The sequence below is a fragment of the Nicotiana tabacum genome, chromosome 11 (genome assembly GCF_000715075.1).
Source record: "Nicotiana tabacum cultivar K326 chromosome 11, ASM71507v2, whole genome shotgun sequence".
Lineage (NCBI taxonomy): Eukaryota > Viridiplantae > Streptophyta > Magnoliopsida > Solanales > Solanaceae > Nicotiana > Nicotiana tabacum.
This window is the reverse complement of record NC_134090.1, coordinates 68,478,561-68,550,649: the sequence shown is the minus strand read 5'-3', so window position 1 is coordinate 68,550,649 and position 72,089 is coordinate 68,478,561. Positions and strand designations below refer to the sequence as shown.

Here is a 72,089-nt window from a genome sequence, read left to right as displayed (position 1 = left end):
TTATAGCAATAGTAGAACATAGAGTACAAGATAATAAAGCAAATAAAATTATTAATAAATGTGTACCAGGGTGGTGTTGGTGCTCAAATAGGTCATTTGATGATAAAGGAAGAATATGGATCATTTGGGATCCAAACAATATTCAGTTTACTTTGATACAGAGTCATACTCAATATATTCATGGTATAGTTCATAATAGCAATTCTAGCATACCATTTGCGTTTACAGCTATTTATGGTTTACATACAATTACTCATAGATGTGCTATGTAGGAAGCACTAAGGAGAGTAGACTCTCAGTTGACTAATCCTTGGTTAATCATGGGAGATTTTAATGCAATAATGGATATTGAGGACATGGTGAATGGTACAACAGTGTAGGAAAATAAGATTAAGGATTTTAGAGCTCTGATGGAGGACTGCAGACTGAATGAACTTACTACTGTGGGCAGTGCATATACATGGACAAACAGTCATGTGTATAGCAGAATTGACAGAGCTATTATTAATGCACACTGGATGATGAATATGCCACCAATACAAGTTAATGTGATAGATCCTCAGTTTTCTGATCACTCTCCAGTGTGTATAGAGTTGGAAGCAGAAATGGACACTAGGGGAAAACCTTTCAAATTCTTCAACTACCTAGTTGATCATCCAGATTTTAAAAGTATAATTTGGGACAGATGGGACAACAAATAAGAGAGTATGAAAGGCATATGGTACAATTTAAAAAAAGTTAAATTTGCACTCAAAAGCCTTAACAGGAAGGAGTTTGCTTGCACAACTAGTAAGGTCCAACAATTAAGGGAAACACTAGCTAGCATACAAGCTCAGATGAGGACTACTACAACACCTACAGATATGTTTGATACAGAGAAAATCACAAAGCAGCAGTTGGAAAAATGTAGCAAGATAGAGGAGAGCATATACAAACAAAGATCTAGAGTGCAATGGCTCAAATTGGGTGATTCCAATACAGCCTTCTTCTTTGCCAGCATGAAAGTAAGAGCAGCACAAAACCAAATTAAACTTCTCACCGCTGATGATGGTAGATTGATCAAAACACCAGAAGGTATTGAACAAGAAGTAGTGGGATTCTATAGAGGATTGCTAGGAAGGTCAACTAATAGCATACCTGCTATTAATCCTAGTATAATGAGGAAGGGACCAGGGATTACAAGATCTCAACAGTTACAACTTATTTCTCTTTTCACTAAAGAAGATATGGTGCAAGCATTACAAGGGATATGAGATTCTAAGGCTCCAGGAGGGGATGGATTTAATGCATACTTTTACAAAAAGACATGACACATAATTGGTGAGGACATTACACAGGCTGCGTTGAAATTCTTTGACGAAGGTTCAATGTACAAGCCCATAAATAGTACATCAATTACCTTGATTCCTAAAGTGAAGAATCCCTATTCTATCAAGCAGTTCAGACCAATATCATATTGTACTACTATATACAAAATTATCTCAAAAATACACACAAGCATGCTGCAACCAGTGATGGGATCCCCAGTAGACATGAGTCAAGCAACATTTGTACCAAGTAGAGTGTTGAATGATAATATTCTACTGGGGCATGAACTTGTAAAAGGCTATGGAAGGAAAGGTGTGTCTATGGTTAAGATTGATATGCAAAAAGCATATGATTCTGTAGAATGGTGTTTCCTTGAACATGTACTCACATAACTAAATATCCCAGAGAAGTTTCTTTCATGGATCATGACTTGTATTACTATAGTGTACTATTCTATAGTTATCAATGGGAAGCCAATAAGTCCTTTTGATTCCAAAAGAGGAGTTAGACAAGGGGATCCACTGTTGCCTTATCTTTTTGTTCTGGCCATGGAATACTTAACCAAAATTTTAAAGACTCTCAAGGAGAAACCTGATTTTAACTATCACCCCCGGTGTGAGAAGCTGAACATAGTACAACTCAGTTTTGCAGATGATTTGTTGCTATTCTGTAGGGGTGATGTGGTGTCCATCCAACTGTTGTATGAATGTTTTGATCAGTTTTCCAGATCCTCGGGATTGATTGCAAACCAAGACAAGAGTTGTATCTACTTTGGAGGGGTCTTAGAGGAAATTCAGCAACAGATTACTCAATGCTTAGGTTTCTCTACAGGAACACTACCTTTCAGATATTTAGGGGTTCCATTAAGTACTAAGAGACTATTTATAGCTCAATATCAGCCCCTACTGGACAAGATGCTAATCAGAGTCAAGCATTGGAAAGCAAAAATTTTATCATCATATGCAGGAAGGCTACAATTGATCAAGAGTGTTTTGATTGCTATCCAATCCTTTTGGTCACAAATATTTCTCCTACCAAAGAAGATTATTCTAGGAATTGATAAAATTTGTAAAAGATTTCTTTGGACAGGTGAAGCTGAAGGTCGAGCTAAAGCTTTAGTGGCATGGAAACAACCGTGCTGGCCAAAATCTGTAGGTGGTTTGAACATAACTGACATCCTTATGAGGAACAGAGCTGCAATAATTAAGCAATTGTGGAATTTGAATAAGAAGAAAGATCGCTTGTGGATATAGTGGATACACACATACTATATAAAACAGCAGGTAATATGGAATGTGAATGTAAAGCAAGCTTCTTGGCTCACTTGGAAAATTCTAGGTCCTACAAAATACTTGAATGATTCAAATATAGGAGTGAAGGAGGTGATGAATGTGAAGTATTACTCCGTCAGGAACATATATGATAAGCTCAGAGGAGAGTTCCCTAAAGTTGAATGAAAGAGACTAATCTGCAAAAATATCAGCAGTCCTAAATGGACATTCATTTTGTATCTGGCGATACTTGGTAGATTATACACGAAGGATAGACTTATTAATTGGGGACTAGTAGCCAACTCAGAATGTTCATTATGTGAAGGAGTTGCGGATAATCATGATCATTTATTCTTTAGGTGCAATTATTCAGCAACAGTACGGAGGAAATTGCTACACTGACTGAGGATCAAAAGAGATGTGAAGGGGTGGAATGAAGAGGTACAATGGGCTATAAAGCATGCAGCAGGTAAGCAACCATCAGCAACAATATATAGGATACTCCTAACCTGCACTGTGTACCATATTTGGCAAGAAAGGAATTGGCGAATGTTTCGTGGACAACAGAGGAATTGTGAGGACATGGTCAAAATGATAATCCAAGAGGTACACTGTCGAGGAAGTTTGAGTCCTAAGCTAGCTAGAAGATTGCACGAGTTAAATTTTTACCCTTAGAATGTATATAGCTAAAATTAACAGTTTGTAGCACTGAGGACACTAGATTTGGGGCTGCATGTCCAAATCTAGTGGATAGGTGATAGGGTTTTTTGCTATACTTGTAACTATTTTCCCTGGTAATAATAAAATTAATTACCAAAAAAACATACTTTGATATATAACAAACATTCCAAGCAGTACAAGTACAAAAGTACGAAAAAGAAAGACAAAAGAAAGCAAAAGCTAAACTACTGCGTCCCTAGAACTTAGGCAAAAAGAAGCATCTGCGCCCCTAGGAGAAGTAGGCGGATCTGCCACCAACTCAAGACCTTAGCCTTCATCATCATCCCCTTCAAGTTCCTCCTCCGTTCCCGAGAATGCGAAACCGGAACCAAAAGAGTCAGTTGTATCAAGATGAACTGAGAGGCCCCTTCGGGCAGTTAACTTCAGCTCACGGGCCTTGGCGATCTCGACATCAAAGTCAATGACACCCGCTTTGGCCTCTTCCAAGGTTTTTCTTCTCATGCTATACATAGATTTTTTTTCAACAATTAGGGAAGCCGCTCGCCACTGAAGCTCTTCCTTAAGATGGTCAACCTCGATCGAAAGGTTATTCTGCTTGGTTCTAGCAGCCTCAAAGTTGACATCAAGGTCACGGATAGTTGAGTAATAAACTTTATTGTGCCCCACGACCATCTTATGATTCTCTTACATGCGAGCATGCTTCTCCTCAGCAGCAATAACTTCTTCAGCTTTGGAGTTCAAGGCTTCCTCCAAATTATTTAGTCTTTCAGTAGAGGTAGCCTCGCGCTCAGAAGCAGTAAGAACAACATTTTGGACCTCAGACCACTTTGACTTGGCCTCTTGAAATTATACCTTTAACAGGGAGGCCTCTACGCTGAGATTCACTACCTTTTGTTTGCTCTGCTGCAATCGAGCCTCCAACTCAACAGCTTCGGCAGTTTGTTCTTTCAGTGCCGGGAGGCGAGTAGCAATTTGCTCCCACTCAGCCAACAATTGATCCTGCTCAGATGTGAATTTCTCTTTATCAAGGATCGACCTCTGAATGCCCTCGGAAGCAAGGAAGTTATCTTCCAAAGCAAAAGTTCAAATCAAAAATCCTGTCGTAGCGAAGCAAGAAGAAATAATAAAGGGAACAAATATCGTATCGCTGCTACGTTGTGCATGGCATTATTTATCATACACTCCCCCGAGAGAATGTATTTTATTCTTATCTTTCTCTAAAGCTAGAGGTTTCAGGTAATTGGCGAGCTCCACCAGCTAAAACAGCAGATGGCACTCGGTAGAAACCGAGAGGCCGTTCTTGGAAATCAGTGTTTTCCTTGTTCTTTGAAGAGCTAGAGTTCTTGGAAGTGGAGGTCATGGTTAGCAAAAGAAAGTGAGAATTTCTCTTAAGAACAAGGTTAGAGAAAGATGAAAGTAAGAGAGAGTTGAGTAAGAAAAGTTGAGATATTTCAAAAAATTAAAAAGTGTGAAAGAAGGAGAATGAGGCGTATAAGTAAAAGAATAGGCAGCTAAAATCGTGATCATTATTACCTCGAGAATCGGCGAAAGCATTGTTGAAATATGGAGTGATACGTGTTCGGGGCATTAAATGCGGAGAGACGTGCATCTAATCAAGCGTCAGAAACTTTTCAAAGGGGATCGCAAAATTTTCCACCAAAAAAGGTATCTTCACCAACTTCCCGATGACACAAAGATATGTCACCGAAAAGTAGGGGGACTATCTTTAGGGTAAAATTAGTTCGTATTAAATACTCGTATAATAAAGCGATACATGCAACTGGAGACAGATAAAAAGCGAGACATGTGAAAATCAAGACCGGAGGGGGGGCAGCAGTTTCGGTTGGCACCGGGAAGCCGCCGAAGGGAATGTTGCTCATGAAGATAAATGGATGCCTGCCACCTGATAGCATTCAATGAAGAATATTCTGTAGTATTAAATACATGGTCCGTTATAAAAAATATGACATTTATAGTCTGCCGTTACACATTCTTCAATGGCCCCCATAACTGTTATTTAAGAGGGGCTTGATCCTAGGACCTTGTTCCCTGGGTGCAACTATAAATAGTAATTTCAACAGCCATTAGAGGGACATGAATTTTCTGACAAACTTATGCCATATAGTATTCAAGAGCTCAATTAACATTTCATTTCTCGCTTATTAAGATTCATATTGTTGCCTTCAGAAGCTCTAATCCTGGAGCCAGGCTATCTACTATTTTATCTCGATTTCAACGCCAAGTCTTATATTTATTTTTATTTATTTATTATATTGGGTTCAAATCGATTCGCTTGCTTATAAACCACGATATAAATTCAATTGTATCGTTTTAGGATAAATAATTATAAGGTCAAAAAACGTAAGAGAGAAGTTGATTTCGTTTGACATTCAGGAAATCTAAAATGTATGGGGCCATTGCAAGTTCAAATTTTACTTAATTTGTCATCTATCTTTATTTTTCAAAATTGTAAATCAACTTACTTGTGATTCATATAACGTCTGGTAATGTAGTGATATGGAAAATCTTCTACCTTATCATACTCTTTGCTGTATCATTTAAATTTTAAAATTTCGTCTCAAAGCAAATGAGACGCAAATGATTAAATCAACATAAAATGGATATAGCATAAGACGAGGTGACTTTCAGCTGGTAAAACACCTCTACTCTCAACTGATAAGTTGAGTTTCATGTCATATGTAGGGCAAAATAGAAAAACAATATAGTAAAAGTTTAAAATTAAAAGTTCCCATATATATCGTAAAAATTTCTAAGAAAAGTTGTCTTTGTTGGACATTTGAACCAGTAGCTCATTTGATGGCTACAGATAGGAGTTAAGTTATTTGGAAGGCCTAGTAAGCTTAGTTGTAGTCTAAGTATCTAAGTAGTACTTATTAAAATTATAATGAGTCTATATAATAGGTTTGGTTCCTAATTGAACATGAGTTGTATATTTGGAAGGCCTAGTAACATTAGTTGGATGCTCTACCCATCTATTTCTTAAATTTCTTAATTAAGGAGTCTATTTATAATAGGTTTGGCTCCTAATTTAGCCAGAGTGGATTTGTAAGGCCTAATAATCTACACATCTATTTCTTGAACTTCCTTTGGAGTCAATCTATAATAAGTTTGGCTCCTAGCTAATTGAGCATTTATTGGTTATTGTATTTGATTTTCATAAAAAGCTTTTAGGGTAATTTTCATTTTCCTTAAACCAATATAAATTCAGATATAAACTAAGGGTGTGTTTGGTATGAAGAAAAATATTTTTCAGGAAAAATGTTTATATTTTCATGGAAAATAAGTGATTTTATCACTTATTTTTTCTTGTTGGGTTGGTGAGTGAGATTTTTTCCGGAAAATATTTTTTAGTGTTTGGTCAGAGAGCAGATACTCTCCTCATCCCTTTTACCCAAGTCCCCATGTTTCCTTACTTCTCCACCCCCCTCCCCTCCCCCCCCCAAATACCAAATATTTTCATGACTCTATTTTCTTCAATGATTTAATTATTCTTCTAAAAATCTACACAAATTCAAATGACCTAATGTGCTGCGTTATTTTTTTACGCAAAACAACATTGAAGTTTATGCTCCATAACTATAAAGAAAATACTCTCTCTTTTTTTGTTGAAAAAGAAAGTACTCTTTCTCCAACGTGAAAATAAAATAATTATTTTATTGAAATAAAAGAAAATAATTTTTCTACATCAACAACAACAACAACCCAGTATAATCCCACTTAGTGGGGTTTGGAGAGGGTAGTGTGTACGCAGACCTTACCCCTACCCTGGGGTAGAGAGGCTGTTTCCAAATAGACCACCGACATCCTTCCCTCCAAGAACTTCCCACCTTGCTCTTGGGGAGACTCGAACTCACAACCTCTTGGTTGGAAGTGGAGGTTGCTTACCATCAGAGCAACCTCTCTTGAAATAAAAGAAAATAATTTTTCTACATCATGAAAAGAAAATACTCATTTTGTTAAAATGAAGAAAATAATTTTTCTACATCATGAAAAGAGAGTACTTTTTTTTGTTAAAATAAAAAAAATTATATCATGAAAAAAAATACTCATTTGTTGAAATGAAAAAAAAATTATCTATAACATGAAAAGAAAGTATTATTAATAATATTTTTATTTAGGGTTGGGGTGGGGCAGGGGGATGGGTGTGGGGGTAGGATGGGGTGGGTTGGCGGGGATGGAAAATAGGGTGGGGAAGGTTGAAAAAGATTTTTGAAAAATATTTTCTCTTTTCTTGGTAGGGAAAATATTTTCCTCCATTTGGAGGAAAACGAATTCTTGGGAAAATGTTTTTCAAAATATTCAAGCCAACCAAACATAGAAAAATTAAAAAATATTTTCCAGAGGATATTTTCATTTGTACCAAACACACACTATATATGCATTAGTACTAATATCAAGTCTGATTTTGGAAGTATAACTCTTACATAGGGGTGTGCATTCGAATCGATTTATCGATAAATTGAATCGATTATTTGTTATCGGTTTATCGATTTATCGATTTCGATTTCGAAATTTTCCTTATCGAGTTATCAATTTCGATTTCGATTTTGTCCTCTTCAGTTATCGGTTTATCGATAAACCGATAAGATATTCCAAAAAAAAATTACCCTTATTCTATAATACTCTTTCCTTTACCCTAAGTCCCTAGCCCTATTATTTCATCTACCACATTTAAAGAATGATCATATTTAAAGCTCAAGGGAATGAAGTTCAAATTAATAGAAAATAGAATTAGCTGTGATGATGTATTTTTATTTTTTTATACCATTGGAGTGTTGGTGGCATACATTTGATCCCTTACTTTAGTTTTGTTGCATGTGCTTGTTGACACAATTTTTATGTTATAAACGGTGTTCGTCTTATTTTAGCTTCTTTTTGTCCATATTAGTTAGGCGTGTTTATAGCAATATGCTTTCCGTGGAATCTCGCAAATTTTCTTATTGGTGTAATCGATAAGCCCCAAAAATCGATAAATCGAAACCTTATTGAAACGATAACGATAAGCATATGTACAAATCGATAATCGATAAGTAATTATTGTGAGCACATGATTTTTGTTTTACGCAACAATCACTCCAAAAGAAACAAAAATAATGGCAATTGGTTTCGCCTTACAATTTTTGGATTTTTACGTGGCATTTCGTTAGTTATCTGTGATCTTGTCCGTGTTTATTTTATTCAAACAAAATATAATATATATATATATATATATATGTCATGTGAACCGTAATCCGTTTATTAAAAATAAAATAAAAAATAAAGAAATATGTGCATCTTTCATTCTATTTTTTGTCATTAAGTAATTTTAGTGTAATTAAATGTTAGTTATGTGTAAATTGTTGTTTAAGGTTTTATGTTGTGTTATTTGGCAAATTAATTTAAGAAATTAAAAAGAAAAAAAAAAGAAAAAAAAGAAATAAGAAAGAGTTTTCGGACTTGGGCTAGTCTGATTTTTAAACAAACAGGCCCAAACAACCCAATCCAGAACCCCAGGTTTGGCCCGGTCCAGACCAGCTGACCTCAGGGGCGTCCAAACGACGCAGTTTTGATCTGGTCTGATCTGGGCCGTTGATCTCAGAATGATCAACGGCCAAGATCACATCCCCCGTACCCACGTATAAACCCGACCCGTTCAACCCCGGACCAACCCAACCCCTTGCACTTGAAACGACATCGTTTCCCACTAGCTGAAAGATCCTGGCCCTTCATCTCGCCTCATCCAACGGCCAGGATCTATTCACCCACTAACTATATAAGCCTATGACCATACCCCACGCCCCATCCAAACACCCCCCTACCTTTCATCGTCCTCACCACAAACCCCGGAACCCTATCCGCCCCCATTTCCCTTCACCAAAAACCCGGCGGCATGAACGCCGGTGGCCCTCACCTTAACACCATAGATGCACCTCACCATCCTGAACCCAAATCCACCAGCCACTTAGCTCGAATCCCCTCCCACCTTCTCGAATCTTCATTTGAAGATTCGAGTCGGACCTCGACTTACACCGATGTACCCCAGCTTCATACCAGACAGTCCCTGAACCTCCCTCGTGACCAAACCATGCTTGGTTTGGTCCGAATCTAACCGTGGGAACTCAAATCCCAAATCTGCCATTTAGGAACCCTAGAAACCTCGGGCCTGGTCTGTGTCCGTTTGAGCCAAAGTATTTAGGGTCTAATGGACCTTAATCGAAGTGTTCTCAGTGAGAACACTTCGATTAAAGTCCGTTCAACCCCAAGAAGGGTCTATTCAAACACGAGCTGGTTTTCTGATTTTTGCAAGGGCTTTAAGGTAAGTTTGTTTTTCTTTTCTTTGTCCAGTTCATGTATGTGTTAAAGGTCTGTCCGTATGGCCAAACGTCTTGTTTAGTTTGTGCTTTTGAATTGTATCAACTTTTGTTTCCCACCTTGCCCGGACCTTTGTATTCGATCAAATTTTTCTTCCCTTTACTGATCATGTATATGTGTTGAGTTGTACAATTAATTGAGTTCAAATTCGATTGATTAATTGATTCCCCAGTGCAATTTTTGTTTAGTCAGTACAACTTGAATCATGTGTTTATTACTGTTAGATGTCTGATCATGGTCTTCGATTGTACATGTCTTAATTAGTATAGTCGATTCGATACGTATCGTCGAATAGTTTCAGCTATTTGAATGATAACAATTTGATCTGTTTCTGTTAAGCATTTGTCTGAATCAAATTTAGAATCGAGTATAGCTACTTATAGTTGCTGTATTTGAATCTGAAAATGAAAAGATTGGATTGTTAGCTGCAATCTGAATTGGTGGCATGTGCATTTGTGCACAACATGTGCATAAAGGCCCTTTTGAGATGAAGAATAACTTGACAGCATGTGCTGTCAGGTTATATTCCTGCTGCCCATGTCTGCTTTTAGTTTAATAAGGTGATTAAAAGGGTTTGTCAGGGAATATCATGGGAGGGTTTATATTTAAATAGTTGAGTGGAAACTGGAAAGAGCACAGACCACATGGGAGGGGTTTCTGATTGCTTAACAGGCTGTGAATAGTTTGAGTTTAGGATATAAAAAGGAAGCAGAACTTCCATTAAAAGGGGGATTTTTTGGAGAATAGATAGAGGGAGAGATAAAAGAAGGAAGGCATACACATTGAGGGATTTTCTGGATTTTTAAATACACATACAGAGAGAGATAGATATAGATAGAAAGAAAGCAAGAAATAAAAACAGATAGGAAATCAGAAACTTTTTTCTGTTTGTTTGTTTGGATTTCATTTGTTGTCAATCTGATTAGGCAGTATTGCTTCTTCTAAGTTCAACTGAGATTACTGGTAGTGTTGTTGCATTGGTTTACCTCGGAATTGGATTGTTTGGAGTTCTGTTTCTACTGCACTGTTTGTTGCTATCATTTGGCTACTTTCCCGTCGGCTATAGTTCCATTCTTGCACTAGAACCTGTTCTGCTGTGTTGCTTTGATTGCTGCTGCTATTCTGTTCCTGCTGCTGTTGATTTCCCTATCTTCTTCCTCTTCTCCTTTGCATTTTCAGTATTTCCAGGTACACATTTCGAGTCTCACATTGGTGTAGCTGATTGTAACAATGAAAAGCATGAATTGAAAGATCTGAAAGAGTTATAATCATCTGCTGTTTTACTTACTGCCTTTTCATAAATGTTGTTAAGTTGTGTAAGTTTTAGTTTGTAGTTCAGTAGAGAAGTACATTAGTAAGTTTGTATTTGATTGAAGCTTATGCTGATCTAAACCACAATATGCGATTCGTTTAATGGTATATAGGATGCAACTACAATTCATGGAATATGCAACCATTAGTATAGTTGTTAATTCAAACCCGTTCTTCAGCATGTTTTGAATATATAGGGCGAACGGTTCCTTTTAATCTCGCCAAAATACAATACAGTTTTTAGACTCTCGAGTTGCAATTTCATTAGGCATGTTTAAGATAAGTTTTTTTTGAATACCATAGGTAGCATCCTTTAATAAGGAATTCTATTAATCTTGTTTAAATGAGTTAATTTAGATTTAGCTTAAGGAGTGTTCGGAGTAAGCGTAGCATTTCATCAATCTCGTATGTAATTCCTTTTATTAAATTAAAAGCATGTTCCATGAGATACAACATTCTTCACCTGGTAACCAGATAATTAATAAGAGGCCAGGATTAGCTAAGCAGGCCATTTAATCAACATACATTTTTCATTCTTTTATTGTTAGAGACGAACATAATAGAAATGTAGTCACTTTAGGATATCCCTTCTAAAATAATGAGATGAGCCTCGCCAAATAAAAGTGCAAATTGCGGGGCCCTCAATAATTAATCATAATAAATGCTTAGAATTTGGGATGAACCGTTCAGTAAATTTCACTGCCTTCCCCAAAGATAATAACGCATTAGACTCTTTAGGCGCAACCCCATTAAAATTACCTCCTTAAATTCGGGTGCACATTTATGTGACCCAAATCCAAATCTCAACGGAATTAAAATGTGTCGACGACCACGGGTGCATTGATTGTGGCGTGGTTCGAGATGCATTTTTACGACGTTGCAATTCTATAAAAATAAATGACAATAATAAAAGCGGTTTTAAACTTAATAAAAGCACGTAAGTCATAACATGTATTTAAATCAGATATTTAGCCATTATAACAATTTAAGCGACCGTGCTAGAACCACGGGATTCGGGGGTGCCTAACACCTTCCCTCGGGTCAACAGAATTCCTTACTTAGAATTTCTGGTTCGCAGACTTCATTTGGAAAGTCGAATATTTTCCTCGAATTGGGATTCAAGATAAACCGGTGTCTTGGGACACCAAAATCTAAACATTTCCCAAGTGGCGACTCTGAATTAAATAAATAATCTCATTTCGAATATTGTCACTTAAATTGGGAAAACTCCCTCGCGCTTTTATCCTTCGGGGCGGGCACGCAAAAAGGAGGTGTGACAGCTCTGGCGACTCTGCTGGGGATTGACCCAGAACCACTGGTTCAGGGTTAAGAATTCGAGCTTAGAATAATTGTTATTATTTGGCTTTATTTATTATCTGATTTTATTACATGTTTTAACTCAAGGTGCTAAATGATACTTTTACCGCTTTGATATTATTTGAACTGTATATAAACTGTGCCGAAACCCTTCTCTTCTTACCTCCAGGGAGAAGCTCGCTGGTCGAGACTCCCTATTCTGTTAGTGTCAATACCTGAAATAAGAAAGAGGCCGGACAAGTTACAAAGCCGGACGATCTCGCGGGTCCCCGGTACGTAGCCCCCTCCTCGATTCGAGTTGTCCGCTCGGGTACACAGTCTAGAACATATACCCAGGTTATAAACCTAGTATAACGAAACTTCATGCCGGATCCCTAGTAGGAACGTTTATTTGCATCATGTTGCATTTGACATAGGGGACTCAACACAGGGGTTGGGTCCGTCTAAGACAGGCAACCTGAAATGAAAAGACCATCCTGCTGCATCCCGTTTTGTTTTGCGCATTTATTTGCTTCGGATCTGCGTGCTGACCGGTTCCTAAAAAAAAGGAAAACTTAAAAAAAAAGAGGAAAAATAGCAGTGTAGGGAGATAAGTACTTATTTTGAAAAATAAAACCAATGTCCAAGTAATGTCAAAACCTCACCGGTATTTTCTAAGAAAAAATAAAATTTGTCTTTTAGTTTGATTTATTAAAAATCCAAAAAATGCTATTTAGAAATCCTTAAGAATATTTTCTTTATCTCTTTTTGAAAGAAAAAAAAACAAAAAAAAAATAATAATATATAAAAATAAAAAAAAATTTGTCTTTTAGTTTGATTTATTAAAAACCCAAAAAAAAAATTATTCAAAAGGGGTTTAATTGATTTTCTCTATTCACGATGTACCGAACTACGCCGGTTTGATTCTCACCGGATGTGAGATACGTAGGCAACCCCCATCGGGTTCAACCCCGCTTTTGCTAAGATAGCCAAAACAAAAAAAATGATGTGTCAAAATAAGTCAGGTGGTGTTGTTTTATCATAAATAGCCGAATGTTCCCAAAGGGACGCCGGAAGGGCTGACTTTGCATAAACAGCCACCTTTTGGGTCATGTTTAGAATTTTTGTCCAATTGACCCACACAACCTTAAAATTTTCACCCCCGAAGTGCTGAAAGGCCGTGTTCGAAAACTTGATCCTCCTTGTAAAATATTTTGAGTCAAATTATTTTTGTTAAAATCACCTTAATAAATGTGCAGGATGAGCACGATGCAAAATGAACATTTTTCAATAATGACCAAAATCCCTGTCAAGTTACGGCTATGGTGGAATGATTTAGGTGCTGAGGGGCAAGACGAGGTCAAGAAATATCTGAAAGGTCTCACGGGTTTACTGGAAATCCTGCCTCGAGGGGATATCATAAGAGCTTTGGTCACCTTCTGGGACCCGGTGCACAATGTTTTCCACTTCTCCGATTTTGAACTCACCCCGACTCTGGAAGAAATGGCTGGGTACATCGAAAATGCTGAACTTCCATTAAAGCAAAAATACCTGGTCGCCCCAAGGGTCGTCATGGTGCATCGGTTCTTAGATTCACTAAAGATACCCAGGACGGTCCACAACCCGGATCTGGCTGCCGGTTTTTGTACTCCATGCTTCATATGACAGGTACGGTCATGAAGGAGGATTCAACAATCCGATCAACAAACTGTGTAGCAAAGGTATTCGTCAGAAATGGGACAAGCATAGACGGGTAGCTTTCATGATGATGTTTTTGGGCCTTCTGATATTTCCGAGGAAAGACGGGAATATTGATCTGAAAATATCTGGGGTAGTCAGTACTTTGCTCACTCAAAACAATAGCGCTCTCGCGCCTATGATAGTATCTGATATCTTTCAAGCTCTCACAGCCTGCAAAGCCGGGGGGAATTTCTTCGAAGGTTGTAACTTGCTGCTACAAATGTGGATGACTGAACATCTTTGCCATCGTTCCGAGCTCTTGAGCCATGGTTCCTCGGAGAAAACTTGCATAGAAGAATTTTACATGAGAACCAAAGAGATCAGTCTGCCTAAAGGAGTTATGGCATGGACCTCATTCCTTCAAGCTCTTACTGCCAGTCAAATACGGTGGACACTGGGATGGTTGCCTGTTGACGAAGTCATATATATGCCAGCAACTAGAACTCATTTCTTACTAATGGGGCTTAAGAGCATTCAACCTTACGCGCCCTGCCGAGTTTTGAGACAGCTCGGAAGATGCCAGACAGTACTGCATGAGGAAGATCTTAGCGCTCAAACAATTGAGATAAGTCCTGACGGACAGTTTCCAGAAGCGAAAATTCGCCAAATCTGGAGTGAGTGTCAATATTTGAAATCAGATACTTGCGTGCGGGATCGAGCCAAAGGTGAGACGGCGCCAGGTTACCTTGCATGGTATAGAAGGGAGCTTGAGCATGAAACGCCGGCTAAGAGACCCCACATCCTGAATTTCGCCGAATCATCGCAAAGGCAGTGGGATTGGTTAGCAAAAGAAAGAGGCTATTGCGCCGAAATCAGCAGGTTAAAGCAACAAGTGGAAAGCCTGAAATATGAGCACAATGTGCAAGTTGCTACCGATCTAGGAGAGCGGAATAGGTTGATTCAGGAAAACGAAATGCTCAGAGCCCAGATCAAACAGATAAGGATGGATGCGGATAAACAGCCAAGGCGTCGATCAGACGAGCAGTTGATAAAAAGGCTAAAAAGTGAAGTCAGGGAATGGCAAGAGGGTTTAGAGAAATCTAAAAACGTCATAGCAGAGCTCAAGGCACAGTGGGATACAAGAGCAGATAAGCATCGCCAATACTTGAATCAATTGAAAGGCGACCACGAGAAAACTGTTGCTAAAATGAAGAGAGAGATGGCTACACTTGAGATCAAAGCAGCTAATCAGGCCAAGGATTTCCAAATTGAGAGCAGATACTGTTACGACATGTTAAGCCAGATGAAACTAGAAGTGCGGCGACTAAAGAATCAGCATATACAGGATTCTCAGATATTCAAGACGTGCAGTGATCAGATAAGACGCCTACTCATAGAGAAGAAATAGACCAGATATAGGATCAGGGCCATTGCCCACGCCATCATCAGACGGTGTTTACGGTGTGAGAACATGACCAGCATTACCGTTCTCTCAGTAGTGATGGGTTATGTCAAGAAAACCATGCACGAGTTGGAGTAACTTGAAAGGGATCTCACACCTAGGACCGCGGCGAGGCCGAATGATGCCCCGCGGCCACCAATGTTCAAAACCATAATGTACTCATAAGTCAAGCATCTTCTACATGTTTTTTCCCATCAGTTTGTTTTAGTCTATTTGAGTCTAGGTTTATTTTCAAATTTGCTCTTTCTTTTGCAAAATGTAGTTTGTAATAGACCGTTTCAACAATAAAAAGGTTGCTTCTTTTACGCTCATTTGTGTTTTTGAACTACGTAATGATCTGATTCACATGGCATCGTGATACGTAGGCAATCCTCATCGGATCCGGTCGCGGTTTAACCAAAGAGAAAATTGAAAAAAAAAGGGGAAAATAATAAAAAGCCTAAAAGAATGCCGGAATGACACATGCTTTCATCGCAAACATGTATGAATCCATTTAACTGTATAGGTGCATCATGCCCCAACGTGAGATTGCTTATCTGTTATTTGATTCGAATTAACCGTTCGTTTGTCATTGAGTTCCTTCCAGGTTTTTGGAAAAGGTGGTTGGTTTGGTGAAAGTCTGGCCTCGCACCCGTATTTCACGAGATCGAAAGGGAGTGTTCAATTACCTATTGTTAAGACAGGAGGCAGTGCTCACACTTACTTCACAAGGTCAAAAGGAAGTGTAGAAATGTCTTCAGAGATTCTGTTGCCAACAATCCCTGTTTCCGAGGAAAGTTCTATCTCGGTCGTCCTCACGCCCGAATCCGCAACTGCAGAGGAAAATAGAATCTTGCGGCTTCGCATGCTGGAAATGCTTAATGACTGAAATAATGGAAAAGAGCCACCAAGCATCGTCCCTGGATTCCCTGAGTTATTCTCCAGGACAAGCGGGACTTCTAATGTCCCCATAAGTTATCTTGCTACCCCATTCGGATACCCAGCCATTTCAGCCTTCTCTGCTGGATCGCCCTCTGAGTTTCATCCTCGAGTGTCAACGACGGATGTAAACACCAATATCTTTACTGCACCACCTTTCCCGATCACGGCACAACCTGCTGCATACAAGCCGACTTTTGACTCGTCCTCGTTTACATTCCAAGCCCCATCTTTCTCGATGGAACCAACTAGGTTCTCTACCAGCACTAATCTTCCACAGCCTCAGTGCGAGCTTGCACCTGGGCAGGATCAGAACCCTAGAATTGCGGAACAAAATGAGATGGCCAAAAGAATGAGAAGCCTTGAACAGAGTTTGAAGAATATGCAAGGTTTGAGCGGACAGAAAAGCGTCTCTTACGCCGACCTATGCGTGTTCTCTCACGTGCACCTACCAGTGGGTTTCAAGACCCCAAAGTTTGAGAAGTACGACGGGCACGGTGACCCCATTGCTCACCTCAAGAAATATTGCAACCAATTAAGGGGAGCTGGCGGAAAAGAGGAATTGCTAATGGCATATTTCGGGGAAAGTCTGGTAGGAATAGCCTCGGAATGGTACATGGACCAGGACATGTCCCGATGGCATGTCTGGGATGATCTCGTTAGAGATTTTGTGAGACAATTCCAGTATAACATCGACATCGCACCAGACCAAAATTCTCTGTCGAACTTGAAGAAGAAACCTTCAGAAAGCTTCAGAGAATATTCTATTAAGTGGCGCGAGCAGGCGTCAAAGGTGAAGCCTCCCATGGATGAGGTGGAAATGGTCACTACTTTTCTCCAAGCTCAAGAGTCTGACTATTTCCAAAACATGATGTCAGTCATGGGAAAGCCGTTTGCAGAAGCGATTAAGATTGGAGAGATGGTGGAGAATGGTCTGAAAACAGGTAGGATTTTGAGTCAAGCAGCCATAAGGGCGACCTCCCAAGCCGTCCAAAGCGGGTCCGGAGGAATGGCAAGAGGGAAGAAAAAGGAAGAAACAGCCATGGCAGCCTCAGAAGCAAGGGAGTATCGTAATCCCAGGCCTCGTTTTCCAGAAAGGACCTCGCAACACTACTACCCCCACTCAAACGCGGCATATCCTCCTCAACTCTACATGGTCATGAACACCCAGCCTTATGTCCATCCGCCGCACCAAGCCAACCGAGGCCAAGCTCCACCTCCCAGAAATCAGCCTCCTTACCGCAACCACTATAACCCACAGCCTCCGCAAAATAACTTCCGTCCTCAGGAACCACCTAGAAGGCGGACTTTCACGCCTATCGGTGAGCCATACTCTACTTTGTTCCCGAAGCTAGTCCAGTTAGGTTTCCTGCAGCCAGTCCCTCAGACAAGGCACAACCCGGCATCACCTTCTTACAAAGACGGTGTCAGATGCGCCTATCATTCAGGGGCCGAGGGGCACGATATAAATGACTGTTGGTCATTAAGAAGAGTGGTCGAGAATTTAATAGAGCAAGGGAAAATAGTGCTAAGGGACGAGGAGGTCCCAAATGTGACTAACAATCCATTACCTGCTCACAATAATGGGCCGCTGATCGGAATGATTTGCGAAGACAAAGAATTTGACCCTGCTTTGAAAGCTATAATCGCCATTGTTGATGCAGGGAAAAAGCCTGAAACAGTCCAGAAACCAGAAAAAGGTGAAAAGACCAATACTGTAAAGTGCGAGCCCGAAGAGAAGGTGGAGAAGAAGGCGGTACCGGTGAAGAATGGAGTTCTTTACATCCCACGAGGTCGAGCAGAGAAGCCGCAGAGCTTCGAGGTCAAAAGGGCAAAGCCTTTGTACGTACCGAAAGGGGCCTATGTGGTCCGGGGGATGATTCAACCACCTCAGCTGAATGAGCCAGTGGTTATCGGACGCGTGCCACAAAAGCCTATGATAAACCTGTCCACAGTACCGTGGAACTATCAGAGGACGTTGGTAACGTACAAAGGTAAAGAAGTCACGGGAGAACTTCCAGAAAATACTTTCATTGGAAGGTATTCAAACACCCAAGAGCTGAACAATGCCACACGGAGACGCTTCCCACCAAAGAAGCCTGTAAGCGTTGAAGAAGCGGAATTTTTCTTCCAACAAATGAAAATGCCGGACTACGAAGTAGTAGATCAACTGCGCAAGTGCCCTGAGCAAGTGTCCATGCTATCTTTGCTAATGAGGTCAACCGAGCATCAAAAGATATTACTCAAGACCCTGAATGAAGCATATGTACCAGCTGAAACCTCAGTTGAACAACTGGAACGGATGACAGAGAGGTTCTTTGCCATCAACCAAGTCTCTTTCAGCAAGAATGATCTACCCCCAGAGGGAGCGGCACACAACAAAGCCCTGCATCTAATAGTTAAATGCGAAGGCTACTACGTCAAGCGGGTAATGTTGGATGGGGGTTCAGGTGTTGACATTTGTCCGCTCTCCACACTACAGAGAATGGAAATTGGGACCGGAAGAATCCACCCCAATAATGTCTGCGTGAGGGCTTTTGACGGCATCAAAAGAGACACCCTTGGAGAAATAGACTTGGCTTTGACCATAGGGCCAGTAGAGTTTGAGGTAACTTTCCAAGTGCTTGACATGGATACGTCCTACAATTTCCTCCTTGGCAGACCTTGGATTCATGTGGCAGGAGTTGTGCCTTCCACTCTTCATCAGATGGTGAAGTTTGAGTACGAAGACCGAGAGATTGTGGTCCATGGAGAAGACGAGCATGCTATTTATCGGGACCCATCCATCCCATATCTTGAACCAAGAGAAGGGAGTGAACACACGGTCTATCACGCTTTCGAGATTGTGTTAGCAGAGCAGCATGAAGAGGGAAAACCTTTCCCCCAACCTTTCTTGTCTAACGCCTCGGTTATGGTGGCTAAAGATATGATCCGGCACGGATTCAGGCCAGGAAAAGGGCTCGGACGAACATTGCAGGGAATAATGGAACCCATCACCCTGCCTTCCGCCAAAAAACTTTTTGGGATAGGTTTTCAACCCACTCCAGAAGATGAAGAATGGGCGAAGAAAAGGAAGAATAAGGGTTGGAAATTGCCTAGGCCACTGCCAGATTTATATGAAACCTTCGTCGGACCAAGATACACTGAAGAAGAAGACGACGAGGTTTTCACGGCTGAGGAAATCGAGGAGATATGTGGGGCAATGAGAGAAATGCTCTACGAGGCTCATATGGTTCAACTAGGAGAAGGCACCAGCAGCGCCGAAATACTATATATGGGGCAAAATGCCAAACTCCGAAACTGGGAGGCCACGCCATTCCCGACTAGGTGGAAGTCCGGGTAGACCTGTCCTGCCACCTTTCCTGCATCACAAGTTATCTCCAGGATATAACCTGGATGTTTTCTTCTTTTATTTGTTGTTCTGAATTTCTGAGTTTGTAAACATTGTTGTCTTCCAGATTTCAAGAAGAAAATAAAAAAAAATCATCATTGTTTTCCCATTTTTCCCTTTGTTCTGATTTTGTTATTTTTCTTTTTCTTTTATCCTTTCTTTCAGTTATAATAATGTGGCTTTAAATATGATATGCTTGCGGACTTCACGCCCAGATCACAACGAGCTATTTAATTGCAAAATAATGAACCCAGAACCAGAATATGATGAAGAAGAGGCTTTTAGGGAAATAAACCGAGAGTTGGAACATTTTGAGAATAAACCTAAGCCAAATCTGAATGACACCGAACCGGTTAATTTAGGAACTCCTGAAGAAATCCGGGAGACCAAAATAAGCATTCACACGGACAAGAAAACGCGAGACGCGATAATTCAACTTCTTTTTGAATTTAAAGATGTGTTCGCTTGGTCATACGATGACATGTCGGGATTAGGTGTCGATCTAGTGGTTCATAAATTGCCAATTCACCCTGATTGTCCTCCAGTTCAACAAAAGCAACGAAAGTTCAAAACTGAGGTCAGTGACAAGATTAAAGAGGAGATCACCAAACAACTGAAAACGGGAGTGATTCGGGTAGTCCAGTATACAACATGGTTGGCAAATGTGGTTCCAGTACCGAAAAAAGACGGGAAAACTCGGGTATGTGTAGATTACCGAGATTTGAATAGAGCAAGTCCCAAAGATAATTTCCCACTGCCCAACATCCACATCCTCGTTGATAATTGCGCCAAACACGAGATACAGTCTTTCGTAGATTGTTACGCTGGATATCATCAGGTATTGATGGATGAAGAAGACACCGAGAAAACTGCCTTCACCACGCCTTGGGGCACCTACTGTTATCGGGTCATGCCATTTGGTCTGAAGAATGCTGGGGCTACTTACATGAGGGCCATGACTGCCATTTTTCATGACATGATGCATCAAGAAATAGAGGTGTACGTGGACGACGTGATAGTCAAGTCCAGGACGCAGGATAATCACATCCAAGACTTGAGAAAGTTCTTTGAGAGACTGAGGAAGTATGACTTGAAGCTGAACCCAGCCAAATGTGCTTTCGGAGTTCCATCGGGCAAGCTTTTGGGCTTCATAGTGAGAAGGAGAGGTATCGAATTAGATCCAACAAAGATAAAATCTATCAGGGATCTACCTCCCCCAAGAACGAAGAAAGACGTGATGAGTTTGTTAGGTAGGTTAAACTATATCAGTCGATTTATTGCCCAGCTGACAAGAACGTGTGAGCCCATATTTAAGCTGTTGAGGAAATATGCGGCGATCAAATGGACGGCTGAATGTCAGGAAGCTTTTGACAAAGTCAAAGAATATCTTTCAAACCCCCCAGTTTTGGTCCCGCCAGAGCCAGGGAGACCGCTGTTCTTGTATCTGACAATCTTGGAAAACTCTTTCGGTTGCGTCCTTGGGCAACATGACATAACCGGAAAGAAAGAACAAGTAATCTACTACTTGAGCAAGAAATTCACCGGCTACGAGGCCAAGTACACTCTGCTGGAAGAACATGTTGCGCTCTGACGTGGGTTGCTCAAAAGCTGAGACATTACCTCCAAGCCCACACTACTTTCCTCATAAGCAGGCTGGATCCTTTGAAGTATATATTTCAGAAACCGATGCCTACTGGAAAACTGGCCAACTGGCAAATCTTGCTTACTGAATTCGACATAGTCTATGTCACTCGCACGGCAATGAAAGCCCAGGCGCTAGCAGATCATTTGGCCGAAAATCCGGTCGATGAGGAATACTAGCCATTGAGTACCTACTTTCCAGATGAAGAAATAAACACTGTAGAAATGGTCTCGGAGAACGCTCATGTTTGGAAGATGTTCTTTGATGGAGCCGTAAACGCCAAAGGTGTAGGGATTGGGGCAATTTTGATCTCGCCCTCCAGTCAGCATTATCCAGCCACAGCTAGACTGCGTTTCTTTTGCACAAACAATACAGCTGAGTATGAAGCCTGCATCATAGGCATGCATATGGCGATCGATCAGGATGTCGAAGACTTACTGATTATGGGAGATTCTGACCTGGTTATCCGGCAAGCCCAAGGTGAATGGGAAACTCGGGATATCAAGCTTATCCCTTACCGACAGCACGTGGAGGACCTCGGCAAGCGTTTTAAATCAATAGAATTCAGGTATATTCCGAGGTGTCACAATGAACTAGCGGATGCACTTACTACTCTGGCTTCAATGCTACCCTACCCGGGCAACGCCCACGTCGATCCTTTGGAAATCCAAATCAGGGAAAGACACGGTTACTGCAACGTAATTGAGGCAGGATCAGATACGCAGCCTTGGTACCATGATATCAGGAGGTTCTTGAAGACACAAGAATACCCCGAGCATGCTACTGGAGATCAAAAGAGAACCATTAGGCGGCATGCAAGTGGTTTCTTTCTGAGCAGTGAATTGTTGTACAAGAGGACCCCGGACCTCAACCTACTAAGATGTGTCGACGCCGAGGAGGCAAGAAAGATCATGCACGAAGTACACGCAGGTGTGTGCGGACCTCACATGAACGGGTATGTCTTAGCAAAGAAAATCCTTCGAGCAGGTTATTACTGGATAACCATGGAAAAGGACTGATTTAGTTTTGTTCGGAAGTGTCACTAGTGTCAGGTGCACGGTGATTTGATTCATGCACCTCCCACGGAATTGCATCCCATGTCAGCACCTTGGCCATTTGTTGCATGGGGCATGGATGTCATTGGACCAATCGAGCCAAAGGCTTCAAATGGACACAGATTTATACTGGTTGCCATCGACTACTTCACAAAATGGGTAGAGGTTGTCACTCTCAAGTCGGTCACTAAAAAAGCTGTAGTGGATTTTGTACACTCAAATCTTATCTGTCGTTTCGGTATTCCTGCGACTATCATTACAGATAACGCAGCAAACTTGAACAGTCACTTGATGGGAGATGTATGCGAGCAATTCAAAATAACGCATAGAAATTCTACTCCTTATCGGCCAAAGGCCAATAGCGTTGTAGAAGCGGCAAACAAAAACATCAAGAAGATTTTGAGGAAAACGATCCAGAGTTCCCGATAGTGGCATGAGTAGTTACCATTTGCATTGTTGGGGTATCGCACTACGGTACGCACGTCAGTAGGAGAAACTCCTTATCTTTTGGTTTATGGGACCGAGGCTGTGATACCAGCGGAAGTAGAAATCCCTTCGCTTCGAACCATTGTTGAAGCAGAAATCGAGGACAGCGAATGGGTTAAGACTCGATTGGAGCAGTTGACTTTGATTGATGAGAAACGAATGGCCGCGATTTGTCACGGACAGTTGTACCAACGAAGAATGGCCCGTGCTTACAACAAGAAAGTCAGACCTAGGAATTTCGAAGTAGGTCAACTGGTACTGAGGCGCATTCTGCCACATCACCAGGAAGCAAAAGGGAAATTTGCTCCAAACTGGAAAGGCCCATACATCATCAGGAAGATATTTCCTAGAGGAGCATTGTACCTAGGTGACATTGAAGGAAATTATCCCCAAACAGCAGTGAATGCGGACGCAGTCAAAAGATACTATGTCTGAGTGACGCCCCAGCGGTCCTGACACATTTGAAATGCTGAAGGTTTTATTCCCACTATAAACTCTCTCTACAAGCCTTTGAGCCGGTTACAAAAAAAAAGAAAAAAAAAGAAAAAAAACAAACAAAAACAAACAAAACAAAACATTGATCGAGGCCTGAACTACGTCTGACTTGATTCCAAAAGGATACGTAGGTAGCCTCTCCCTGAGGTTCAGTCACACCAACAATAAAATCCCATTTACCCTGAAATTGAAACCGGGGCACGTCAAGCGGTTTAGAAGTTAGTATCATCTACTTTTCTTCGCCAAGCACAAGCCTTTCAGATCAATTACCAAAGGTAGAGGGAAGCCAAAAAGCATCACAAATGAAGACCGGTACACTGTAAATTGAGAGAATTAAAATGAGAGAGTCTCGTCGGTGAAAACCTCCGGGCACCGCGAGGCGACGGGAGTAGAGAAACCAAAATGAGAGAGCTTATGTAGTAAAAACTCGTAAAGAGTGCTATCAAGCGACAGCAAGGAGAGAAACGAGAGAGGTCAACTAGCGAAAACCCACAAAGGGCGCTGTTGGCCGAAAAGATGACTCCACCCCAGGAAGTCTCGACAAAGTTCCACCGGTTTGAAACACAAACCCATTTTGGTTCGGGAGGAAATGCAAGTTCATTGAAGGTCAGGCGTCCAGTCCAAAGAGCATGTCATGTCTATTTAAAGTCAGCATTGTTTTCCTCAGATAAGTCTTTTTCGTCCCGAAAGGGACACTTCTTTTCTTAAGTTTGCTTTCTCCTTTCTTTGCTTTTCTTCAAATCCCTTTCATTTTTAACCCTAAGTCTCCAGATATACCGGAAAGGACAGGTGGCAGGTTTGGTTTCACGGAATTCCGTTTCGCAAAGGAAATGCCCCGTTTCGTTGGTACGTTTGTCCAAACCCGATGGATCATGATGTTTGACTGCATTTTAAAAAAAAAAAAAATTCCCAAGCAAGTCCGCCTTGTACAAATCCCTCACAGAACTTCCCTTTGTACAAATCCCCACAGAGCCTCCCTTTGTAAAAATTCCCCAGTGAGCTTTCCCAATAAATCCCGGCAAGTCCGCTTTGCAACAAATCCCCGACAAGTCCGCCTTGTACAAATCCCCACAGAGTATTCCCAATAAAATCCTCGTTGAGAATCCCCAAGCAAAACGGGACACACAAAAAAAAGAGCCTTACGAGGAAAATCATCACAGAATCCGGAAATACAAGCCTGAGCAGTCTAAAAGGGTTTCGCCGTTTGAATCCAATCAATGGCAGGACTCCTCAACAGAAATAAGGACGCAACAAAGCAACTGGAACGATCAAGGTCACCGAACCAACCGCCATTTCCGAACTAACAATTGTTCTTTGTCTGAAAAGTTGAAACAGGCATAATCCAAGACAACCGTGCAAGAGGCAGGTGTCACCCAAAGAAGAAGGTACATGGGTACAAGAAACAGTTTGGCAATAAGGAATTCACTCGAAAGGTAAGTTTCCACGAGATTCCCTTTTATCTTCTACTAAAACAAGAAAATTCAAAAAAAGAGGTCAGTTAGTATCCTCAAACTTTGTCCCCAGCCAGTCAGCATTAGGGTTTTAAACCCTAAACTGAACTTTTCCTTTAGTCAGCATTAGGGTTTTAAACCCTAAACTGAACTTTTTCCATGTAGTCAGCATTAGGGTTTTAAACCCTAAACTGAACTCTTCTCCTTTAGTCAGCATTAGGGTTTTAAACCTTAAACTGAACTTTTCCTTTAGTCAGCATTAGGGTTTTAAACCCTAAACTGAACTCTTTTCCTTCAGTCAGCATTAGGGTTTTAAACCCTAAACTGAACTTTTCCTTTAGTCAGCATTAGGGTTTTAAACCCTAAACTGAACTCTTTTCCTTTAGTCAGCATTAGGGTTTTAAACACTAAACTGAACTTTTCCTTTAGTCAGCATTAGGGTTTTAAATCCTAAACTGAACTTTTCCTTTAGTCAGCATTAGGGTTTTAAACCCTGAACTGAACTTTTCCATTTAGTCAGCATTAGGGTTTGAAAACCTAAACTGAACTCTTTTCCTTCAGTCAGCATTAGGGTTTTAAACCCTAAACTGAACTCTTTTCCTTCAGTCAGCATTAGGGTTTTAAACCCTAAACTGAACTCTTTTCTTTCAGTCAGCATTAGGGTTTTAAACCTTAAACTGAACTCTTCTCCTTCAGTCAGCATTAGGGTTTTAAACCCTAAACTGAACTTTTCCTTTAGTCAGCATTAGGGTTTTAATTCCTAAACTGAACTTTTCCATTTAGTCAGCATTAGGGTTTTAAAACCTAAACTGAACTCTTTTCCTTCAGTCAGCATTAGGGTTTTAAACCCTAAACTGAACTCTTTTCCTTCAGTCAGCATTAGGGTTTTAAACCCTAAACTGAACTTTTCCTTCAGTCAGCATTAGGGTTTTAAACCCTAAACTGAACTCTTTTCCTTCAGTCAGCATTAGGGTTTTAAACCCTAAACTGAACTCTTTTCCTTCGGTCAGCATTAGGGTTTTAAACCCTAAACTGAACTCTTTTCCTTCAGTCAGCATTAGGGTTTTAAACCCTAAACTGAACTCTTTTCCTTCAGTCAGCATTAGGGTTTTAAACCCTAAACTGAACTCTTCTCCTTTAGTCAGCATTAGGGTTTTAAACCCTAAACTGAACTTTTCCTTTAGTCAGCATTAGGGTTTTAAACCCTAAACTGAATTCTTTTCCTTTAGTCAGCATTAGGGTTTTAAACTCTAAACTGAACTCTTTCCTTTAGTCAGCATTAGGGTTTTAAACCCTAAACTGAACTCTTTCCTTTAGTCAGCATTAGGGTTTTAAACCCTAAACTGAACTTTTCCTTCAGTCAGCATTAGGGTTTTAAACCCTAAACTGAACTTTTTTCATTCACTCAACATTAGGGTTTTAAACCCTAAACTGAACTCTTTTCCTTTAGTCAGCATTAGTGTTTTAAACCCTAAACTGAACTTTTCCATTAGTCAGCATTAGGGTTTTTAAACCCTAAACTGAACTCTTTTCCTTTAGTCAGCATTAGGGTTTTAAACCCTAAACTGAACTCTTTTCCTTTAGTCAGCATTAGGGTTTTAAACCCTAAACTGAACTTTTCCTTTAGTCAGCATTAGGGTTTTAAACCCTAAACTGAACTCTTTTCCTTTAGTCAGCATTAGGGTTTTAAACCCTAAACTGAACTCTTTCCTTTAGTCAGCATTAGGGTTTTAAACCCTAAACTGAACTCTTTTCCTTTAGTCAGCATTAGGGTTTTAAACCCTAAACTGAACTTTTTTCCTTTAGTCAGCATTAGGGTTTTAAACCCTAAACTGAACTCTTCTCCTTTAGTCAGCATTAGGGTTTTAAACCCTAAACTGAACTTTTCCTTTAGTCAGCATTAGGGTTTTAAATCCTAAACTGAACTCGTATCCTTTAGTCAGCATTAGGGTTTTAAACCCTAAACTGAACTTTTTTCCTTCAGTCAGCATTAGGGTTTTAAACCCTAAACTGACAGCATTGGGGTTTTAAACCCTAAACTGAACTCTTTTCCTTCAGTCAGCATTAGGGTTTTAAACCCTAAACTGAACTTTTTCCCTTTAGTCGGCATTAGGGTTTTAAACCCTAAACTGAACTATTTCCAGCCAGTCAGCATTAGGGTTTTAAACCCTAAACTGAACCTTTTCCCTTTAGTCAGCATTAGGGTTTTAAACCCTAAACTGAACTTTTTCCCTCTAATCAGCATTAGGGTTTTAAAACCCTAAACTGAACTTCTGTACATTCAGTCAGCATTAGGACCCCAACCCTAAACTGAACTTTTCCCCAGTTGGTCAGCATTAGAGTTTCAACTCTAAACTGAGCTTCTCCCCAGCTAGTCAGCATTAGGGCTCCAACCCTGAACTGAACTATTTCCATTCCGCCAGCCTTAGGGCTCCAACCCTAAACTGAGCATTCATGCCTTGTGGCCATATCGTTGATCCAATCCCAGAGTTGGCATTTTGGAAACTGAAATTTTTCAATCCTTTCACCAACTCTATAAACTTCCTGGCAACTAACTCACGAAATTTTCCTAGTAGAACTGGGGCAGAAAATTTCGTTCGTTTGTGTTTCCTCGCAGGTCTGACCTCGAGCCACACGAATTGAAATGACCCACGAGATGAGTCTCAACTCAGAATCAAAGAAGAAAAAGACAAAAAGAAGATGTCCCGAGATACCGGAGAAAATGGAAGGCGGATTGCTCCAAGACTTGATCAAGGTCCCGAACTCTGCCAATCACGTCTCACTCAGTATCCCAGAGATTAAACAAGCACCTACAACTCGCAAGCATCAAGATTCGGATCGAAGTCTCCAAGCAAAATCAGCTAAGACCCAAGATCAAGTCGCAAAAGAATCATAGATAGGAATCTTGTAACTAGCAGTTGACATGTATATAAGTATTTAGTTCAGTTTCAATTTTTCTTTGGTTGTAATAAGGCGGTCAGTAAAGCAACGGTGACAACAGCAACAGCAGTAATAGCAAGCATTGCAATCCCATGGGAGTCCCAGCTGCAAAAATTTCCCGAACTACATTGACCTGATTCCTGTTTAGCCCAGGATATGTAGGAAATCTTTGAAGCGAAGATTCGGTCAAATCTTTCAAAAAGTTGCTTCACGCGGAGTTTTCCTATTGGCAAAAATCGCTCATATCCGCTCACTTTATCTTTGCACGAAAACCCTTCGCGTTTCCGAACAAAGAGGGGCAGCTGTGAGTACATGATTTTTGTTTTACGCAACAATCACTCCAAAAGAAACAAAAATAATGGCAATTGGTTTCGCCTTACAATTTTTGGATTTTTACGTGGCATTTCGTTAGTTATCTGTGATCTTGTCCGTGTTTATTTTATTCAAACAAAATATAAAAAATATATGTCGTGTATATATATATATATATGTGAACCGTAATCCGTTTATTAAAAATAAAATAAAAAATAAAGAAATATGTGCATCTTTCATTCTATTTTTTGTCATTAAGTGATTTTAGTGTAATTATATGTTAGTTATGTGTAAATTGTTGTTTAAGGTTTTATGTTGTGTTATTTGGCAAATTAATTTAAGAAATTAAAAAGAAAAAAAAATAAAAAAAAAAGAAAGAAGAAAGAGTTTTCGGACTTGGGCCAGTCTGATTTTTAAACAAACAGACCCAAACAACCCAATCCAGAACCCCAGGTTTGGCCTGGTCCAGACCAGCTGACCTCAGGGGCGTCCAAACGACGCAGTTTTGATCTGGTCTGATCTGGGCCGTTGATCTCAGAATGATCAACGGCCAAGATCACATCCCCCGTACCCACGTATAAACCCGACCCGTTCAACCCCGGACCAACCCAACCCCTTGCACTTGAAACGACATCGTTTCCCACTAGCTGAAAGATCCTGGCCCTTTATCTCGCCTCATCCGACGGCCAGGATCTATTCACCCACTAACTATATAAGCCTATGACCATACCACACGCCCCATCCAAACACCCCCATACCTTTCATCGTCCTCACCACAAACCCCGGAACCCTAGCCGCCCCCATTTCCCTTCACCAAAAACCCGGCGGCATGAACGTCGGTGGCCCTCACCTTAACACCATAGATGCACCTCACCATCCTGAACCCAAATCCACCAGCCACTTAGCTCGAATCCCCTCCCACCTTCTCGAATCTTTATTTGAAGATTCGAGTCGGACCTCGACTTACACCGATGTACACCAGCTTTACACCAGACAGTCCCCGGACCTCCCTCGTGACCAAACCATGCTTGGTTTGGTCCGAATCTAACCGTGGAACTCAAATCCCAAACCTGCCATTTAGGAACCCTAGAAACCCCGGGCCTGGTCTGTGTCCGTTTGAGCCAAAGTATTTAGGGTCTAATGGACCTTAATCGAAGTGTTCTCAGTGAGAACACTTAGATTAAAGTCCGTTCAACCCCAAGAAGGGTCTATTCAAACACGAGCTGGTTTTCTGATTTTTGCAAGGGCTTTAAGGTAAGTTTGTTTTTCTTTTCTTTGTCCAGTTCATGTATGTGTTAAAGGTCTGTCCGTATGGCCAAACGTCTGGTTTAGTTTGTGCTTTTGAATTGTATCAACTTTTGTTGCCCACCTTGCCCGGACCTCTGTATTCGATCAAATTTTCCTTCCCTTTACTGATCATGTATATGTGTTGAGTTGTACAATTAATTGAGTTCAAATTCGATTGATTAATTGATTCCCCAGTGCAATTTTTGTTTAGTCAGTACAATTCGAATCATGTGTTTAATACTGTTAGATGTCTGATCATGGTCTTCGATTGTACATGTCATAATTAGTATAGTCGATTCGATACGTATCGTCGAATAGTTTCAGCTGTTTGAATGATAACAATTTGATCTGTTTCTGTTAAGCATTTGTCTGAATCAAATTGAGAATCGAGTATAGTTACTTATAGTTGCTGTATTTGAATCTGAAAATGAAAAGATTGGATTGTTAGCTGCAATCTGAATTGGTGGCATGTGCATTTGTGCACAACATATGCATAAAGGCCCTTTTGAGATGAAGAATAACTTGACAGCATGTGCTGTCAGGTTATATTCCTGCTGCCCATGTCTGCTTTTAGTTTAATAAGGTGATTAAAAGGGTTTGTCAGGGAATATCATGGGAGGGTTTATATTTAAATAGTTGAGTGGAAACTGGAAAGAGCACAGACCACATGGGAGGGGTTTCTGATTGCTTAACAGGCTGTGAATAGTTTGAGTTTAGGATATAAAAAGGAAGCAGAACTTCCATTAAAAGGGGGATTTTTTGGAGAATAGATAGAGGGAGAGATAAAAGAAGGAAGGCATACACATTGAGGGATTTTCTGGATTTTTAAATACACATACAGAGAGAAAGAAAGCAAGAAATAAAAATAGATAGGAAATCAGAAACTTTTTTTTCTGTTTGTTTGTTTGGATTTCATTTGTTGTCAATCTGATTAGGCAGTATTGCTTCTTCTAAGTTCAACTGAGATTATTGGTAGTGTTGTTGCATTGGTTTACCTCGGAATTGGATTGTTTGGAGTTCTGTTTCTACTGCATTGTTTGCTGCTATCATTTGGTTACTTTCCCGTAGGCTATAGTTCCATTCTTGCACTAGAACCTGTTCTGTTGTGTTGCTTTGATTGCTGCTGCTATTCTGTTCCTGCTGCTGCTGATTTCCCTATCTTCTTCCTCTTCTCCTTTGCATTTTCAGTATTTCCAGGTACACATTTCGAGTCTCACATTGGTGTAGCTGATTGTAACAATGAAAAGCATGAATTGAAAGATCTGAAGGAGTTATAATCATCTGTTGTTTTACTTACTGCATTTTCATAAATGTTGTTAAGTTGTGTAAGTTTTAGTTTGTAGTTCAGTAGAGAAGTACATTAGTAAGTTTGTATTTGATTGAAGCTTATGCTGATCTAAACCACAATATGCGATTCGTTTAATGGTATATAGGATGCAACTACAATTCATGGAATATGCAACCATTAGTATAGTTGTTAATTCAAACCCGTTCTTCAGCATGTTTTGAATATATAGGGCGGACGGTTCCTTTTAATCTCGCCAAAATACAATACAGTTTTTAGATTCTCGAGTTGCAATTTCATTAGGCATGTTTAAGATAAGTTTTTTTTGAATACCATAGGTAGCATCCTTTAATAAGGAATTCTATTAATCCTGTTTAAATGAGTTAATTTAGATTTAGCTTAAGGAGTGTTCGGAGTAAGCATAGCATTTCATCAATCTCGTATGTAATTCCTTTTATTAAATTAAAAGCATGTTCCATGAGATACAGCATTCTTCACCTGGTAACCAGATAATTAATAAGAGGCCGGGATTAGCTAAGCAGGCCATTTAATCAACATACATTTTTCATTCTTTTATTGTTAGAGACGAACATAATAGAAATGTAGTCACTTTAGGATATCCCTTCTAAAATAATGAGATGAGCCTCGCCAAATAAAAGTGCAAATTGCGGGGCCCTCAATAATTAATCATAATAAATGCTTAGAATTTGGGATGGACCGTTCAGTAAATTTCCCTGCCTTCCCCAAAGATAATAACGCATTAGACTCTTTAGGCGCAACCCCATTAAAATTACCTCCTTAAATTCGGGTGCACATTGATGTGACCCAAATCCAAATCTCAACGGAGTCAAAATGTATCGACGACCACGGGTGCATTGATTGTGGCGTGGTTCGAGATGCATTTTCACGACGTTGCAATTCTATAAAAATAAATGACAATAATAAAAGCGGTTTTAAACTTAATAAAAGCACATAAGTCATAACATGTATTTAAATCAGATATTTAGCCATTATAACAATTTAAGCGACCGTGCTAGAACCACGGGATTTGGGGATGCCTAACACCTTCCCTCGGGTCAACAGAATTCCTTACTTAGAATTTCTGGTTCGCAGACTTCATTTGGAAAGTCGAATATTTTCCGCGAATTGGGATTCAAGATAAACCGGTGACTTGGGACACCAAAAGCCAAACCTTTCCCAAGTGGCGACTCTGAATTAAATAAATAATCTCATTTCGAATATTGTCACTTAAATTGGGAAAACTCCCTCGCGCTTTTATCCTTCGGGGCGGGCGCGCAAAAAGGAGGTGTGACAATTATCGATAAGGGTCAAAATCAAATTGATAAATCGAATGCATACCCCTACTTACATTAGGTAATTTTTATTTTTTGCATAAATGATATTAACTTATACTATAATTTATACAATTATCAATGGATTATTGGCAAGGGATAGAGTATTGCAATAAGAATACATGTAACAACAAACACAGATGAAAGCACCTAGAATGATAAAAATACCCATAAAGCAAGGTGTCTTATTTTTAGAGAATAATTAAAAATTAAAATATTTCCTCATGAAAAATAGAAATCCATAATGGTGCTATACAGACAAATTTCTGAAATTTTCAAACTAAATTTTTTAGTTGGATTCTAATATTTAGTCTTATATCCTCTGTACATTTTTCACTGCGTGACAATGTTTGGAAGCCATAATAATTTGATAATTCATACATGAATTGTAATGTAAAAATTAAATAAAATTATATATTGCTACAAATAAAGAAACATGATAATACAGGAATTAAGGACCTGTTTGTTTATAATATTTTTTTTCTTTTTTCCTTTTTTTCTTTCAAAAACGTGTTTATCCATCATGTAAGTTTTTGAAGACTTTAGAAAATGAGTTTTACAAAAATCATGATTTGACCACTTTTTCTAGTTTTTCACAAAAACTTTTTCTAACTCATAAAATTGTAATATTTTTTCAAGTGAAATATATCTAAATATAATTTCAAATTTCAAACATCAATTTTTTACGTACTTCAAATACTATTTTTTGGGGGAGAAATTTTATTGTGTGTCTCACACAACTAATATTAGTTGTGTGAGTCTCTTTTTTGTCTTACGAATTTGTTGACACTAATCTTATATTTCTGGGTCCATAAAACTGTGAGAGAAAAAAATACCTCATACAACTAATATCAGTTGCATGAGACACAAAATAAAATATTCGGAGCTAAGGTGTAGAATTTAAGGTAAAAGGTTAACCTTGCCGTAATGGGAAGGTTCTGAAACAAAAAAGTAGAGATGAGAGAAATTTAAGATTCTATTTTTTGATGGGAGTATCTCTTTTTTTATTTTGATTTGATGTATCACCTTTTACTATTATTGGCCTTTTGTGAATGGAGGGAACAAACAATTATAGAGGGTGAAGATTTTTTATTCCTTTTTTGGGATTGATAGTGATAGCCTTTCTTGTTTTTTCTGATTATCATCATAGAAATAGAATAAAGAAAGAAAGACATGACACCCCACCCTGTCTCCATTAAGGTTTCTCTCTCTTCATTTGTTTTTGCCATCTCCTCTCATCTTGGATTACTCAATTTACTATTTTACCCTTTTTATGACATCATGCATGATGTTTTTAAGCATCTCTCTCCTAAATAATTCATTTTTTTTTTGGCTCAGATATTAGAAAAACAATTTTGATAGTAGAGTTAAGATTTCAGTTGAACTATTTTAAGATTTCAATTGAGTTATTTTATGTACTACGTGGGGAGCATGTCAACTTGGTATTTCACGAATAGGTTGTTGCATATATTATCTTATATGCTTGGTGTATTCTCGTACAACACATTTTTCTTTTTAAGCTGATAAATTTTTTAACGAAAATTGTAGTCTACAAATAACTTTCACAAATGCGAAGCCAGCCAGTTCACCAACCCCTTCGCAAATGCGACTTTTATTTCACAAAAGCAATAGTAGCAAATGCAGCCATAAGCTCGCAAATGCGAGAACAGAAATACTAGCAAAATTGAACCCTCCTCAAAACTCTTCAGAACGCGCCCGAAACATACCCGAGCCCCCGGGGTCCACATAAATATCCACTCAAGTATATAAATATCATACGAACTCGTTCCTATAATCAAAATACCAAAATAACATCCGAAGACCAAATTTTGCAGAAAAGTTCCAAATGAAAAAATGGGCCTATTTTAAGTTCCGAAACCAAAATCCGAACCCGATAGCCATAAGTCATATCATGGTCAAACTTAGAAAAATTTCAAACTTCAAATTTTCAACTTTCACCAAAAAGCGCCAAATTAACCTAGGAACCTTCGGATCCAATTTTGAGCATACGCCTAAGTCCAAAATCACCATCCGGACCTAATGAAATTATCAAAACTCCAACCCAAGATTAAATACGCAAAAGTCAAACTTGGCAACCCTTTCAAATTAAAGCTTCTAAAATGAGAATCATTCTTCCAAATTAATTCGAAATTGCTTGAAAATCGAAATTGACCATGTACACAAGTCATAATATATAACATGAAGCTACTCAAGACCTCAAACCACCAAGAGGGATGCTAAATCTCAAAACGATTGGCCGGATCATTACACATACAAATCCTAATAGTCATAAATACACCAAAGCATGACGTTTTGAGGGTTACACAATATATTGAAGTTAAGAACAAGTAAGGAGCAAGGCGGAAGATTCCGAAACGAGTTTTTATCTTTCTTCTTCCTTTTTCTATGATTGGTAATGAATTCTAATATTTTAGCCATGCAAATAATTATAAGTAGCTAAATAGTTTTATCTAGGGTTTGATGGATCCTCTTGAAGGATGAATTTCATTGCGTTTAATATAATTTTGTCGTTGGATTTTCACTGCTTGTTCAATTACGTGATTATCTTTGTTGATTGAAGGGCCATAAATTGGTTCTGCCTATTTATTGTGTATTGCTTGGAAAATGATGTATATATAGGTGATTGTTGAACAACTTCACTCCTAACGTATGTGGAAAATTAATATGGCAGGTTTAAAGGTGGGCTTAAGAATGACAAAGCCTTGACGTGGTCATAGTGAACAATAAAATAGTGCCAGCTAGTGTAGTTGGGGAGAATATGTCTAGTGAATTATTATAATTACTTGGGAGAGAATTGCAACTCCGGAAGTGCTCACGATCAATAGAGAATACTTTGGCAAAATTGTAGAAGATATAGGGGAGGATTCCGACGATTGGAGAAATCATAACTCTAGCCTTTCCAATCTTGTGTACAATCTTTGCTTTATTAGTAATAAAAATGCAACATTTTAAATTACTTTTCTTTTAGTTAATTAATACTTAAAACTCATTATTTGACACTTCTGGAAGTTGATTAGTTGAATTCTTGCGAGACGTGTAGTTATGATCAGTAGGTTAATGTCACCACCCAAACCGAAGGGCCGCGACGGGCACCCGGTGCCTTACTCAACCGAGTACCAACGTAACATATCTTTCTTAACATGTTATCATGAGTAAATGAGCCAGAAAACCTGTCATGAGATAACAAGAATAAAACATAAGGGAATACTCAACATATGAAGACCCAACATGATATACAAACTAATATATGTGACATACGGGCCTATAAGGCCGACATGACCATTAGTAAACTCGAAACATAGGCCGATAAGGCCATATGATTATCTATACACTTGGCATCTGTCTACAAGCCTCTAAGAGTACATAAAATCATAAAGGTCGGGACAGGGCCCCGCCATACCAATCAATACATATCCAAAGCATACTAACCAAATAGGCAACTCCGGAGCAAGTGGGGTGCACCAACACCTTTGCTGAGCTGATAGCCTACTAGGAGGACTGTCAACCTATCAATCGGGACCTGCGAGAATGAAACGAAGCGTCCCCAGGCAAAAGGGACGTCAGTACGAATAAAGTACTGAGTATGTTAGGCAGGAAAGTATAAACAAGAACAGTAATGTAAAGAGAGAGATAGAGGAGATACAAGCCTGTAACATCTGAGTGCCTCTAGGGGCTATGATATGAAATGCATAATACATATATATACATAAAAAATTTAAAAACATTCGCCTCTGTGGGCATCATCATCATCATATCGTACCCGGCCTCAAAGAGGACTCGGTAAAAGCGTACTCGGCCATCATAAGGTTCGGTAAAATCGTACCCGACCACGTGGAGCTCGGTAAAACCCAACTGATCAGTGGTTGCACAATATGTGCCGTACCCGGCCGACTATAGCGCGGCTCGGTAGAGTAAAATAGATACATATACATAATGCATGCTCGACTCATGGAATCACATTCTAAACCTTTTGGAGTGACTTAAGAACATTATGGACATCCCTACCATCAATATGAACCTTAGTAGGATTTAAGGATCATACACACTTGTTTAGAATAATTTTATAAGGAAAGAACAACATGGACAACCTTAGTTGCTAGGAGTAGAGTCATTATGAAATAGCGTATCGTTTATGTTCATTTCATTTTAGATCATGCCAAAAGAAAGAAGAAAGTGCCTTAACATACCTTAAACCCGTTGAGTCCTTAATCACTTCCAAGCCACTCTTCAAACAAGTCAACTCAATCTATCATAGTATAAGGAGATTCAAAATCAGTGTTGAGCAAAGGCTAAGTCTATAACTTAAGCTAGTAGCTCGTTTACGTAAATTTTGGCAGCATCTCCCTTGTAACAAGGGCCTCCTCCAATACCATATACAAACAACAATGACCAGAGCAATCCATCAATACATAATTATCAATATCAAGACACCATATAACAACAACAAGTCACAACTACATTACGACGAGCGGCAAGCTCCGATTGGAATCCGTATCCCCCTTATCAATCCTTATAGACTTCTTACTTCAACATAAAAGTATCCTTAACTTGATAATGAAGTCATTAATCAATGATTCCAGCCTTATACCATATATTTATAACAACGAAAATAATCCACAACTTCAACTATCCCCAACTAGCAACTTTATTCACTAGTTCATGTCTAGCCCATCCATTTAACTTAATCAATATCAAGATAACCTTAGGCACAAGCAAGAACACAATATAAATACCTCCTACAGTAACTTCAAGTCAAAATCCAAGATATATTCATTTTACAACAACCCTTAATAGCAATACAACACCATAGAAGTGACTTAAGCTAATCCAAGTATTATCTTGTAGTTTATCATCCTAAAAACTTAACCAACATACAATCAAGCTTAAGAACAATTAGTAGGCTGTTATACTCACCTTAGACAACAGCAACAACTTGGAATTTCATCCAAATACAGCCCACAACAATCCTCAATGACAACACAACCTCAAAGAGGTGTTGTTCTTCACTAGAACTAAGTTTTGATATTGAAATATGGTGTAATCACTTTGGAATCACTTCAAACCCTTGTGGTATATATTTAGAAGGGTTAGGAGAAGTTTGGAGACGAATATTAGTTGAAAAATGAGCAAAAATAGGCGTCCAAATCGTTTATAAATTGAAGTAGGTCAACCACCGCCTAAGTGGATCCCATTGGGAGCTGGTTGCGCGGTCTCGCGAAAACACAAATATCTCTCTACTCCAATGTCGTATTGACGAAAGGTTTAATGTGTTAGAAATTAGACTCGTAGATCTTCAATTTGGTAGGTAGAACACCCCATGATTCCAAGTATATTTTGAGAAATTCTCAGATACATTTGACTTAAATTTCAGCAAATTTATGAATGTAACTTGTGATGACCTTTGCCTACTCTTGTTTCACAACTTGCTTGCCTTAAAAATGTACAAAATGGATATTATACGACTAAAATAACTCATAGAATAACCCCCTTATCATGTAAGAAACCTAGTCTCACCCCAAAGTACATGTTATAACATTCCAAACTTGTCGACTTTTGACGAAACTTATTTTCTTCAATTGGTTTAGCTTCTAATATTTCCAACCCTCTTAGTACTCGTTATTCATGATCTTAAATATTTGTAACCTCCAAGGTAACATGATTAACTTACTTTATTTTCCTCCAAATATAATCTCATTTCCGAGCTTACATCAATGACTTACGACGTACTCTCACGTATGAAAACTTGGGGTGTAACAGTTAATTCCTCTATGGGATTCGACTCCGAACTCATAAATTAGATTATATTTGCAACGATCTTTAGACATTTCAAGAGACACAATTGGGAGTGATTGAATTTTGGCATTGTTCCCGCAGGAACTACTAACTAATTAAAATTGTAATGGATGCTGTCGAGAATAACAATGGGAAAATTAGAAATAAATAGGGTGAAAAAAAGAGTTGTGGCACCTCTTGTGTCGGAAGCTTCTTTATATGATTGGGATCAACCAACCGCAAAAAATCTGGCAACTGAAATTGTCGTCCGTCAGATTAAAGGGAATTCTTTTAAATCACTAACGTCTGCTACATTTGCTGCAAAATAAGGGACTGTTTTCGAAAACTTACATCAAGGATCCGCAACAGCATCTAAATTTCTTTTTTGTGAATTTGTGTCACTAAAAAGTAGCTGAATATGACACCAAAAGCAATCCGATTGTTGCTATTTTTATTCTCAATGACTGGTGAGGCATAGAATTGGCATAATTCACTACCCTAAAACTTTACTACTTAGGAGGAATTGGTCAAGCAGTTTGTGAACAAGTTCTACCCACCTAATAAGACTGCAAAGCAAGTTGATGATATATTGAGCTTCATTTAGAAACCAGCCAAAACATTACAAAAAACTTAGGAGTGGTTCAAGGGAATGTTGGTTAAATATCCACGCCATGGATTTCCAGATCAAATGTTGGACAAAGGTTTTACATGGGATTGTTAGATAACTTAAAGGCCAATATTGATGCTTCAGCAAGTGGAGCATTTTTTAGTAAATCATTTAAAGATTGTAAGATTCTCCTTGAAAATGACTAAAAATTAAGGATGGATGATAAGATATACTACACTCACCCCTGTAGTTCACTCAATAGCTCTAGACCCGAAGAACTCAATAGCCGAGAATATGGCCACTGTGATGACTCAAATGAGCATTCTCACCAAGAAGATTGATGAATCAGGCTTGAAGAAGGTACACATATTTGACACGACTAATGGAGAATTATGCACACCATACATTAACTAACCATATGTGTGCTCGTGGAGCAGTGAAAGTGACAAGAAGAGCTACTAAGAAAATATGAATTACGTGAACAACTTTGGGAGCTAGAGACAAATTAGTCAACACTAGGGACAGTAAAATCAGCAGTATAGGTCAGCATAGCAATAATATAATAATAATTATAATCTTGGAGGAGTATGACTACAGGATCAAGTTGTGTCTTATCAAAGGCAACCTAGATACAATCAGTAGAATCAATATCTATTCTATCAACAACCTCAACAACAATTAGTGAAACAAGATGATGGGTTATCAGCAATCAAAGGTATGTTGCAACAACATTGGGGGCAACAGGATGATTGAATAAATGGTTCACTAAATGCAGGAAAAGGTAGTTGTGCATGACTCGACTATCAAGGCCATTGATCCAGCTGGGGCAAATATTTATAGCTCTAAATAATCGTCCTCATGGGATATTGTCTACAAATAGAAATATCAACTTGAAGGAGCTATGCCCAATAGTTGATGCTCGTAAGTTTGAGAATTGGTAGAGATCTTGATCTAGAGCAGAAAAGTTCGAGCTAGTCACCCAACAACGACGCTTGAGTCTAGACCATATAAAGTAGTTATACTAATTGATCTAACAGAGGTAATAGTACAACAAGCTCAAGAGGATACAAGAAAAGATAAGAGGTTGCAAAAGAAATTGAACAAGTGCAACAGAAGCTATCAGAAAAGTGCTTGAGCAGGAACTAGCTCAAGTCACAAGAAAGAAGCGAATTCCACCACCCTTCCGGTAAAGGTTGGCTAAATATCATAAAGATGACAAGTACAAAAAGTTCATGGAGATGTTGAACCAGATTAAGGTAAATATTCCAATGATAGATTCATTGAGAGAGATGATATAATATACTAGAATGATGCAGGACTTGACGTCTCCCAAGTTCGACTTTCAAGACCTGGCCACTGTAACATTTACTCAAAATTGTATTGTTATGTTTACAAGGCCTATATCTGAGAATATGTTTAATCCTAAGGGTTTCTCAATTTCATGCACCATAGATATCTATGCATTTTCCAAACCGCTATATGATTTGGAGGCGAACATAAATTTGAAGCCCTTGTATATCCATAAAAAGTTAGGCATTGGAAAAGCATGGCGTACATCTATGTTGACGTTGCTGATGGTAAAGAGGCCATCATGTATACTTGATGATATACTCGTGCATGTTGGAAGATTTGCGTTTCCTACAGACTTTGTCATTCTGGACTGTTAGGTTGATGCGGAGATTCCCATAATTTTGGGAAGGTTGTTCTTGACCACTGGGAGAATATTGATTGATTATGAAACAGAGGAGCTCAAGATGAGACTAAACTATGAAGAAATAACTTTTAATGTGGAAAACTCCATGTGGATAGCTAGTGAGTTTGCAAATTATTCGTTAAAAGGTGCGGTAGATGTGATCATACATGGGGAAGATGAGTCACTTAATGCGAAAGACCCTTTAGTAGCTTGTATAATGAACTTAGAAGAGGTAGATTATGAAAACATGGTGGAGTGAGTCTTGGATCTTGAAGACCAATAGTACCAAAAAAGGGAGGTCGAATTCGAGTCATTACACTTTGAAGAAAGGAAGACTCCTCCAACTAAGACATCGATTGAGGAGCCACCCTAGTTGGAGCTTAATCGTTCCCAACAAGCCTCAGGTATGCTTTCTTGGTACCTAACTAGACATTACCTATAATTATCTCGTCTGGTTTGCTATATGTGCAGGTAGAAGAGCTTTTGCAGGTTTTGAAGGTACGCAAGACTACAATTGGTTGGACCATTACAGATATAAAGAGCTTCAGCCAGCCTTTTGGAAGCATAAGATTCTACTGGAAGAAGGGCGCAAACCTTCCAGAGAACATCAAAGAAAGCTGAATCCAAATATGAAAGAAGTGGTGAGAAAGAGGTGATTAAATGGTTAGATGTGGGAGTCATCTTCCCCATCTCAGATAACAACTAGGTGAGCCCAGTTCAATATGTTCCGAATAAAGGTGGGATGACTGTGGTACAAAACAAGAACAACAAGTTAGTCTCAACTAGAATAGTCACGATACTACAGGAAATTGAAAGTCACCCGAAAGGACCATTTTCCCTTGTCGTTTATTAATCAGATGTTGGATAAATTGGCATGGATATCCCACTTTTACTTCATTGATGGATACTTGGGAAAGAACCAGATCTCTATGTCCCATGAGTATAGAGAGAAAATGTCAATCACATATCTGTATGGCATTTATGCTTTTTGGAGGATATCGTTTAGCTTATGCAATGCATTCGCCACATTTTAGAGGTGTATGATGGACATCACTAACCTGGTTGAGGACATTTTCATGGATGATTTCTCAGTAGTGGGAAATTCATTTAATTATTGCATTGTAAATTTGAAAAAAGTGTTAAGAAGGTGCAAAGAAAACAATCTGGTGCTAAATTAGTAGAAGTGTCATTTTATGGTACAAGAAGGTAGGGCACCGTGTGTCAAAGAAGGGTATTAAGGCCGACTGTGCTAAGGTTGACATGATAGAAAGTCGCCAACGCCCACTTCGGTCAAGGTAATAAGGAGTTTCCTTGGCCACACCGATTTCTACAGGAGATTTGAAAGAGATTTTTCTAAAATTTCTAACTCTTTGCGTAAACTACTTGAAAAAGATCACCCCCTTTGTGTTCTCTAATAATTGTAGGGTAGTGTTTGAGCATCTAAAGAAGAGACTAGTGATGATTGATAACTATAAATTCTTGCCTATCTTATGCTCTCTTTTGCTTAGGTTTTGGATAAAAAATGTGTAAAAATATTCCCGAAAACTAACTTATTGTGCTTGTTTGCAGGGTTTGGTCAAAGAGAAGCAAGAAAGTCATAACCACCTCATAAAAGAGTTAAACCTGCACAAGTTCAAAGCAGGGCTAAAAGCGCTGACAGCAATGAAATAGTGTGGTCGCGGAAGGTCCACCGCTGAGGCGACCAGAATTATGTTCTCAGCGGAATTGTAGTTTAGAGAAGGCAATTTTGACACAACAGACACCGCTGACCGCGGAGAAATAGAGTGGCAGCAAAATACTTGCCACGGCCGCAATCCACATTCCGTTGAGGGCGAAATTGAGAATCAGCGGACTAAAAATTTAAGCTCAAATAAAGAGCGCGGTCCGCGAACATATTACACGGCCGCGGTTGAAGACAATGCTAAGGTAGTTGCTTTTATACTCCCAGCAAAATCAAGTCCAATCCCAATCCAAAAGAGAAGAACCGCGGTCCGCACTTGCTTTTGTGCGGCTGCGGAAGTCCAAGTGCTGAGGTGCCCAGTTTTTCGTTGTCAGCGGAACCTCCATAAGGGTATTTTTGTTCAGTAATTTTAGCTGTGTATAAATAGATCTTTTTCAGATTTTTAGGGTATCTTTGGTACTGAAGAGCTCGTGAACCGTCGTACTTAGCTATTTTGAGTAATTTTAGAGTAACTTTAGCTATTAATCTTAGATTTTATTCTTGTAATCAACATTTATGGCTTATATTTCATCTTCATCTTTGATTTCTACCTTTATTATGAGTAGCTAAACCCATTAGCTAGGGTTGTGAACTAACCCTAGTGTGAGTATTTAATGGGTCTTCTATTTTAGGGCTTGATTGTTTATGGGTTAGTGATATTTAGCTTGATTCATGCTATAATTGTAGAATTAGTAATTGCAAATAGTGATTCGTGCCTTTATGACTTAGACTGTTCTTGAGAAAGAGAGACTAAGTCTAGAAAATTCAGGCTAACAAGGAATTGGGGTGCATTCAAGAGATTGATAGCCCCAATCAAAGGGTTAAACCTAGAGATAGTAATACCCGACTTGAGCCAATTTTACTTGTATTGTTTGAACACCCAATTGGGCTTGAGAAAGCCAATTAGGGCAAAGTCACTCAAACTACCGAGAGGTATAGAATGAGTAATTGTGTGTAATGGTTATATCACGACCCCTAATATTACAAGCTTGTCCTAAATTTTAGATCCCATTAGATAATCGCCTAGGTGTAAGTCACTTCCATAGTGCCTTTTATCACTTGAGAAAACCCTTACAAAAATATTGTACTTAGCTTATTTTTCAATAATCAGTAGCATTAAAAGTAGTATAGAAATAAATCCAACATGTTTAGAAGTGCAATTAAAAGCAATGCACATAGCTAGATTAGATAGAAACCCAATTACAAACCAATATTAACTCCCTGTGGAAATCTATCCCGACTCTTCGGGTAAAAGCTGCATCGACCACTCCTCGCTATTCTATAGTGTTGTAGGGTTGGAGCCGACCACTTTTTGGCGTTGTTGCTAGGGAGTTAAATGGTTTTGGCTATCTATTTGACTAGTTGTGTGTCTTGTTTATCTTTCCTTCTGTCTTACTAACTTTAGTGAGTTAATCGATTCAGGTATAAAATGGCAAATAATGATCCTAACGGAAATGTTATCTCGGGGGAGGAGGTAGATGATAATGGTGAAGATGAGGTGCCTCTAGTACCTCAAGGCCAAAGAAGAGGCCGCACACCAATGATAATATTCCAGACCCTCCCCCAGCTCCTCCAGAGTGGCTCTTCGGGTGCTTCCAAATGAAGGGTACGCAAGTGCAATTGTCCCACCTCAGATCCGGGCAGGAAATTTTCAGATTACAAATGTCATGTTGACCTTATTAGAGCAAAGAGGGTACTTCATAGGTGCTCCCCATCAGAATACATATAAACATCTAAAGGGCTTTGTGGATACCAGCTAGGGTAGCAAACAAACAAATGTGGCGGAGGATGCATTGAGACTAAGATTATTCCTTTTTTCACTTAGAGAGAAAGCTTTGGACTGGCTCGAAAGACTCCCCAACCATTCCGTCACTACGTGGGATGAGTTGGCCGACAGGTTTATAGCCAAGTTTTTCTCACCGGAACATATGGCTTCATTAAGGGATGAGATCTTAGCACTTAAATAGGAACCAAATGAACCCCTTCATGAGATATGGGATAGATATAAAACTATGGTAAAGGAATGCCAAAACAATGACATGACTAAAGCAATGATCCAATAGATATTTTATCGGGGTATAAACATGACCAATCAATGTGTGGTAAACCAGCTAGCAGAGGGTAATTTTATGAAGCTGCCTTATGTTGAGGCCTGTGTGATTCTTGATGAGATGGTTGATACTTCCTCAGCCTGGCAGAGTCAGGCAAATGTTCGTTAGGGGGACCCTTATGTCATAAACCTTCACAAGGAACTGCAAGACCATGGACAAACCATAGTTGAGTTGACAACAACCATGAACCCGTTAGCCAAAGCACAACTTCAGCAGATTCAGGGACCAAAACAAGTGAATGCAATGGAAGGCGTTAATCTATTGGTGAATAAGAGGAGACAATATGGGCAACAAATGCAAGGTAATCAAGATCAATATGAGCAAGGTAGCAATGGGTACAACCATGATGATGAATATTATGAGCAAAGTGAAGAGGTTTTGTATGCCAACATTTATCAAGGCCAACGAGGTAATGCTCCAAATCAACAATGGAGATCGCAAGGGAATAATCAGAATTGGGGCAACCAAGGCCAAGGAAACTGGAACAATAAAAACAACAACTCAAATAATAGGGGGAACAACGACCAAAATTGGGTTAACAACAACAATTGGGGTGGCAACAACAACCAAGGAGTTTGGAATAATAGTAATCAAGGTAATCGAGGGCCGGGTTTTCAAAGGCCTCCAATGTTTCAACACCCAAACAATCAGCCTCCATTTCCGTCCCAAGGTCCTAGCTCATCCAAAAATGAGATGGGACGAATTGAGTCAATGTTTGAGCAAATGATGAAGAAGAACACCGACTTCGATGCACAATTGGCATCCCATAATACCTCTATCCGCAATCTAGAGGTCCAACTTGGTCAGATTTCGCAAGATTCAAACACTCGCCCTAAGGGGGCACTACCTAGTGACACTGTAGTAAACCCAAAGGGTGGGAACAATATCATCCATGCAATGGAGATGACCACAAGGAGAGGTAGAGGTGGTGAAGCACGTACCTCCAAGCAAAAGGAAGTTGTGAGTGATGATGTTGAAGTGCAAAATGCTGATGATCCTATAGTTCTTGAGCAAGTGAGTGAAGAAAAGTTGGATGATGAGGTGAGAATTGATATTCATGACAATGAGGAGGAGACTCAAAATGACGTGAACCCATCTAGGGAATACGTGATAGACATGTTGGAAATGGTAATGCCTAAAGCCAAGGCCCCTTTGCCTAGGCCTCCTCCACCTTACCCTCAAAGACTTGCAAAGCAGAAGAATGAAAACCAGTTCAAGAAGTTTATTGAGATGATGAAAAGTTTGTCGATCAATGTGCCCTTGGTGGAAGCTCTTGAGCAAATGTCGGGATACGCCAATTTTATGAAAGACTTGGTAACTAAAAAGAGATCTATGGATTGTGAGACCATTAAAATGACTCATCAAGTGAGTGCCATTGTGCACTCGATGGCTCCAAAGCTTGAAGATCCCGGTGCATTTACCATTTCATGTACAATTGGGAGTGCGGATTTTGCAAAGGCATTGTGTGATTTGGGAGCTAGTATAAATTTGATGCCTTACTACATATTCAAAACTTTAGGTATTGGTCAACCGAGAGCTACTTCAATGAGATTGAAAATGGCCGATTACAATGAAGAGGCCGCTTGGTATTATTGATGATGTTCTTGTCCGGGTGGACAAGTTTATTTTGCCTGCAGATTTTGATTCTGGACTGCGAAATCGACTATGAGGTGCCGACAATCTTGGGAAGGACTTTCCTAGCAACAAAGAAGGCATTGGTTGATGTGGAAGCAGGGGAGCTCACCTTTTGGGTGGGTGACAAAAAAGTTGTCTTCCACGTGTGCAAATCAATGAGGCAGTCGAATAGTACTGAGGTTTGTTCTTTTGTGGATCTGGTGATGGAGGTGATAGTTGATGACACGAGTGCCATGATCAATGTGGAAGATCCTTTGGAAGTTGTATTGCTGAACCATGATGTGACCGAGGATGAAGGCTTGGTAGAGTGTGTCAATGCCTTACACGGAATGGGCTCTTACTCCTATGAGCCCCGTAAACTCTCCTTGGATCTAGAGAACAGAAAGAATCCACCAACAAAGCCCTTAATTGAGGAACCTCCCGCATTAGAGTTGAAGCCTTTTCCTCCGCACCTTAGGTATGAATTCTTGGGCCCTTGTTCAACTTTACCTGTTATTCTTTCTTCTTGCCTTACTAACATGCAGGTAGATTCCGCCCTTGAGGTGCTTCAAAGAAGGAAGAGGGCAATTGGATGGACTCTAGCTAATATTCGGGGAATAAGCCCCGCCTTTTGCATGCACAAAATTATACTTGAGGATGATGCCAAACCCTCCATGGAACATCAAAGGAGGTTGAACGAGGCTATGAAAGAGGTCGTCAAGAAGGAAGTTATCAAATGGCTAGATACAGGGGTTGTGTATCCCCTCTGGGATAGTTCATGGACTTCACCAGTACAATGTGTGTCCAAAAGAGGAGGTATGACTGTGGTCACAAATGAGCAAAATGAGTTGATCCCCACTAGGATTGTCACTGGATTGAGGGTATGCATGGACTATCGAAAGCTGAACAAAGTGACCCGCAAAGATCATTTCTCAGTGCCCTTTCATGACCAAATACTGGATAGACTTTCTAGGCGTTCCTACTATTGCTTTTTGGATGGGTACTCAGGCTACAACTAGATTTTGATTGCACCAGAGGACTAGGAGAAAACCACCTTCACATGTCTGTATGGCACCTTTGCATTTTCCCGGATGCCATTTGGTTTGTTTAATGCACTGGCTACCTTTCAGCAGTGTATGATGGCTATATTTACTGACATGGTGGAGGACTTCTTGGAAGTGTTCATGGATGATTTTAGTGTTATGGGTGACTCTTTTGAAGAATGTTTGGGAAATCTTGACAAAGTGTTGGCCCGATGTGAGGAGACAAATCTAGTGCTTAATTGGGAAAAATGCCACTTTGTGGTCGAGGTGGGCATTGTCCTTGACCATAAGATCTCAAAGAACGGTATCGAAGTGGACAAAGCGAAGATTGAAGTGATTTCAAAACTCCCTCCTCCTACTTTAGTCAAAGTAGTGAGGAGCTTTCTTGGGCATGCGGGGTTCTACCGAAGGTTCATCAAGGACTTTTCCAAAGTGGTGAATACCTTGTGCAAATTGTTAGATAAGGATGCAAAGTTTGTGTTTAATGATGAGTGCATGAAAGCTTTTGAGCTTCTCAAGTATAGATTGACGACCACTCCCATCATCACTGCACCCAATTGGAGCTTGCCTTTTGAGCTCATGTGTGATGTTAGTGACGTTGCGGTAGGAGCGGTCTTGGGGCAAAGGGTGAACAAGATGCTTCATCCGGTGTACTATGAAAGCAAAACTATGAATAATGCCCACGTTAATTACACGGTGACAGAGAAAAAGTTGCTAGTAATTGTGTTTGCAATGGAGAAGTTTAGGCCTTACCTCATGGGTTCCAAAGTGATTGTTTGTACTGATCACGCGGCACTTCGTTACTTGATGACCAAAAAGGATTCTAAGGCTAGATTGATGAGATAGATTTTGTTGCTTCAAGAATTTGACCTAGAGATTGTTGATCGGGAAGGTTGTAAAAACCAAATGGCGGACCACTTATCCCGCTTGGATGAGGAGGGGAGACCTAAAGATGGTCTCGAAATTAATGATGCATTCTCGGATGAGAAACTCCTCTCAGTTTCTTTAAATAGTATGCCTTGGTTCACTGATGTGGCCAATTTTCTTGTGACCGCATTGTTCCGAGTGAGCTCTCTTCTAATCAAAGGAAGAAGCTTAAACGGGACAGCTTGTATTATTACTGGGATGATCCTTATCTTTTCAAGATTTGTAATGATGGTGTGATCCTTATCTTTTCAACATCTATTCTTGATGCTTGCCATTCCTCGCCTTATGGTAGTCATCATGGTGGAGCGAGAACTGCTTCAAAGGTTCTTAGTTGTGGTTTTTATTGGCCTACTTTGTATAAAGATGTTGGTGAGCTTGTCAAGAGATGTGATGAATGTCAGAGAGCAGGTGGAATTTCCAAGAAGGATGAAATATCTCTCACCACTATTCTTGAGGTTGACATTTTTGACGTGTGGGGCATAGACTTCATGGGGCCTTTTGTAAGTTCATGTGGCAACACTTATATTCTGGTGGCCGTTGATTATGTTTCCAAGTGGGTTGAGGCCGTGGATTTGCCCAACAATGAAGCCCGGAGTGTGGTGGTGTTTCTCAAGAAAAATATCTTCACACAATTTGGCACTCCTCGGGCAATCATCAGTGATGGGGGTTCTCTTTTCTGCAATAAGGCATTTGACAGTTTGCTTGCAAAGAGTGGTGTCAATCACAAGGTATCAACCCCTTGTCATCATCAGGCTAGTGGACAAGTTGAGGTCTCAAACAGGGAGATAAAGAGCATATTATCAAAAATTGTCAATACAAATAGGACTGACTGGTCAAGGAAACTGGATGATGCTTTGTGGGCTTACAGAACTGCTTATAAGACTCCAATTGGTATGTCTACGTACCAGTTGGTATTTGGGAAAGCGTTCCATCTCCCGGTTGAGTTAGAGCACAAGGCAATGTGGGTGCTTAGGAGGTTAAATCTCGAGTGGGATGTTGTAGCAAATCGGAGCAATTCAATGAGCTAGATAAGTTCCGATTTCATGCCTATTCCAGCTCGTCCTTGTATAAGGACAAGATGAAGTTCTTACATGACAAATATGCATGGAGAAAAGAATTCAAGGAAGGTGACTTGGTTCTCTTATTCAACTCTCGGTTACGACTGTTTTCGGGAAAGCTCAAGTTAAAATGGAATAGCCCTTTTGAAGTGGTACACGTGACTATATTTGGTGCTTTTCATTTGAAGAATAAAAATGGTAAACTTTTCAAAGTTAATGGGCACCGAGTCAAACACTACCTAGGAAAATTTGATGACAGCCACATGGTGGCCTTGATCAATTTCAAATGATGATGGTAATATGCGTCGTGTCACGATGTTAAATCAGGCGCTTCTTGGGAGGCAACCCATGTGTTTTTCTTCTTTTTGATTTTCTTCTTAGTGTAGGATTTATTTTGGACTAACTGGTTATGAGATGTGTGTAGGAATTTTGATGCAGTGCAGGACAATACTGAAATTTTTTGGCTAAGTCTGTAATTGGATCGCTGACCGCACTCAAAATTCGCAGTTCGGGTAACCTTTTCGCGGGGGAGTAATTTGGTAACGGTCGCGAGCTTGAAAAGGCCAAAATGTGAACTCTCTGAAGTTTGAACCGCGTCAACGGTAGCTTTTTTGCGGTCAGCGGACCCTTTTCGCAGCCTCGGTCATTTGTTTACTCTCAGCGGTAAGGATGATTCTGCAGCTCTTCAGAATAGTAAAAGCGCGGACCGCGGTGGAAGTCCGCGGTCGCGCTAGGTAAAATTTGTTGGCCCAAGGGCTTTTTAGTATAAATAGAAGGTCATCAGACCTTTTGCCCTTTTCGCTCCTTGCTCTCTCAAAAGAAATTTTTACTGTTCATCGCTCTACATTGAGCCCTAATATGCAATAACACCAAATTAGAAGTCCATTTCCATCACTCATCAAACACCTGGTATGCTCAATTATGATATTGTTTTAAATTTGTGCTTTTCTTTTCTTTTAGTTTTAGCTTTTTCTCTCTTTTTAAATAAGGGTTTGATTAATCCCCATAATCTAGGCATTGAGATTCAAAATTCATGTGGGTAACTATTGTGTAGGCCTAATAGGGGGTGGGGTTGCTTATTTTAGCACCTAAATTGTTTAATTTACATGCTAAGTGAAACTCGTCAGTGCCTGTAATTATTGAATTCCGCGGCCGCGGATGTAATTCTACGGTCAGTGTTCATGTGAAAGCTTGAGTTAAAATTTGGTTGAATTCCGCGATCAGCGGTGGAAATATTGCTGACAGCGGCCGGCTTTACGCGGCCGCGCTTCATTTTTCGTGGACAACGGAATTTAAGTTCAGAGAGGTGCAAAACTAGGTCCGCGACCGCGATTGTTTTTCCGCGGACAGTGGTGTAACTTCTGCAGCCGTGCCCAAAATTCCGCTCTCAATGGTTCCTCAGATTCAGAGGTTGGGTAGTCTGATCCCCAGTCTCCGTGGTTGCAGACCTTTTTCCGCTGTCAGCGGTACCCATTCCGCGGCCGCCCACCTTTTTCTATTGTCAGCGGACCTGTGCTATGAAACACTGTCAAATTTTCATCTGTTTTTCTATGCTGATTCTTCTAACACCAATACTAATGATCTTTCACTGATTTTCTCTGCAGACAATGGTATGATCTAAAGGTGACGGTAATGCACAAAAAGGGAGGGCTGAATCCTTCCGAGACAGGGGAAGAGGAGGTCAAGAAAGGACCAAATTACCCTTAGCGATCCAGAAATCAATAGGAAAGTTGAGGAAAACAATCAAAGCTGCGGACAGAGCCACATCCCATTTAGAGGGTAGTGATTATGTTCCTTCCCGGGAGGCTTCGAAAGGGAGTCTAGTGCCAACCCATATTTCCGTAGACTTCCAGGGGAGATTCCAATTGAGAGACGAGCCTACACCCCCAACTTCCCCTACATCTCCTGATTCTTGTGAGTCGTCTGATGGCTCAGAGGAAAGTAGTGAGTCTTCAGCATCATCCTTTTCTACAGTTTTTCCTCCTAGACATGAACCAATTGATGTAGATGTTGAGACCCCTGATGACGGGAGGGGTGATGACACCCAAATAAGTAGGTTGGAGAGAACAAAGAACTCGGTGGTATGGCAAGAAAGATTTGTCCGTGAGAAAGACTACCACAAATTCCGGGAGTGGTGGGCTCAGAGGTCACTTACACATGAGAGGCACTTCATAGAAAGGGATCTTCTACCCCACAATCCCAATGTGAAGAGGCAATTCGATGAAAGAGCGGGGTGGAAATTCTTCACAAACAACTTGCCGGATGCCAATGAACATTTGGTCAAGGAGTTTTACTCTAATGTCGCCCACATCAAAAAGGGCACATTTTTTACCAAAGTACGGAACAAGAAGATAAAATTTAATGGAAAGACTCTGAACGATTATGTTGGGTTCAATGACGAGGATGAGTCCTTGTATTTGGAGAAGGTGGTCATGGATGCATTGGCTCGCCCGTGGCTGGCATCAGTGATTACTCTCCGGGGGACTACTCAAGCTTGGCTGACATCTGGGGTCCCAATCTACAGGAACACTCTGAGCTTTGAGGCTAAAGGTTGGGAGACATTTGTGTGTAGCCGGTTAGATCCCACTACTCATGATAGTTATATGCCGGTCTCCCGGGCGATTATAGTGGGGGCCATCATGGCAGGGTACCCAATCAACATCGGGAATATAATGTCCAGGGTGATCACCAGAGTGGTCAACCAGAACGAGAGCTCCTACCCGTTCCCGAACTTCCTCACTATGTACCTGGAGGATCAGGAAGTTGAGGGAAAGAATTTTGATACCAATGTGAAATGCAAGAGGCCCTTCTCCTAGTACAATCTTCAGGGGTCCAACAACCCTAAGGCCAAGGTCAAAGCCTCCACTTCCACTGGCCAGTCTGAAGAGCCAGGGGTGGTGGCTACTGGTTTCGAGCCTCCTACTGCCATACCACATCCACTCTCCGGACCATATACCTTCATGCCTTCTTCGGTACCTTCTTCATCAGCTTACCCTCTCATTGCACTGAGGGTTAAACTTTTTCCAGCATCAACAACTAGATGCAGGCAGGCAACTACATCAAAGCTGTCTTACATATCCAGCACAGTGGCAGCTCAGTCAGTTCCAGCTCAGCCTCAGGTGCCCACTTCAATGGAAGAATCTCTAAAGGAGATTTTGGACAACTAGAAGAAGCTCCCAGACAACCAGAAGCTCATCATGGATGCTTTGGAGGCACAGGGAAAGGCAATCACGAACCTGAGCAAGCAGACAAAGAAAATGAAGAAAACTTAGGCTTCCAAGGATTCGGTAAAGCTACTGAGGAAGGAGGTGGAAAAGATTAGATTAGATGGGAACATTCCATTGGAGCTACTATTTGAGGAACTAGTTCCAGCAGCTCAGGCAGCACAGGCACTGGAGCAGGAGGCTGACAAAGAGCCTATGAGGAGAGGGGTGATTCCCTAGACAAATAACTTAGAGATTTAGCTAGAGGACCCCGAAAGAGGTGACCCAGGGACCCAGCCATAGGACCCCATTGATATGCAGGACCCCATGCAGACAGAGGATCCATAGGGAGTTTTCTTTACTCTCTAACCCCTCCTTGATCTTATTTTTTACTTTTAACATTGAGGACAATGCTAGTTTTTATTTGGGGGTGGTTCTATTTTGATTGATTTGGTTACTAGTATGTAATTAATGATACTTATTTTTCTTTATCGTTACTTTTCGCTTTTGTTATGTATATAACTTTACCATTTATTTTTCACTTTCGTTATTTTTCACTTTTGGTATGTATATAACTCTACCATTCCATGTATATTTTCATTCCCCTTTTATGTATATTCGTCTCAATCCCCTATTATATATATTCAGTTTACTTTTCGTATTTTACTTTATAACTTCTTTTACATTTTTTCTTAATAGCATAGCTTCTTATTTCATTTAGTAGCTTCTTTTTCAATTTGTAGCCTCTTACTTTTACAAGTTTTCATGATTAATAAGCCTTTGGTTTTCTTAATGCCACAGTTCTTTCCAAAGTTGGAATTTGTGTGAACCGGGTGGCTCTTCCCGATGATGGATGGCATGATAGCCTTCTTAAGGGTTTGAGTCCGTTTTCTTTATGTTTTTGTGTAAATAGTAGTAAAGAATAAAAGTGTCTCAGGAATTACTTCACTTGGGCCTAACACATTTACCTTTGACCTTATGGTTAGAAACAAGTTGATTTGAAAAGAATGGTACTAGCTGTGACCTTTAGACTCTTGTGTTGGTAAACAATCATCGAGTGTTTTTTAGGAGCCATTTGTGTTGCTCAATCTTAGCTAAGGTTGTTGTGGACCCTCGACTCTGTTCTCTTTAGCAATCCAATAGCTTGTGAGGTGAGGTATTGATTTGCAAGTCCAAGTCCCGTGCCAATAAGTATAGAACTTGCCCTGAATGTTTGTCTAGACGAAATTCTAAGTGTAGCTCGACTTGAGAAATGATTATAGGCTCTCCTTGATCCAAATTCAAAACTTGAAAGCATCCATAGCCTACCAAATATGATATCCCTAGTCAACTCCGTTGAGCCATAGCCCTTGTTCTTTCAATAACCATGATACAAGCCTTTATCCGATCTAAAATGACCCTCTCTTGGCACCCGATCTTTCCTTAGCACAATTGGAAAACGCATAAGTTTGGGGGGGAGACGAGGAATGCAAAAGATATAAAAGGTACAAAATGAAGAAAAGGGAATGCAAAAAGAAAAAGAAAGAAAAGCCAAAAAGCCAAAAAAAGAAAATGAACAATGTAGAAAAAGAAGGGATTCAATAAAAAGCAATGATGAAAGGCTTGGAATAATTAGAAAGGAGAAAATGATTGTCATGAACAAGAAAGAGTGACAATGTGTCTCTCTAGTCCCCTAAGGAAGAAGAAAATGACTCAAAGAGTCAAGAAAATGTGAGCCGAAATGAGAAACTGAAGTACTTAAGTAAAGATGAAACCTACATAGACCTATATACCCTACCTTGAACCAAAAGCCTTCATTACATTCCCACAAAAACTCTATATGATTTCAAGTTGAGTGAGCTTACATTAGTAGTGATTCACATGAGGGGCAAGCTTATGGTACTTGGAGCCGGACTTGTGACCTTCCTTTGAGAGAGATGGCTGTATTTTTCCACAATCCTTGTTCTGAGTGCTATAATCTAAAGTGAAATTTGCTTATGGAGAGTAGAGGAGAAAGATTTTGGGTTCCACAGTGACCTACGTAGTAGAGCGAGCGTCCTTGATGAGTTAAGTCAACTCTTGATGCTCTTGTGTCGTACTAGAGCCATGGTACTAAAATGGTTGTGCGTTGTTAATAATACATTTGTGTTGAGGGTAATTGTTAGTCCTAATTGATGCTTGCTAAAGTCACCTTAGAACAACAGAAATTCTTCTTTCTTTTACCTTGTGGATGTGGGAATTACTTTATTTCCTTGAGGACAAGCAAAAGCTTAAGTTTGGAGGAGTTGATAATTACGGATTCTAGCCTATCTTATGCGCTCTTTTGCTTAGGTTTTGGATAAAAAATGTGTGAAAGTATTCCCGAAAACTAACTTATTGTGCTTGTTTGCAGGGTTTGGTCAAAATAAATCAAAAAAGTCATAACCAGCTCATAAAGGAGTTAAACCTGCATAAGTTCAAAGCTGAGCTAAAAGCAACGACAACAATGAAATAGTGCGGTCGCGGAAGGTCCACCGCTGAGGCGACCAGAATTACTCTCTCAGCGGAATTGAGGTTCAGAGAAGGAAATTTTGGCACAACAGACACTGCTGACCGCGGTAAAATAGAGCGACAGCGAAATACTTGCCGCGGTCGCGGTCCACATTCTACTGAGGGCGAAATTGAGAATCAGAGGACTGAAAATTTGAGCTCAAATGAAGAACGCGGTCCGCGAACATATTATGCGGCCGCGGTTGAAGACAACGCTGAGGCGGTTGCTTTTACGCTCCCAACTAAATCAAGTCCAGTCCTAGTCCAAAATAGATGAATCGCGGTCCGCGCTTGCTTTTGCGTGGCCGCGAAAGTTCAAGCGCTAAGGCGCCCAATTTTTCGCTGTCAGCGGAACCTTCGTAGGGGTATTTTTATCCAGTAATTTCAGCTGTGCATAAATAGATCTTTTTCAGATTTTTAGGGTATCTTTGGTAATGAAGAGCTCGTGAACCATCGTATTTAGCTATTTTGAGTAATTTTAGAGTAACTTTAGCTATTAATCTTAGATTTTATTCTTGTAATCAACATTTATGGCTTATATTTCATCTTCATCTTTGATTTCTACCTTTATTATGAGTATCTAAACCCATTAGCTAGGGTATGACCCAACCCTAGTGTGGGTATTTAATGGGTCTTCTATTTTAGGGCTTGATTATTTATGGGTTAGTGATGTTTAGCTTGATTTATGCTTTAATTATAGAATTAGTGGTTGCAAATACTAATTCGTGCCTTTATGACTTAGACTCTTCTTGAGAAAGAGAGACTAAGTCTAGCAAATTCAGGCTAACAAGGAATTGGGGTGCATTCAAGAGATTGGTAGCCCCAATTAAAGGGTTAAACCTAGAGATAGTAATACCCGACTTGAGCCAATTTTACTTGTATTATTTGAACACCCAATTGGGCTTGAGAAAGCCAATTAGGGCAAAATCACTCAAACTACTGAGAGGTATAGAGTGAGTAATTTTGTGTAATGGTTATATCACGACCCCTAACATTACAAGCTTGTCCTAAATTTTAGATCTCATTAGATACTCGCCTAGGTGTAAGTCACTTCCCTAGTGCCTTTTATCACTTAAGAAAACCCTTACAAAAATATTGTACTTAGCTTATTTTTCAGTAATCAGTAGCATTAAAAGTAGTATAGAAATAAATCCAACATGTTTAGAAGCGCAATTAAAAGCAATGCACATAGCTAGATTAGATAGAAACCCAATTCCAAACCAATATTAACTCCCTATGGAAATCTATCCCGACCCTTCGGGTAAAAGCTGCATCGACCACTTCTCGCCATTCTATAGTTTTGTAGGGTTGGAGCCGATCAATGACACCAATCATAGTTGCACATAACTGGGAGCAACCGTTTGAGCTTATGTGCCATGCAAGTGAATCTACTGTGTCATGATCCCAATCTCCTACCATAGAATGGTGTGATGGCACCTAGTCTCTAAAGTTAGGTAAGCCTAAGACATATGAAGAAATAACGGAAATAATAACAGAACTTCGAATTTAAACCAACCAGCTATCATAAAAGAACTCCACCTTACTGCTGATATTAACTCCCAAAATTTGGTGAGACTAAGTCATAAGCTCTACACGAGTATACTGAAACATCCCTAATACATCATTATCTAAGCAAAGAGTATGCAATAGAAAAACAAGGACATAGGGTGACTCTAAGCTCTTTGAACGCCGACAGGTATACCTTGAAGTCTCTGATCTGGAAGCTCTACTCACTGATGCCTAGACTGGTATGAGGTACCTGGATCAACACAAAAAGATATGCAGAAGTATAGTATGAGTACACCACAATGGTACCTAGTAAGCACCAAGCCTAACCTCGATAGAGTAGTGACGAGGCCAGGTCAAGAAACTTACTAGGATAAAAATAAGAAATTGAACATGTATAATTCAGTTTAATAATGTAAATAAGGGTAAAAGAGGCAATAAGGAAATACAACAAGATATATATTGCAACTGAATTTAAAGCAGTAAATGTAACAAGGAAGGAACACATAATAAGAACATCACGGAAACAATACGGACAAATACAAGTGAGGTAAATGAGAGATAACATCAAGAATCACAAATGAGGTACCGCCTCGTAATCTTATTTCACAATCACAATTTTTCCTTGTATTACTGCGGGAGCATAACATTTAGTTTTGAAAATTATTTTTCCCAAAATAGCTACCCGCGTTTTAGCCCACCTTATCATACCGCGTGGCTTCAAGTGGTTCCCCTACTAGCAACACGCGTATCAAGCCCACTTTATCTCACTGCATGCGTATCAACCCCTATCCTTATACCACTGCATGTGTATCAATATCACAACATATCACAACTCGCACTTCAGGTGCTCAAATACCATAACTTGCCAAAAGAATCAACAATTTCATTTTTTCCACAATAAGTAGCCCATGGCTCAACCACAATGTATACAAGAGTCTCAACAATAGCAACTAAAAGTGAATAGCTCAACAAGAATAGTATTTCAACAATTTACAACTTTGCCTCAATGTGATCACGGCTTTTACAAGTTCCTCAACAATAAGATATTCCAAGAAATAACAACGTCAAGTAAGGTAACTTTATAGTTGAATAATTAACAAGGCAATAAAGAAATAGTAACTTCAAGTAGACATGAGGGGGAAAATAAAAAGTAAGAGTTGGGACAAGTATTAAAAATTTCAAATAAAGCATGTAAGGATACAATAACGATGATAGATATAACATGTTATGATAATTTGATTAAAGGCATGGAAAGAATTTGCATAGCATAAACCTGTCAACTACCACATACAACAAGTGTATTCACTCGTCACCTTACGTACACGGCTCTCACGTACCACAAATGACATAAAACAACTCTAATCCTAAAGGGTAATTCTCTCACACAAAGTTAGTCAAGATAGTTACCTCAAACACGCTAACTCAATCCACTAATAAGTCTTTTCAGTGAATATCCAACTCCGAACGGCCCGAATCTATCCAAAATAACCTTATACTATAAATGCAAACCATAGAAAACTATTCTGGATAATAAAGTTGCAATCTTTAAAGAAAATCAAAAAGTCAACTCATAAAGGCAACCCCAGGCTCGTGTCTCGAAACCTGACCAAACTTACAAATATGAACATCCATTCAATAATGAGTCCAACCATACTAAAATTATTCAATTCTCGACCTCAAATCGCCTTTAGAATCCTCAAAATATAGCTTATGAAGTTTTAACAAATTTTCTCGATTTTTTCAACCCAAAAAACTAATTAAATGGTAATAACAATGATGGATTCATGTATAATAATCAAATCTGAGTAAAAATCACTTACCTCAATCAACTCCTCTAAAATCTCTTCAAACATTGCCCAAAACCGAGGCCTCTAGCTCAAAAAATGAAAAATGGAACCAAACCCTTGATTTGGAAATTAAATATCTGCTGCCAAGTTATTACCTTACGCGATGGCGGACAATCACTCGCGACGGAGAACAAATCCTCTCAGTTTACAAAAGACACTATGCGATCACGTGACAACAGACGCGAATGAGATGGCAGGACATCCCAAGGCTACGCGATCACAGACTACTCCACGCGAACGCGATGAACAACGTGTGCCTCATCACAGTCTCTCCATCTTTCTACGCGATCGCAGTGCACAACATCCCAACCTTCCGCAAATGCGTCCTCATTTATGTGATTGCAAAGAGAAATTGCCCATCTTCTATCAAGGTCCATATGCGATCGCGTCTGGACCTTCGCGACGGCAGTGAAGGAAACCAAAACACAGAAAACCAGCAATCTCAATATAAGAACAAATGGCCCGAACTCAATTCGAAACACACATGGGGACCCCGAGACCCCTTTTGAACATACCAACAAGTCCTATACACGATATGAACTTAGTCGAAGCCTCAAATTACATCAAACAACACCGAAATCAAGAATCGCGCTCCAATTCAAGCCTAATGAGTTTATGAACTTCTAACTTCTAAAACTAATGCCGAATCATACCAAACCAACTCCAAATGATCTCAAATTTTGCACACAAGTCACAAATAAAAAAATTGGCCTATTCAAAATTTGGTAACCGAAATCCAGACCGATATCAATAAAGTCAACTCTCGATCAAACTTCTCAATCTTCTAAGCCTCAACTTTCTAACTTTCGCCAATTTAAGCCAAAACGACCTATGGAGTTCCAAATAAATATCCGGACATACGCCTAAGTCCAAAATTACCATACGAAGCTATCGGAACCATCAAAAGTTCATTCCAGAGCCGTCTATACAAAAGTCAAACTTCGGTCAACTCTTTCAACTTAAGCTTCTTAAAACAAACATTCATCCTCGAATGAGTATATAGACATACCTGAAGTGATGAAAAGATGAGTATAACGGCTAAGAATATCATGCTCGGTCTCCCAACTCGCCTCCTCGACTGGTTGACCCCTCCACTGAACCTTCACTGAAGCAATATTCTTTGACCTCAACTTTTGGACCTGCCTGTCCAAGATGGCCAACGGATCCTCAACATAAGACAAATCCTTGTCCAATTAGACTGAGCTGAAATCTAAAACATGGGATGGAACATTGTGTACTTCCGGAGCATGGAACACCGAATGAACTGTAGATAGACTAGGTGGCAATGCAAGCTTGTAGGCCACCTCTCCTACCCTCTCAAGGATCTCAAAAGCGCCGATAAACCTAGGGCTCAACTTTCCCTTCTTTCCGAAACTCATCACACCCTTCATGGGTGAAACCCAAAGCAAAACTCGCTCTCCAACCATAAATGCAACATCATACCTTCCAATTCGTATAAACTCTTCTGCCTAGATTGGGTTGTACGAGCCGATCTTGGATCAACTTGACCTTCTTCAAGTCATATCGAACAAAACCCATGCCTAATAACTTAGCCTCTACCAACTCAAACCAACCAACTGGGAAACGATACTGTCTCCCATATAGGGCCTCAAAAGGAGCCATCTGAATACTCGATTGGTAGTTGTTGTATGAAAACTCTGCAAGTGGTAAGAACTGATCCCAAGAGCCCTAAATCCATGACACATGCACAAAGCATATCCTCCAATATCTAAATGGTGCGCTCTGGTTGTCCGTCCGTATGGGGGTGAAATAATGTACTCAACTCAACCCATGTGCCTAACTCATATTGTATGGCTCTCCAGAAGTGCGATGTAAACTGCGTGTCCCAGTCAGAGATAATGGATACCGGTATGCCATGAAGTCGGACAATCCTGCGGATATAGATCTGAGCTAGCCGCTTTGAAGAATAGGTAGTCACCACTGGAATGAAATGAGACGACTTGGTCAACCTATCCACAATCACCCATACAGCGTCAAATTTCTTCTGAGTCCCTGGGAGCCCAACAACGAAGTCCATGGTAACACGCTCCCATTTCCACTCTGGAATCTTGAGTCTTTAAAGCAAACCGCCGGTCACTGATGCTCATACTTCACCTGCCGACAATTTAGGCACCGAGCTTCATACTCCACTATGTCTTTATTCATTCTCCTCCACTAGTGGTAGCGCCTAAAAACCTAATACATCTTAGCGATACCCGAATGAATGGAGTACCATGAACTGTGAGCTTCCTAAAAAATCAACTCGCATAGCTCATCCACATTGGGCATATAAAATCGGGCATGCATCCTCAACATACCGTCATCCCTGATAGAAACCTCCTTGGCATCGATGTGCTATATCGTGTCCTTAAGGACATGCAAATAGGGGTTGGCATATTGACGCCCTCTAATGTGATCATATAAAAAAGATCGAGAAACCATGCAAGCAAGAACTCGACTGAGCTCCGAATCATCCAATCTAACAAACTAGTTGGCCAAGGCTTGAACATCCAATGCTAATGGCCTCTCAGCTGCCGGTAGATATGCTAAACTACCCAAGCTCTCCGCCTTTCGACTCAAGGCATCGTCCACCACATTGGCTTTTCCGGGATGATACAGAATGGTGATATCATAGTCTTTAAGCAACTCTAACCATCTCTGCTACCACAAGTTAAGATCTTTTTGTTTAAACAGATGTTGTAGACTTCGGTGGTTGGTACAAGGGACACCATACAAATAGAGCCGTCAAACCTTCTAGGCATGAACAATAGCTGCCAACTCCAAGTCGTGGACCAAATAGTTCTTCTCATGGACCTTCAACTTCCGAGACGCGTAAGCAATCACCCTACCATCTTGCATTAATAGCATGCCAATTCCAACATGTGACACTTCACAATACACAGTGTAAGACCCCGAACCCGTTGGCAATACCAACACTAAGGTTATAGCCAAGGAAGTCTTGAACTTTTGAAAGCTCTCCTTACACTCCTCAAACCATTTGAAAGGAGCACCTTCTAGGTCAATCTGGTTATAGGTGCCATAATGTATGAGAAAACCTCTACAAAACGGCAATAATACCTGGCCAAACTAAGAAAACCCCGGATCTCAGTAGCTGAAGACGGTCTTGTCCAACTATGCACTACTTCAATTTTCTTTAGATCTACTTTGATCCCCTCACTCGACACTACATAACCCAAAAATGCCATTGAATCAAGGCAGAATTCACACTATGAGAATTTTGCATATAACTTCTTTTCTTTCAAGGTCTGGAGCACAATTCTCAAATATTGCTCATGATCATCCCGACTGAGGAAGTACACCAAGATGTCGTCAATAAGAACAATGGCGAAAGAATCATGATATGGCTTAAATATATTGTTCATCAGGTGCATAAATTCTGCTGGGGCGTTGGTCAACCCAAATGAGATCACAAGGAACTCATAGTAACCATATCAAGTCCTAAAAGCAGTCTTCGAAATACTTGAATCCCGAATCTTCAGTTGATGATATCCTGATCGCAAATCAATCTTTGAGAACACTCTGGCACCCTGTAGCTGATAAAATAAGGCATCAATGCATGGGAATGGGTACTTGTTCTTCACTGTAACCTTGTTCAACTGCCGATAATCAATACATATGTGCATAGAACCATCATTTTTCTTCACAAACAGAACTGGAGCAACCCAAGGTAATATACTTGGTTGAATGAAACCCTTATCAAGCAACACTTGAAAATCCTCCTTTAACTCCTTCAACTCCGCTGGGGCCACATGATATGGTGGAATAGAAATGGGCTGAGTTCCCAGCAATAAGTCAATACCAAAATTGATATCTTTATCAGGCGGCATACTTGGAAGATTTGCTGGAAATACATCTGGATAGTCTCTCAATATTGGAACGGACACAATGGTAGGAGTATCAATAGCGACATCTCTCACAAAGGCTAGGTAGGCATCACACCCCTTCTCAACCATCCGTTGAGACTTAAGGAATGACACAATCCTGCTAGGAACGTAATCCTGTACACCTCCACTCCAACCACGGTAAACCTGGTATAGCCAAAGTCACCATCTTGTTGTAACAATCAAGAATGGCATGATAGGGAGACAACCAGTCCATGCCCAAGATAACATCAAAGTCTACCATACTGAGTAATAATAAATCAACTCTAGACTCAAAACCACCAATAACAACTAAACACGACCGATACACACGGTCAACATCAATAGAATCTCCCACAAGCATGGACACATAAACTGGAGAACTCAAAGAATTATGAGATATACCCAAATATGGAGCAAGGTAAAATGATACATATGAGTAAGTGGAGCCTGGATCAAATAAGACAGATACATCACTATGACAAACTGAAACAATACTTGTGATAACTATCTAATGCAACTGCCTCCTTCTTACCGAGAAAAGTATAACACCTGGCTTGGCCTCCCCCTTTTGGGCGACCTCTACCCGCCTGACCTCCACCCCTAGCTGGCTGTGCAGGTGGAGTGGCAACTGGAGTAGTAACCACGACCTAAGAAGTCTGGGGGACCCTATGGAATACGTAGAGCCTGAATAGTCAGAAGAGGTGCACCCTTCTTGAGTCTGGGGCAGTCCCTCAACTTATGAAGGGTATCACCACACTCAAAACTAGCTCTTGGTGGGTGTGTCTGCCGAAACTGGCTCGGGCCTGGTCGGCTGGACTGATCGCTGAAAGCACCCCTTGTAAGAGGTGCACTAGATAGTGGCGATGCATAATGGGCAACCTGAGACCTGGAAGTAGTTGGAGTACCACTAGAAGCTCGAAATGTTGAATGGACTGGATGGATCACATAGCCCCGGCCATAAGGAGCTGCAACTGGGGCACGAGCACTACTATATCCGGTAGAATCTCGAGGCTTCTTGGCCTCTCTATCCTCTCTCTTACGGCCCCGCATACACTCCAATCTCTGTGTGATCTCTACCACATGTTGATATGGGGTATCTGTCTCCAACTCTCGATCCATGTTGAATCTAATACCATAGTTGAACCCCTCGATAAATTGACAGACTCGCTCTTTGACTGTGGAAACCAAGGTAGGTGCATGTTCGGACAGCTCACTGAATATGACAGTATACTCTAACACTGTCATATTACTCTAGTGCAGCTGCTCAAACTCTGCGCGCCATGCATCCTGATAGATCTGGGGAACAAACTCTATCAAGAACATCTTTGATAACTGAGCCCATATGAGTGAAGCTGCATCGGTTGGGCTACTCTCTTTGTAAGCCCGCCACCACTAATATGCTGGTCCCGACATCTGGAATGTAGTAAAAGCAACCCTGCTCGTCTTCACAATACCCATGGTATGGAGACTACAGTGACATTTCTCTTAAAAAAACATGTACATCCTTTGTAGCTAGGCCATTGAAGGTAGGACGATGGTACTTTTTGTACCTCTCAAGTCTAAGCTACTACTCCTCAAATGCCGCTTCACTAACCTCAGGATGAACTAGAACAACCGGCTGCACTATAATAACCTCTGAGGACTGGTCAACAAGGACTTGCTGCTCTAGGGTACGGGCAACGGGATTCTAAGCTCCTCCGCTAGCCTGAGATGTGGATGTTGCAAGTGGAATCAACCCCGCTTGAGCTAAGGTACTGAACATGCTCAAGAACTGTGCGAGGGTCTCCTAAAGTGCAGGGCGGCAACATGTGCCTCGGGTGGAAAAAATATATATATAAACAAATAGGTTCTAATTACTGCTCAAAAGTATTTTTTAGGTTAATGAGCCAAACACAAATTGTTTCTCATCAAAAGTACTTTTTTGAAAAGCATTTTTGAGAAAAACACCTTTCAAATTAAGTTGATTTTAGAAGCTTGACCAAATAAGTTATTAGTGTCATTGGTCAAATTTGTAGTCCAAATTTGTGTTACTTGTATGCTAAAGAGATATTAGGCAAGATACAATAGTATAACATATTTATATGTCATATAATAAAATATTTATAATTATAAATATTATATAACTAATTCAACTAAATTCATCATCTTTAAATGCTCCAGAACACACTAAACCTCAGCGTATGCAACAGTTTAATTTTTTTGCATATATTTCATACTGATTGACGCAAAATACAAGTGTCACACACGTACATACGCACGTGCATGTGGTCTAATTAGTTGAGAGTTTAAATTAGAAGTGCGATGACTCGACGCTTTGGTAAGTTTTATGAATATAATGTCTACTAGGGGCGGATCTAGTGAGTTGTTAACAGGTTTAATTGAACCTATAACTTTCGACGCGGAGTAACAATTTATATGTAAAAATTCGTTAAAATTACAAAAATAGTATATATGAATCCATAACTTTAAAAATATAATTGATTCAATATTAAAATCTTATAAGTTACCCATAGAGTTTAAAGGCTGAATTCGCCTCTGCTCGATACTTTACCATATTCTTGTCGCAATAATAAAGGGATTTTTAACATAATCATCTTTGCGCCATTTATCTTTGTCTAATTTTTACTCCATCTCTTTGTGGGTTCATTTGGCTTTTATTGTTAATTAGTCTATTCGTCACATCACAATTGGCTGGAATACACTTGGTCCATCAACCCCCCCCCCCCCAAAAAAAAACAACAGGAAAAAAAAAGCCTCCCTAGAGAAAAATAAAATAAAACATAACTTATTCATTAGTTGCCTTTTGATGGTGGAGAAAGGGCAAAAGACTTCATTATGATCCACATGTATCGTTATTTTGCTTTCACTTTCTTTTTCTATGGGAGTAGGGGGTTTGGGGGGGTGTAGTCGGGGTAGGTTTAGTGGTTGGGGAAAGGACTAAGGATCCAACATTAAAAAGGTGAACTTCTTCCTTATGATTTTAAGGTTGTTCTGCTTCTTGCCAGCTAGCTTCTCAATGTGAAACAATGCAAGTCCCAATTTATGATGATTTTTTTTTATGGACCAAACTGCAATTCGTAGGCATGCGAAAATACCTAACACCCTACCCTATTTATCATATAATGGTCCTATGCATGGAGAACGGACATTTTCTTTCTTTATTTTCTTTTTTATTTTTCACTTTATATTCGTAACCTGTTTGTGCCTAACTAATTTTGGAAGCTCCAATAATGGTAAAGTATTTTTTTTATAAAAACGATGACATACTCGGGGCTCAAAATCTGAAACGGTACTTACAATTTTGGGTGTTAATGGACAATTTCTTTATTTAAAGCTTTCTAGAAAAGTTTCATTAATGCCATCTTTTATTGGTTCCCATTCGGTAACCAGTATTTGTATCGGAGTCTGATTATATCCGTATTCGTGTTGCGTAGGACCACATTCGAGGCAGTACTCTCTACCAATTTTTTTTCCATACTCAAAGCTCGAACTCGAAACTTCTAGTTAAGGTAAGAGCAACTCATTCGTTCCACCACTTCCTTGGTGGTTCATTAATGCCATCTAAGTTTGCCTTTCTCGTATCTTTTGCTTTTTAATATTTACACTCACTTTTTCACGTTTTATCATGTTTTCACCGGAGAATCATGAGACGTCTTTCTGTCTCGTCTTAACAATTTTACTTTATTTTATGAGATTTATAAACTTTTAGATGGACCAAATAAAAAAAAAGGGTATAGTTTAGATCCATATTGTTATTGTCAAGACGAGATACACGATAAATGGGGGTATTGACAACCTAATCAAGGTCTTTATCTGCTTCTCAATAAACGAATTTTACAAGTTAAATCAGTATTATTTTGCATACAAACTAGAATTATTTTACATTTAGGTTCATAAGATTTTTTGGACCTAGATTTTATGGCGTTCTGTCTATTCAACAAAAGCTCAGCATTATTATTAGGAACTACTTTTTTGGGTTGAGAAAGCCGATTCTTTCCTTGATATGACTTCAATCAATAATTATCTATCTATAAAAAATCCTCATGGGTGTGAAAAAGACTTGTTCGAAAAAAATGTAGTGTTTCTGGCTGGCTCAATATAAAACTTTGCTTATTTGTAGGCTTTTTTTCAGTATTAGAATTTGTCTAGAAACAATCAAATAAATATTATATGCGTAATAGTTACAAAAGTTGATCAGCTAAAATAATAAACTAACAAAATATAATTGTAGCAAAGTCATAGGGGAAGCATAGTCAATTTTACAAGCACCAAAAATTTTCAAAAAAAGAATCTTATCGGACTAGGAAATCTCTCTCATGTACTCTCTTTTTTTTAATTAGATAATCAGCTGAAATTTTTGATTGAACTAATCATATTTATATTATTCATATAAGCGTTAAACATTAGTTGTGATCGAATATTAATTTAGCCCTTGAGCCGGCGTCTAACAAAAAAAGCTTATTTACCTTCATAAGGTGGGAATACGATAGACGCATATTTTATGAGATTATGCTAAATTTGTTGTTTTTATTATTGTAATAATAAAACTAGCCCAATATATTGGTTGCAAAGTCATTGGTGAAACAAAGTTTAATTTAATTAAAAAGAACAAGAAGTTTTTCAAAACTTTAAATCCACAAAAAATAAAAGTTCTTACCGATTACATAGAATGAGATATCCCTTCTTTCATGTAATTATACTAGTATATCTTTTCTTCATAAATAAATTAGTCTGACGCCACCTAAATCCACTTGTAGAAGGTGGATATTTATGAAGAAGAAAAATCTATTAGTTTTTTGCTTAATTTAATTGTTGGTCTATCTTAAACCTCTAGAAGTCCAATATTCTCTTTATACCGTTGAACCTTTCCTTGATCCACATCATTTTCCCTTTTTAAAACTTTGAAAATTATTGATTATTAAAATACGTACTTAGTACCAACTAATCATGTAATTATGATAAGCAATTATCCTTATCATGTGGATAATTATAAGATGTCAACATTTTTGTACTATTCTTGTACCAAATAAGAAGCTTTTTTGTACCTCTAACACACAATAAACAATTCCATCTCTTGAAATTGATCATTCATGTCCTCTAATTTTTATTTTTTTTTTTTGTCTTTTCAAGTGGGACCCACTTATTAATTTTTATACAAATTGAAGAAATAAAAGTACTACTTGTACATACAACCTTTTTAAGAGGGGAACTGGTGGTCCTAACCGCAAAACTTTTTCTTTTTGGGGTTTCCCACCGGTGTTCGGTACTCGCATTGGAACCCAATTATATTTGGATTTGCGCTGCGTAGGGTCCCATTCGAGGGAAAACGCTTCCTATCAAAAACTTTTTCATACCCAGGGCTCGAACTCAAGACTTCTGGTTAAGAAAATAGCAATCCCGTCCACTGCACTATACCCCTTTAGTGGTCCTAACCACAAAACTTATTAAGCTCCTTCCATATATAGAGTTGTGGTCAAAGTTGTCCAGCCTGACTTTGATGTGTCTGTCCATTTTTGGCTGTTGCAGTTTGCACCCAGTTGAGAACCTCAAACAGTCCTAGATTTGTTCCGACTTGCATTTAAATATAAGTTTCTCTAAATAGAAAAAGTTTTTTAAATTTACTCTAATTGAAGTTCCGCATATATTATTTCCTTCACTTCACTAGTAGTTTAAATAGGATATTAATTGAATGGCAATATGCAATTAAAATAATTAGGTTAGCCGCCTTGCTCAACTTTGCTCCGTAGACTACACAAGTTTTGTGTATAGGGTTATTGACACCGGGTAATTAATTATATTAATCAATAGTGATAAATTAATAATGTGATGTCTGTCATGAAACAATAAAAGAAGAAGAAGACCATTGCAGAGAAAAATAGATAAAGAGAGAATTTTTATTGCTTTACAATAAAATAGGATCTCTCTATTTATAGGGAAAGAGTGACTTAGCAAAAAAGTAAAATCCCTGAAATCTCTCTAAAATATAGACATTCACCATAAATACAATTTTATTTATAACATTCTGCTTTGAATGTCTATTCAACAAATAATGTGTCTCGTTAAAACCTTAACTAAAATAAAACGCCATGGGAAAAAAATTCTAGAGAACGAAAAAGAGTACACATATCTAACAATATACCTTTTGGTTGCCTCGTTAAAAATCTTGCAAGAAAAATCTAGTGGGACAAAACCTTGTAGAGGAGAAAGAGTACAACGCGTATTAACTCCCCCTGATGAGAACATCAATTCAGATATTTGAGTCTTTGCATTCCAACCTTGTGCACCATCTTCAAAAAATTGTTGGTATAGATTTGATAAACAAATCAGCCATATTAACTTGAACGAATATGTTTCACCTTCAAATCATCATTCTTGATAGATGTATTGTCTTCATATGATCTTGCTGGAATCGTCATTTCAATATCTTCACATAAGAGAAAAAACTCTTGCTATCATATTATCATACTTATAGTTATAGAAAGATACATTTGTGCACAAATTGCACTTAGGATATGGTACTTCAGGACTAAGAGTTGTGTATGCTTTAAGCGATTTAAATCCTTCAAGGATTGTCATATAAGTTAAGTCATATAATAGGCTTTAATTAGATACATATCAAGTTTTCATGTCATGCTAGACAAATAAGCTATCGAAAACTGATTGCACATATCATTGACCTTATACTTTTAAGTGTTTGAACTATATGTCCAAAACTAGATGTCTTTCATATGAAACCAATTCTATTTGAATTGTGTCTCTTCTATTTGGCTAATATTTTTATGTCTGTATTCGACAGACTTAAGATCTTTTATACTTAGCGCTATGATAGATGTCGTCAACGAATATTTTATATCAGTTCCAATATTTTTTCATAAAGACATAACATAAAGATCTCTTCATTCATATTTTCAGGTACCTGAATCTCTCATGAGATTTTATGAATTATTATGTCATGTGATCTTCTAGATCACTTGCCTCCTTTATTATGATCATTTTGATCATTTGCTCATCTTTATTTGAAACTAATTTTTTTATATGCTTTAAGCGTACCATAGACTTTGTCCTTCTAGGACTTAATAGGAGCATTTGCAATGAGAATATAATTACTCTCTTTGGGTCAGCAAATGCGTCTGGCATGCTTTGCAATATATTGCAAATGAATTATCTTTTTATGAACTCCAGGTTCATATTATCTTATTCGAGGATCTAGATGTAGAAATGATAATTCATTACATGTAACTTTTTCTCAACTGTTTATCTTGTCTCCCCCTCGTGTTAGAAAAACTAACTTTCTTCCTCAATTTTGGGAACCCATCTTTGTGCATTATGGTGTTAATAAAAATATATACCGCACATCAATAATAATAATAAGATGAAATTATTTGGTTCCTGACCCTAAACAACTTATGAGGAGAGAATGAAATATACTTTCGTATATCAAGCTGATATAGATAATTTTGTTCTCATTAGCAACAATTTAGCTATTAAGTGGAGGCACTCAATAAATTATTTCGTTAAATCAACTGTGATGTAAACCAACTTATCAAGATGAACTATCTTGAATAAAAAATCTGGAATATGCTCTAAATTAAATTATTGAGCAAGTTATCTCGCAAACACTAGGCTGCGGGTTAATAATAATTGTACATATAATCATCTCATAGCTGTATCTTATGTGGTATACATGGCAGGTGAATGAGCCCATATTCACCTTTGAAATTTCCAGCATTCATGGGATTTAATCCCAATTTTAGTTGGTCTATTAATTAATGAGAACAAACAATGTAAGAGAATTTGTAAAGAATTTTGTAGTTCTTTAATATTTGTCCATGTGAATTCTCTTTTAATTTTGCACATCATACTTAAATTAACATAGTTAAATCAATTATGCCAACTGGATAAATTATCAATATTGGTAAACTTCATGTTTAAACCATGACGTGTGCAATTATCAATAAACTCTCAAGTTTATTATGATATGGGTTTTTATATCAATAAACATCCACTTTAATATGTCATGTAATTTTGCCATATTCGTATTTGTGTAGTACAAATCAGGCAATAAAGCAGGTAATTTTTCTATACATATTACCCCGCTATAGTTGTAGTAATATGAAGATATTAAATCTTCTGGTTATTTATAGTCTCAATATAACCAACCGCTTTCGCGAATACTTTAGAAACTCAATTAAATTTCTTTGAGACTTACTACATTGCAATACCTTGTTGATAATCAATTCTATTCTTCCAAATAGTAATAATTAGCTTTTCCAGAGCTCTCAATTAATTTTATACTACCACATATTCATCAACATCCATATGGTGAATATCTCTTTTAAAGAGAAAGTTATACCGTTATGGTCATGGTCAAAATCATTATAGGCAAGATATGTTGCTTCTATTACTTTTGCCATGTAATAATCACATTGCCATAATATTTTGGCATAATCACAATAGGTACGTGATCAATGACCATTCATGCAATAATAATAAAATTATTTTCTTATTTCATCTCAAACCACTTTCTAGAGGTGAGTGTGGCATATTCACTATCACGCTCATATTCTTCCAAAAATGAATATGTATTCATAAATCACATATTGTCACATTCACATCATGAATGAACCATAATCATCTATATGTGCTTTACAAAATCTCATGTCAAATCAATGATAAATATAACTTTCCCAAAGTGAAGGATTATTTTGAGAATCCTTATTGTTCTCATTACCATTGTCACACCTCCTTTTTCCGCGCCCGATGGGGCGCAAGGGAGTTTTTCCAATTAAGGGACAATCGAAACGGGATTGGTTTAATTATTTCAGAGTCGCCACTTGGGAGATTTAGGGTGTCCCAAGTCACCAATTTTAATCCCGAATCGAGGAAATGAATGACTCTATATTACAGTCTGCGTACCAGAAATCTAGATAAGGAATTCTGTTAACCCGGGAGAAGGTGTTAGGCATTCCCGAGTTCCGTGGTTCTAGCACGGTCGCTCAACTGTTATATTCGGCTTATTTATCTGATTTTAAATACAATTATGAACTTATGTGCGAATTTTTATCTTTTAACCGCTTTATTATTATTGTTTTTACAAGAATGTGAACATCGCTTAAAAACACGTCTTTGGACTGCGTCACATGAAATGCACCCACAATCCGGAACGCATTTTATTTGATGTTTTGAGATTTGGATTTGGGTCGCATGAAATGCACACCCGAGCTTAAGAAAGTAAATTATTAAACACGCGCCTAAAGAGACTATCGCGTTATTATTTTGCGGAGGCCGCGAAATTCGCTAAACGACCCTCCTGAATTCTAAGTAATTTTAAACAAGTATTTACTGAGGGCCCCGCAATTTGTATTTTTATTCGGCGAGGCTCATCTCATTCTTATTTTTTAAAGAATTTGCAACGTCCTGGAAATGCATCTCGGGCCACGCCACAATCAATGCGCCCGTGACTAGAGACATATTTCGACTCCGTTGAGATTTGGATTTGGGTCACATAAATGTGCACCCGAGTTTAGGGAGATAACATTATTAAAGGCGCGCCTAAAGCAACTAGCGCATTATTATTTTGGGGTAGGGCCGTGAAATTTGCTAAACGACCCATCCCGGAATCTAAGTATTTAATACATATATTTTGTGAGGGCCCCGCAATTTGTCCCTTTTATTCGGCGAGGCTCGTCTCATTTTATTTTTTTTATTATTATTATTTATTTTTTTTTATTTTTTTTATATTTTTAAAGGGATGTCATTTTTACGCTTTTAACCATACTAAACCTTACAGCTTCTTTACAACTAAAATCTCATAACTTGTTAGAAGTTTAATAAAAGAGTTTTAGCGAATGAGTATTTCGGGATTAGTAATAACATGTACTAATAATAAAATTTTTGAATGAACTAAGCGAAGTAAAGGACGAACAAATTAACGTCACACTTGTGTCATAGAACAACTAGTCAAACTTAATTACATGACATCAAATAAACAAGAATCACATAACGCAAAATGAGCAAAAATGCATACGATGAAAACATAAGCAGAAAATTATCATACCAATTTCTATATTGCATCTTCGAACATTTAACGTAACATTTCCTTATCTAATACATCTGAGGCTTACTAACCTGAATAAACAGAAATGCATAGAGCCATGGACTGAACCTCAACATCGACTTCAACGAACAAACTCGACGCGTCGAACCTCGACGAACAAAACAACCTCACCGGACTGAAGCAACGACTGAGCTACTCAGCAATGCAGCGACGTAGCAACAGCTGCTGTATTTTTCGACGCGGCAACTGTTGCGTGAAGCTGCAACATAAAGGGGTCGTTGGAGGTGAGGAAAGGAGCAGTTATGGAGGGTCGTTCGTGTAGTGACGACGCAGCAGCAACAGCTGTGGTCGTCGGATTCAATGGAGGGAGTCCGGACAGCTTTTATGGAGCTAGGAGGAGTGGACGTGGGCTGATGGTTTTTGACAGTAGGGTTGAGGGTTATGGAGGGATGTTAATGGTGGTCGTGAGTAGGAGAGGACGGGTGAACAGTGACGACGGTGAAAGGTGGTGGTTGTTTTG

At 39.3% G+C, this 72,089-nt stretch overlaps 2 protein-coding genes across 2 annotated transcripts in view; both read left to right on the top strand.

Annotated features, from left to right (window-relative positions):
• Nucleotides 1-380, top strand: part of LOC142165884 (uncharacterized) — a 1,562-nt gene extending 1,182 nt beyond the window's left edge. The window contains exon 2 of the mRNA XM_075224270.1: nt 273-380. Within this exon, the coding sequence (XP_075080371.1) occupies nt 273-380 (108 nt within the window). The remainder of the gene's footprint in view (nt 1-272) is intronic.
• Nucleotides 381-707: 327 nt separating this feature from the next.
• On the top strand, nt 708-1,253 carry LOC142165883 (uncharacterized). Its single transcript, XM_075224269.1, has one exon. The coding sequence runs from the start codon at nt 708-710 to the stop codon at nt 1,251-1,253; it is 546 nt and encodes a 181-aa protein (XP_075080370.1).
• The last annotated feature ends 70,836 nt before the right edge of the window (nt 1,254-72,089 follow it).

Excerpts from the sequence above, each read along its gene's own strand:
- LOC142165883 (XM_075224269.1), top strand. The coding sequence starts at position 708 with ATGAAAGGCATATGGTACAATTTAAAAAAAGTTAAATTTGCACTCAAA.